Here is a 72,089-nt window from a genome sequence, read left to right on the forward strand (position 1 = left end):
AGCTGCTCTTTCAAATCCCTTCCAGTATGCGGAGGCCCTTCCCCAAAGGCTTAGCACAGGAAGGCTGGCTTCTGCCCCTAGAAGCTTCCAACTGAAGGAGAACCGTCAAGTAGCCAAAGTCCTCGGAGCTCAGCTGTGGGGTGGTTTCCATCCTCGCTAATTCGTCCAGAACTCTGGGACTGAAGGAAGAGCAACAGAATTATATCATTTCCAGGCAAAGACCTAAGTTCTCATTTCAGGTTGCATGATTTCTCCCCGAATTTTACACTTCATCATCTGCTGCCTTGTCTGACCTAACTCAGTGAGTCTGCTGCTTTTAAAAGTGTGCAGAAGTCACCTGGGGATTTTGTTCAAATGCACATTCCTGGGCCTTGCTTCAAATGATTCTCATTCAGTAGGTCTGGGCTGGGGCCAGGAATGAGGCATGCTTCACATGCCCCCCACCCCCACCCCCCAAGGATTCCTTGTTTCCTGGGGCCACTTTTCTAACTATTAGGAATTCGGGGTCTGTCCCCTTCACATACTTAGTCTCCCACAGGCCAGGGACCCCTCTGGCACAGAGAGCATAGCCAAAGGGGCAGGCCAGGTATCCAACCCCAATTTGATGAGGAAGGGTATCAATCAATGAATAAGACCCAGATAACAGGGAAGGGCATTATCGCCACACACAACCAAACACTGAGGTCAGCTGGAACCATCAGGCCATGCTTGAGAAGGGTGCAGGACAGGCTCTGAAGCTGGGTCTCCATTATGTCACCAGAAACAGTAGGCTGCTTGCTAAGGGATGCTTCTTCTCGCAAACACATTTATCCGGAGGGAGTCCCTAAGCCTCCGCTATATTTTAAGCTGCATCCCTCAAAATGTCAAAAGTGGGATTAAAGTGTAAATGATTGTCAACTCACTCCTGTCCCCCCTGGGACTGTGCTGAGCATTACAAGCCATCTGGGGACATAGGGCAACAGAGGGTGGGGCGTTGGGGACGGTCTTTCAATGTAACGGCATAGAGTGAGCTCCGGTGTATCTTGGGAGGATAAAATAGTTCACAGGCTGCTACTTTTTTGTGACATAGCTTTTATGGGGGGGAGAGCCAGAATATTAAGCTCATTGCTTCCAGATGGGAAGGTTGGACAAGACAGAGAGGCCTTGGCTCTGAAAGCCTGGACGCTGTGGTGCGATATGGCTGTGACATATTGAAGTAATCGAGATAGAAGATCTGGCTTTAGCCAAGGCTGTCAGATAGATACTTTTTAAAACATTACATGGTTTGTAACAAGGTATTGTGTATCCTCCCAGAAACCCTGCCGCCTCAGTCTCTGGGAAGGCGGTGGGGGGAAAAGTGTGCTTATTTTGCTTCAGTTACTAAAGCTCCTTTTATATATGAGGAATTTGGCATCTCCCGGCTGGGAGCGGCTTGAGCCAACAGTCCGATGCACTTGTAATGTAGATCATGCTAGTGACTCGCTAAGTAAGTCCAGGTGCTTGCATAAGAGGCAGGGTCCTAAGCACTCCCTTATTTGAGCCCTGAAGCAATCATGGCCCAGCGCCTCAAATGAGCCTCAAATCTGTTTAATAAATCATCTGTCTATTTATAGAGTTAATCCAGGGAGAAATCCTTCAGGTTGTCTGGTGGGGCCTCTTCCACCAGAGGGAGCCCGATGCCCACCTCTTGTGGTCAGGGTTGCTCTTGGTTCACTGGGGATTTCAGGCACCCCCCCCCTCCCCGCCCCTCTCCTGGAAGCCCTTTGTCCAGTCCTTTCCTTCTCCTGTAATCTTCAGGCCCGGGATGCAGACTTACGGATCAGAGCAGGCTGGGGATGGGGAAGAAAACCCCGCTCTTTCTGGAGGTCTCCTCCTCCATAGTCCACCACGAGCGTTTTGTTCTGGGTTGGCTTGCCTGTGCACACTGTGGAAAGGGAAGGAAGGTCCAGGTGCTTTTGGAAATCCTCAGTTTGCAACGTGCTGGTTTCCTTGTAATTCTCTTAGTCAGGAGACTGTCCCTTCCTTGAAGGAACTTCACACCTGAGCACAGGTTGGGACGTACCCACAGAACCAGTGTCTGCTTCACATTTCAAAGCCTGGGAACTGTTAAGTTTGTGTTTTGATTAAAATTTTGTATTAGCTTTTCTTCCCCCTTCAATGTAATTTCAGGATATTTAATTTCAGCCAATCATCCGAGAGCAGCGAGGAGAAGGTATGTGATGTGAAACAGCACACAGGGAAAGCCAGCCAAGTCGGAAAAGAGAGCAGCTCTGGCTGGGTCCGTGTGACAACTGAAATCTCTTTTGTTCTCCCAGGCAGGCTCTGAAACCAGAGCCGCTCAAGGACAGGAGATCTAGCCCCCAGCTTGGAATCAAGGCGACCAGTTGTCCAGGCCAGCCTAGACTCTGCTGCCTTTGGGGGCTTGGGCAAGTCCTTGAGAGTTTCCTGGCTTTGGTCATCTGGTTGGGCTCTGGGGACAGGAACGTTTACCATTGCCACTGGTCATGGGGATATGGAAACGAAAATAGCAAGTCTTCAGAAAAGCCGGTCTCTGGAGGCTCTGGTGGGACATTAGTTACACTATCCTAGCCTCAAAATGACTCAAATGTCAGGTTACAATGGTTACACTAAGAAGAATGGAGGGACATTAGTCACTATTAACCTGCCTGGGTCTTCTGTAGGATGGCCCTCACTTACTCAAATGTCTGCGGGGTCCAGGCAAGTAATGCAAACATAATTCTGAGGGCATTCCTGGCACACAGCTGGTGTGCAGGAAATATCTGTTGACTGAATGAGTGAATAAGAGTGTGTCTGGTATGAGGCATTAGGGAAGGGGTTGGGGGGACCATGGTACATACACCGTCTTTGGTGTTCAAGTTACAGTTCTTGAAAACACTAAATATCTTCCAAGCCAAAGGCTACTGATTTGTATCTCTACACGTCCTTTGAAATATTTTGTGCTTAAAAGACCAAGAAAGGAGGAAAATAAATTTGGTAGTGTAGGAAACCCTAAATCTGAGGAGCCTGATTTTAATATCCTCCTCTTGCTCATAAATACAGTTCTCTCTCCCATTCTACTTGCCCACTTTGGATTAGCTCAACACAGTCACTTTGGAAATCATATATATGGGTTGTATCATATAGACTGAAGGATGATAGAAATATTCTCGACTGCAGACCCCCATACGGAAGACAGACTAAAGAGCTAATGACCAATCCTTGCATCACCTTCCTCAAAGAAAGCCCCCGTCAACAAAACCCACAAGATTATGATAGAGCCAGAGGAATAGCTGGCCTGATTTTAGACCGGGTCATGGGACTGGCTCTCCTTAATTCACAGGGCTGTTGGTGAGGATTCATGAGATAACATCACATGAAAGGGATTTGTCAATCGCAGTGTGCTGAATGAATAAAAAGAGTTAATGCTCTCGTTATGGGGGGAGAGAAACTGGAACAATCGTCATATAGTGGTTCACTGCATCCCTTAAATTGGATTATTGGCATGATTCTCTCTAAAGCTGAATAAAATTCCTTTCTGGGACAACCTTTGTTTTTCCCTAATGCTATTTCTGACTTGAGTTAACAAGTCTGAAGCTCATAGTTGCATGTTAGCTGAGACCCTCACTCCGTGCTCATGCACAGCCCTGCCCCTTCCTTAGCATGGATGTGAGGTGAGGAGCTGGGGGGCCAGACATTACATAGGCTGCTTCTCCGCCTCTCGGCTCCTTCCTGCAGTGGGGCCCATTCTCAGTCACCAGCGATTTGCATTTTTTTCTTTCTGAGAGAGAGAGAGGGAAAAGAGAGTGAGCAGGGGAGGGGCAGAAGGAGAGAGAGAGAGAATCTTAAGCAGGCTCCCTGCTGAGTGTGGAGCCCTCCACAAGGCTTGATCTCCTGATGACCTGAGCCGAAATCAAAACCTTACCTCAGGGATTAGGGGTTGCAGATTTCCTATATTATATTCCAGGTAAATGTGCAATGTGATCTCATCCTGGAGCCTAGGGAAGTGCACCTAGCATTGCTCATAAGCAGGTATAGTGGAGGGGGAGGTTAAAACCAGCTCTTTTTGCCAGAACCCGGCACTGCTCCATGCTCTGGTGGAGGCAGATGCTTAGGGTTATGTTTCCAATAAGAGGCATGGATTTGCACTGCCTAATGATCAAAGTCAAAGTCCTAAGCCTGGAATTCGAGGCTCTCCAAATCTGGCAGTATCTTTCTTACCTTTTCCTCCTTATAAGCACCCCAGGCTTTAGGCACCACGAGCATTCCACATTTTCTCACACCAAGCCTTTATACGTAATATTTCTTCTGTCTGAAATTCTTTTCTGGACTGTCTGCCTGCTACATTCATGAGCATTTTTAGGGAGAAAAGCTTATACGCCCCTCATAGTTCCCCTGAGAAGGAGAGGCAAGGTGGAGAGTTTCACCAGCCTCTCCCAGAAGCGGAAAAGTAGAGGAACATTTCTGCCCTTCTCTCTACCTTTCACAGGGAAGGGTTGACGGGGCCAAGGACATACACACACTGGCTCCGCCATTCCTCCCTCCCTATTTGGAGGGCTCCCTCTGTCTGCAGATCAGTGGTTTCCTGCCTGGTCCCTACCAGCTGCCTTTGGCCAGGGTTTCCTGCTGCCTTCTAGAAGCAGTCACTAGACCCCACTCTCTGCGCCTGTCCATCCACTGCAGCAGGACTGGCTGGAGCTAGGGGATGCCCCTGCAGTGGGCAGTGTAAGCACATCTGTTCCGCAGACCCTCACAGGTGGCCTCCCAAGCTTTAAACGCAAAGGCTTGGTTGGGGGGGGGGGCATGTTCTCCCATCCAGAGATAGCAGCAGGAACGCCAATGCTTTTAGCTCCTTCATATGACTCCATCTCTCATGCTTGATCAGTTCTGAATCCTGAGGGTGAAGAGAGAAGTTAATTATATCCTCAGACCTCAACACCCAAATATCACATCTTCAAAGAAGCCTTCTCTGACTCTCTTACCAGATGGACGAATTCCCTCCCTTTTTCCTCTTAGCTTATGCCCTACAGAATTTCTATTTTACTTCATTTGTTTATGCTTATGGTCAATACTTATTTACAGGTATTTGCAGAGCTGGAATTCTCCTGAATTTAGCAGGTGATGAGAAGTCACATTTTAAGTGACTGCCTCTAAAAATCCAATTCTCACACTCACGTGGTATAAAGAGGACAAAATTGGACAGCAGGCCTAGATTTAGGTCTCGGATCAAAGCCTATAAAATATCAAGAGCCTATTAGATGCCAGCAAGGGTGCTAGGTGCTTTTTGAGACGCAATCTTGAGATAGCTGAGCACCATTATCTCATTTTTATGAGAAAGATAGCTGACGCTCCAAGACAGAAACAAACAATACCAAAAACCACAAGGAAGACCCCATGGCCTGTAGTCAGTGGTCGGTGGAGCCAGAGCTGAGAGCCAAGGCTCTAGACCTTGAACATTACGCTCCTGGAGCCACACCACACTCACCCTCTGTGTCCCTCGTAGTCCCTCTGCAGCGACAAGAGAAATCTATAAAACGTGTCTATAGTGACATAGGCAGTAAATGATACATGCTTCAGGCTGCCAAGTGTGTGGAAAACTTCCACACAGAGCTCATCCCATGGCCTCGCACACTTGTGGCAGGTTCAGTGGAAGGGGCAGGGTTGACCAGAACCCTGGGAGGGGAGCACTCAAGTAGGTGGAGAGGACTCAGAGCAGCACTGAGGCAGCAGGTCCCAAGGAACACAGGAGCAGAGGGGGGACAGAACAGGGAAATTCAGAACGCAGTGGATTTACCAGCCCAACATGCCCACCATAGCCACGGATGAGATGGGAGGCAGGCAGAATGGACAGCTGGGTCTCTCCTCGACTGGACGGATAGTGGTTGTCAACCTAGGATGAAGCGCAGCCTCACCGTTTTGAAAATACTTATCCCCAGTCCCCAGATCTACTGAATCAGAGTCTCCGGGGATGGTCTGGAGCACTCATTATTTTTTTTTCCTCCCCCACAGATGACTCTGATGCAGAACAAAGGCTGAAAATCACTGAGAAAGGAAGAAAGGACATAAGGCAGATAAAGAGCCCTGGATTTAGATTCATGAATCCTCGATTGGAGTTCCAGTCTTGGCATTCACAATGCTCTTAGATGGGGCAAAATGCTGTCTGCTCCTCATTTTTGAGATAGGGGCAATAACAGGACTGCTTACCTCCCTCAAAAGGTCATTATGAAGACAAAGCAAAATATGGTCTTTGAGATCCCCCGAGGAAGCCCATGCCCAGAGGAACAGCCAGGTAGACATGGGCTGATGCTGGGAACCAGGAGGGTCTGCAGGTTGCTCATGAGCGCACCTGGGGTCGGCAGGGCGCACGGGCAGGGCACCTCGTAGTGGTTAATGCAATGATGCAGGTGTGAGCTGATAGAGCGCAGCAATGGTAAGGCCTCGAGGACGTCTGTGTGGCCACAGGCCAAAAGCATCCAGATTCTCTGTGGGTGAAAGGTGAGGCCGTATCCACACCTAAAAATAAAACGGGCCTTTCCCAACACTGGCCTGGGTGCCTAGAAATGACAGGAGGGCCATGAAATGCAATTCTAATTTTGAAAATGTCGGCTCTTTTAATACAAGCTCAGAAGTAGTTTTGTTGTGGGGGGAGGGCGGTGATGTCCATGTATTGTGTCTTCCAGAGTATTGTCTATGATCCCAAACAGATGTCAGGTACAGAGGTACCGGGAGAGGGGCTCTCCAGGCAGGAGGTCCTGGGGTCGGTGGCTCCGGCGTCTTTCAGCAGGCGGGAGGAAGGACAGAGAACCAAAAGCTCTTGGAGGTTTAAAAAGTCTGACCTGGGATGCCACGCTCCTGATGCTCCCACCTTCTTCTGACCTAGAGTAATTCCTTCTGATCCTGAAGGAGTTACTCCACCCCAGGGTGGGGGTAGGGGCAGCTGCTCCCCATCCTCCCCTCCTGGCAGCTAGCTACAGGACCCATTATCTCATGAACTTTCCCCATATCCCTTGGAGATAAGTATTTCCTTATGGTAATGATTGTTATTCTCATTTTAACAGCTGAGCACGTGCAGACAGAGGGATGGTCCTGAGAAGAGGGAGACATTCTCTTCCTTTTCTCTGGACTCTGTCAAGTTCAAACCATAAAACAGAAAGCCCAGGGAGGGTCTCTGAGCATTTTCAAACCCAAGGTGGCAGGAGCAGCATTGGGAGAAGGAAGACAGCGTGGGTTTGCGGTGCCTTACAATTTACATTCTTCAGTCTTCTATAATACCCAGTGCTCATTTTTAAGAACTTCAACATCATTTATTATTATTAAAGCATATTTAATTTACGTTCAGTTTAATGGGGGTGGAGGGAAGCGGGCAGTAGGTAGTTCCTTTTTATTTTCATATGCCCATAAAGAAAGATGGAGCTTCAGAAAAAATCACGTGCAGTTTTTATTTTGCATATGAGGAAATGGAGGCCAAAAGAACTGGTTAAACATGCTGTGTGGGCAAAGCTGAGCCCCCCCACCCCACCAAAACCCTCCCCCATGGTCACCCATATGCCCCGCCGCCTCCCACCCTAAACTCTTTCACATGCTCCATGGGCTGACTCTCCCAGCAGAGGGACATCCAAGGGTAATGCTGCCTTTCCTCAAGGTCATTGTGAGAGCCTGGCTGGAGGCCGGGCTTATCTGTGAAGTTTGAGAAACATATTGAAATTATCAAGACTTGGAGCACAGCCGTTCTTCGCACTGAGCTTTCACCGCCTTATCGAGTTCCTACACTTGAACTTCTCAAGGTTTAGCCAGTCAGTTTTATTTGCCTCATCGGAAGCCCTGCAATCTTGGGCTTGTCCCCCAGGCCTGGGGTGAGGATTCTGGGAGGTATGGGAGCTCCGCTGGCTCCATGGCCCTCCGAAGACTGAGCAGGGAGAGGGGCTCTGGGAAAACTCCCCACACCGGGAACTACCCCAGGCGGGAAGACAGGCCACCAGCACAGAGCTAGGGCCTGGGTTACAGGAAGCAACGGAGAGGTCAGTACAGGGCAACCTCCTTCTACGTGAGTGATTTATTACTGGAGACTTGCCATAATTACAAATTTGAATAATCCCAAACTCATTTTCTTATAGGCATAAGGAAGGAAGTGTGCATTTTTGAGATTTACAAATTTATAATAATCGTAAAAACTGAATTTTTTTTTGCTTTGAATTTACTTCTAAAATAATAAATACGTAGTATATGAATAAAGACTTTCAGGAAACTTAAAGATGTTTGTTGAATGCTGCTTTTTATTTTCTTGGGGTTAGCTCTAGTGTTTTCCTAAATCAACTCTAAATCAACTGCTTGGGTTATCCTGGCACATAGTTGGTCATCTTTGTGGTATTTTATCACATCTCAATCTATTTTCTAAGGTTCTTATTCTCAGGAATGTTTCCCAGCAAAAGCACTATCACCACCGCTTTAATGCACCTTTCGATGGAATTGATGTAAAAGATAGAAAAAAAATTAAATGACGAGAACACAGAGTAGTGAAAGAAATGACAGCAAGAGTTCCCTCCCCCCACCTTTTTTGGGTAAACAGCAGAATGGACAGGGGAGGGACTTGTGTGCACCAACAACTATAGCATTGTCATGGGCAATCGTGAGCCCAGGTTATAACTAAGTCATCACGAGTGCTCATTATGCAATTCTCAATTTTTCTAAATTTTGGAGATTAGAGTTATTTTGAATTTTGATCATTTCATGTAGTATGTTTATTTTAGTATTTTTTAAAGATTTTATTTATGTATTTGAGAGAGAGAGAGAGAGCACGAGCAGGGTGGGGGGTGCAGAGGGAGAGGGAGAAGCAGACTCCCCGCTGAGTAGGAAGTCTGATGTGGGGATCGATCCCAGGACCCTGAGATCAGGACCTGAGCCAAAGGCAGATGCTTAACCGACTGAGCCACCCAGGCGTCCCTCATGTACTATGTTTAAATTCATCTGACTTTCTACCGTACCATACAATACACAAAATAATGGGGAATTTCAGAGAAAGGAGTAGGGAAAGAAGACTAGAATCAAGATTAAAATTTCATATATGATTTACCCAGCAACATATCCTCCAGTAATGTACCATTCTTATATTCTTAGCACATTTAGCACACCCCATTGCCTATTTGGGGGAAAATCACTGCTGAGAAAGCACCCTAACAGGCACACTCATTTTATTCCGTTCTTGTGACAATACCATGATGGCAGTACCCTTATGGTCGGGTGACCACAGAGTACTTTTGTCACTTTCTTGAGTCTCTGCTGTCTCCAGAATTGGGGCCCCGGGTGTCCCTGGCTTCTGTGGCAGTCCTAAACTCCAATGTTTATCCGCCCAGGCTGTTAAGATTGCCTCTTAGCCACTACCCTCCACCAGGCTTCCCCACCCCTCTCCCTGAACCAAGAATTGGCAAACACACTGTATCAAAACAGCGTTTAAAAAATTGTGTGCGCAACTCAGCCCAGGAAGTCTTGGCTGCTTCAGTAGCTTTCTGCTGCCTTTTTACTTTATCTACTTTTCTTCTTCCCAGCTACACCAGTGGTTTGCTGCAGCTACTGCATCACAACCAGAAGTGGAAGTGAACACATGTTTTTGAGATTTGTATATTTAGTTGTGGGTCATTCTATTTAACAGATGAATAGAATTTACATATATAGTACATTGTATTTATTTATTTATAGATGGACGTTGGGGTGTTCTCCAATTTTTCACTGTTAACACTGCTGCAATGAATATTCTTGCACGTGTTTTCTTGTGCACATCTCTGAGAAGCCCTTTAGAATAAACATCTGGAAATGGAATCGTAGAGCCAAAAAGGATGCTCATTTTTAATTTCATGACTTATTATTGCCAATTCTCTTTCCAAAGTAGACGGACCACTTTACATTTTCCCCAGCAGTGCATGAGTGTTTGTATAAAACATTTCCACTAGCTTTGGTAATGTTTGACTAATCAGACCATTTAATTTTTGCTCGTCAAGTGGAAATGGATTTGTATCTTCTTACTTGGATTATGAGCGGAGTTCTCAAGTTCATCACATTTCAGGGTGCCTTTTCTGGAAATGCCTATTCCCGTCTCTAGTCTATTTCCCCATTACATTTCCGAGCCCACTAGACCACAGACCTGACCCGCGGGAGCAGTCCTTGCAGTTTCAAATGTCAAGGGTGACTTCCTCAAATAGGCTACGTCGAAAGCCCAAGAGTGCTCTCACCCTTTCATCCTGAGCAAGGAACAAATAGTGATGGTTTCAGGTTTTAATTTCTTTCTGCTGCTCTTCTATGATATTTCCCCAACACTCCAGCCAAGATCATTTCTGACTGACTCCAGGAAGGCTTTCCAGACAGATCTCATCCACAAAGACCTCTCCTGCCTCTGAAAACCTACCTCTGCTGTTTTCACTGTCTGCTGTGCTTGGTACTGTCTAGAACTGTCCCTCCCCACCCCCCACCCCCCACCCCCCACCCCCCATCCCCCATCAGTGGAGTGCTGCAGAGCTTGGAAGCAGATAGGTCAGACATACGGGCTCTGTCTTTACCAGGGTGTGATCTTGAAGAAGCCACATAAACTCTCGGCATTGTTTCCTCATTTGTACAGTGAGAATAGCAATACTGGCCTCATAGAAATATTGTGAAGATTAATGCCTTCACCCCTTTAGCAGAATGCTTGACTTAATAATTACTCAAAAAATCTTTGTCATTTCCATTATCATTGTGACTTTGTGTTTCCTTCCATGCTTGTGTAACTCTAGGTCCTGAAGGGAATTCCACACACACTAGCTTGGTCTTGACACCTGTGGAGTCCTGTTGTGTACGTACAGACATTCACTTTCTCTCCATTACCTCCTGCCCACTTCCTGTCTGGTTCCTCATATTCCTGGACCAAAGCAGTGCATAAGTGTGCCCTCAAATTTGGGCAGCTCAGTAGCAGCAGAGAGAGACTTTGCTTGAGGATGGTGCTTACAGGTCTCAAGGAAGCACCCTCTCATGGAACCCATTTCATAGTAAAACCAAGATGGCGGTCCCACTGTCTGCTGCCCCCCGGGAAATATTTTTTAGCTTGGGGGCCCCAGCCTATGAATAGCTCTGTTCTTGGCTGCAGCTTCAACTGTGCCAAGTCTATGAAGCATATTTTTTCCTTCGTCAGTTTATCCAGCTCTAAAGAAAGTACAAGACCTCCTTGAGATTATTTGCTTTGTAACAAGAAGGATCTCATATTTGTACAGCACATTGACAATGGGCAAGGTACTTGCACCTCTCTGATGTCACATAGTCTCCAAAATAATGCTTGAAGATAGTCAGGGATCGTGAACCCCGTGCTACAGATGACTCAGAGGAGGATTACTTGCTCAGGTCCGTACAATGGAGAAGCGACAGAACAGGGCTTGAGTTCAGGGCTTTTAAATCTCAGTGCTTATAGATAGAGCTAATATTCAGAGTCCGTCCTGTGTGCCATGCCCCACATTGAGTATTTTACTTATGTCCCACTTATACTCATTTTGCATGCCCACGAGATAAGTTTAGAGAGATCATGAGACTCGGCCCCAGCACACACGTAGTGATAGCAGAGCTGAGACTGAAGTCCAGCTCTCTGGTCCTAGAACCATTGTTTTTACCCGCATGCCAGGCAGCTTCCAAATTCCAAGGTGATGAGGCATCAAAAGGCAGGAAGACACTCACTTCAGGTCCTCTAGGCTTGAGGTGACCCTAACAGCCAGTTGTCATTGAGTGGGGTCGCCCATTATCACCCCTCACCTCCGCCACCCCCAGCCACCTCCCTATGCCTCAGACCAGGCCCTCTGCACGTGCTGGCCCAGCTCTTGGGGAACAGTTAGCTCACTGAGGCTAGAGACCTAGGCCTGAGAAAAAAGAGGATATTTTTTTAAAGATTTTATTTATTTATTTGAGAGGGAGGAGGAGGGAGAGAGCACAAGCGGAGGGAGGGGCAGAGAGACAAGCAGACTACCTGCTGAGGGGGAAGCCCGAGGAGGGGCTAGATCCCAGGACTTGGATCATGTAAATGTCACCCTCTTAATGAGACATGCTCTGTGAACTTTATTTATAAAGTTCAAAGCTGCTGTGTAAACGTTTGATGAACAATGGAATGAAAGAATGAGTGAGTGAGTGGAAAACGTTGTACCTCCCCAGGGCAAACAGACCCTTCATTCATGGGCAATGGCCACCCCCTGGTCTCTCCTCTGGTGGGTCTGAGAAGATCCTCGTGACTTCACTGAAGTCTACCAGAGAGAGGACTCTACGTGAGGTAATCAGAGTTCCTTCGGCCCGTTTCAGGAGAGGGCAGTGCTGTCGGGATACTTGTATTTGAGTGCTCAAGAGTCAGATTAATTATTTTATGCCATTTAAAGTCTTCCTCGCCTCCACTCTCTTGCTCTCTTCCAACATCCAATACATCTCCCCGAGCTGCCAATTCTCCTTCCAGAGTAGCTATCACTTCTAACCAGCTCTGGCTTGGACTCAGAGCTTCAACCTCGTAACTGGTCTGTCTGCCCCACGCCCCCCACTTTAATTACTTTGACCTTGTGATCACAGTCTATCTGAAACACAGAGCTGGCTGGGCCACTGATCGGCTAAAAAGACTCCAATGATGTCCCACGGTAAAGGCCTGGGTTGCCTTTCCGTCCCTCACTTGCCCTTCACACATTCGTGACCCTTGCCTCATCTGTCTCTCCCATGTCTTTCTTAGTGTCCACCCTCCTGCCACACCACGGCCAAGTCCCTGTGCCTCAGCCTGTGCTTTTCCCACTGCTGTGATCTTCTGTCCCTTCTTCCCCGAGTAACCCACGCTTCCCAGGCCGACACAAAACCACATGCTTAACCAAAGCTTTCCCACTTGCTGCTGTTGGTCGTCCTATGAGCTCTTTATCACAGATCCAATCACTTAGAATTTAGCTCCTTTGTAAGCATGTATTTATCTTTACCTGCTAGACTGGGAGTATCTTCACGGGCAAAAATTGGTCTTATTCATCAATGTATTGCCAGCACCCAGCACAGTAGCTGGAACATAATAGATACTCAGAAACAGTAGAATTTTTCTGGATGCCTAATACATGCCAGGCATAGAGATGCACATGGGCCTGACCTAGAGACAGACGTGACTTAACAGTAGTGCGTTCAGGGCCCGAAAGGATGTGGGGGTGGGAAGGACTTCCTGTCGAGGTGGCATGTGATCTGGGGTTCATCACACGGCTAGTGATTTTATGAAGGAAGTGAAAAACAATCCCCTGCCTGTGGAGGGTGAAAACAAGGGGAAGCATACCCAGCAGGAGTGAGTGGTCCCTTTGGAGGAAAAGAAGCCAGCAGCCAAAAAAGCTTCAAGAATACCGAGTGGCTGACGTTAGCCAAGGAGTAAGTATCGTTTGCTGAAAGTCTTCATGCTGAAGTGAAGGTCCTTGGCTTGCAAGGCCGGTCACCTGTTTGCATGAACTTCCAGATAGCAGAATAAAAGGCGAGGGCCCACATATGGGATGACTTACATGGGTGCGAGGGAATGTGTGTGTCACTCTGATCAGGGGTGGTACGTACTGTGTTATTAGGCCCAGGCTGAGGCCACAGTACGGCCATAAATCAAGGAGCGGGTGTTTAAAAAACAGTGGAAGTGTTGAGGAAACATGAAGTGGCTGACCTGTGGGGCTGGCTGTTACTCCCTACAAGAATTTCGATGACTAATGATGTGGATAAATAAGTACTTAACTTGCTCATAACCACACGTGTAATTTATTTAATTCTGGGGTATTATGCCGTTCTGGAAGTCCTTTAAGATGATGGTGATCAGTTGCAAAAGGTTTCCCACTATTCAGAAGAGGCCAGAGCCTTTTTCTCCCAGACAAGATTTTTTTTTTCCCCCTGGCAACTGGCATTCATGCATCGACGGATGGGATTCAGGAGTAGCCACCCACCTTTCCTAGTTTAATTTACAGTTTTTGACGATCTCCTGGGACATCATAATCATGCCACTGGGTCTTTCAGAGCCTTTTTAAAAAAGTAAAACTAACCCAGAAACAGGTGAGTCTCATCTTAAGATTTATTGGATCACATTGACAGAGATTCGTGGATCTGCTGAAGGAAAGGCCTAAATGTGTGTGAGGCTGAAGGACGGTGGCAGGTAAGGGAAGCCTGAGGCTGTTCATTAGCTGCCACTGCATACCTCCGAGACGCGGTTTCTTCATCTCTAGAAGGGGCTAATGATACTGGCCTCACAAAGTCTTGTGAAGATCAAAAGACAAAGGTTAAATCACGTGGCTATTTCCGTACATGATATGTTTCTTGGAGGTGCATGAAAGTCAGCTATATTTAGGCTGAACAATCAATATAGATGTATTATAAGAAATAGCTGATCCCAGATAATTATAAGTGACAAAATCCATAATTGGACCTGTTTTGGTACAATCTTAAGAGTAATATTTTTAGTATTTTGTTTATATCCCTATATCTATGTAAATATATATACCCCTATATATATATTTAAATTTACAACTGAATACAGAGATAATGAGCTTAAGCCCAATGAGCATATGATTGAGGTTATAAGTTGTTTGCTTTCAGCACTCATTTTGTTCATTCATTCAACAAACACCAACAAATAAATGAATATCCACTACTTGACAATTTAATCTCAAATGTGTTAGTATTCTGAGATTTATGTTGATTTATTTCTTCCTTTTCAAAAAAGATTTCGAACAATTTTTTAAGAATATTGATGAAATGCAGTCCATATCCAAGTAAGTTCTCAAACTTCTTCCAATACCCAACCTTGTTTTCCTTATCTCTTTATATGAAATAAGCACTCTACAATAAGCCACTTGCATGAATATCTCTACTTCAGAATCTGCTTCCCGGGGAAACTTTCTTGTGATGTGCAAAAGACATATAAAATTGTATTTGGGGATAGTCAGAAATTAGGGAATGTTAACATAGATGGATTATAAATTTTAGAGACATTGTCTGTAATACTTGCGATCATTCTGATATATCTATAAATAAAAATAATCTGAGTTTTAATTTTCAGAATACTATAATTTAAGTTACTCTAGGCAGGGTAGTAGATTATCATGGAAAAATGATTCAGATTTGTCAGAAGGGCTAATATGGATCATTATTTATAAACTACAAATTCTGTTTCAAATATATACATGTCCATAGAGGACAAACCTTAAATGAAATATGATGATCATTAGATATGTCAATTATTTACATGTTTGAAAACAATTTCTCTTGACCAGGTGAAACCCTGCATTGCATGTTCATTTGCTTGATACGCTTTGTCCTCAGAGAATGTGAAGGCAACTCATTTCATCTTCAAACAGGCTATTTCCAAATCTCAATTAATTAAGCCTAAATGATGAGGTTTTATTTCATTTACAATTACTTTAGGAAAAAGATGCATTTCTAGGATACAAATGTGACTTAGCAATGGTTTTAATATTAAAGCTATCACCTTAGCTCTAAATTCAATTACTTTTTACTTTTTACTTAAAAAATAACATATATACCAAAAACAAACAAACAAAAAGCATAACACATATGCAAATAGTTTAAAGTGCCTCTACCAAACCACTCAAGAGACAGAACATTCCCAGCACCCCAGACACCTGGATCACAATATTCTCACTCCCTCCTATAGTTATTCACTATCCTGCCTTCTGAGATGCTCAGTTCCTTAGTTTGCTGTATTGTTTTACCACTCACATATGTGTATAGCAAATCACAGACGAACAAACGATTTGAAGCTCTTCCGTCTGAAAGGTGGGTTTTATGCTCTTTCCCCTCAAGTCTGATGGGATCTATCATTAGTGTAACTAATAGGATCTGACAAAAGCAATGCTATATTAGGCAGATTTCCAGGCCCAGGCCTTAGGAAAGAGCAGCTGCCACTTGAAACCCAGATGCCATGTTATTAGCAGTCCAAGCCATCAAATGGAGAGGTGCACAAGGAGAGGAACCACTCCCCCCACCCAACAGTCCTGGCTGAGCAGCCAGCGCCAACTAACCAGCCATGTGAATGAATTCTCTTGGAGGTGGATCTTCCATTTCAGACATGTTGCCCAGTTTGGTCCGGCTACATAATTTGTAGGGCCTGGTGCAACTGAAAATTCAGAGACCATGTTCTTAAAGTAGGAGAAAACCTTTTTTTCTTTTACTTAAGGCATCTTGGTTGACCTGTTATGGATTTTTACTGTTGTTGTTGTTGTTTGCTATTTAATATCATGTGTCCTTTGGCACAGGGAAAATGCCAAGTGAGTGCAGACCCCCAAAGGTACCTGGGCACCCTGCGAGAATAGGGTTGGTTCAGGTGGGTACCTGCTGGAGGCAACAGTCGGGCAGCTAGTAACTCTCCTCAGGATGCTGGGAGGTGGCAGAGGCTGAGCTACATGCAGCCTTAGGCTCCAAAGCCTTTCCCATACGTTTCATTGTCCCATCAGATTTCACTTATAAAACACAAATTCAAAGATAAAATTATTAAGAAGTTGAAGAAAGAGACTACAGAGCATTTAAACCCAACCATGGGCCCTCTTACGAGCATGAGGTCCTCTGCACCTACATGTACTGCATACCCCCAAACCAGCTCGGGGCCCAGCTAATGCCAAGAGGAAAGGGGATGAGCCCCCCACGCAGAGCCCAGTTTCAAATTGCCAACTCATGAGCAAAATGCGTGGTTTCTATTATTTTAAGTAACTAAGTTCTAGAGCATTTTGTTTCACAGCAATGGAGAAGCAGAAGAAATTTTGGTACCTAGAAGTGGAATGGCATAAAATAAATAACTACATATAAAGGTTATGTGGTTTTGGGGACTAGATAACAGGCGGAACTTGGAAGAGCCTCACAGACATAATTAGTGAAAGTAGGAAAGATCTTGAAGATTCTGTGAGCACTTGAAGGGCTCTAAGTGACTTTTTTTTATTTATTTGTGTCTTCTCTACAAAAGGTAGGCCAGTTTCATGAATCTTTTCGAAGATCCAGCATTGTTGATTTTCTCTATTATAAATTTATTTTCTATTTCATTCACTATCTGCTCTTATGTTTAATTTTTTTCACTTTCCTTGAGCTAATATTTGCTGTACTTTCTTTAGCCTCTAGAAATGAATGCATTGATTCCCAATTATTCTCTATTTTTGTCTATTTTTAACTATTCTCTATTTTTAATATATTTAATATATTCATTCAAGGCTATAATTTTATTATCATTTTTTCAAAATATTTAAAAATTTCTATATTGATTTCTCATTTGATCCATTGATAATTTAGAAGTATATTTCTTAATTTTGAAATGTAAGAGAATTTCTGATTATTATTTAGTTCCTGATGTTTATTTTAACTGCATTGTGATTGGGGAATACATTCTTTTTTTTTAAGATTGAGGGAACACAAGCAGAGGGAGTGGGAGAGGGAGAAGCAGGCCTCCCACTGAGCAGGGAGCCGGATATGGGGCTCGATCCCAGGACCCCGGTATCATGAATTGAGCCGAAGGCAGACGCTTAACGACTGAGCCACGCAGGCGCCCCTGGTGAATACATTCTATATGATCTCAAATTCATGAGATATATCAAAACTTGCTTTATACCCCAATATAAAAGCACTTTGAAATTCTTCTGCATATGCTTGAAAGTTCATGCATTATTCAACTGTTGAGTGCAGTGTTTTGTAGCTGTCCATTAAATTAACTTTGTTAATCAAATTATTGTTCAAATCTCCTGCAGGCCACTGACATTTGGTCAGCTTTCTGTATCAACTACTGAGTGATATGTGTTAAAAAAAAGAAAAGCACTATGACAGTAGATATGCTTTTCTGCTTTTTGCTTTGTATATTTTGAGGCTCTATAATTTTGAATTTTCATACAATTAGGTTCATGCAATGTTTGAAAAAACTGTCATCTCTTCCTGGTGAATTAAAATCTTTATCATTATGAAGTGACCTTCTTTACCTATAATGATTTTTTTGGGGTTCAGTTTTACATTAGAGTTATGTCAGTTTTCATTTGGTGACCCTTTTTTATTTCTGATGCATCTTTTTACTTTCTTTTGCTTTCAATATCTTTATAGTTACATTTAAGATGTATCTCTTGAAACAGTGCATAACTACATTAAAAAAACAGCCTAAAAATCTTTGTTTTTGTTACAAGAGTATTTGATCACTTACATTTATTATAACTATACATTTTGGGTTAAATCTACTATATTATTTTGTGTCCTATATTTGTCTCACGTTTTCTTCTCTTTTTCTTATTTCTAATCTTCTTTTTAAAAGATTATTTTTTTATTTTCAATATTTTTTATTACATTATGTTAATCACCATACATTACATCATTAGTTTTTGATGTAGTGTTCCATGATTCATTATTTGCGTATAACACCCAGTGCTCCATGCAGAACGTGCCCTTTTTGGAAGGCAGCTATGCTCACCACTATACCACCAATGCTGCACACAGAACGTGCCCTCTTTAATACCCATCACCAGGCTAACCCATCTTCCCACCCCCCTCCCCTCTAGAAACCCTCAGTTTGTTTTTCAGATTTAACTTTTTATTTATTTAAGTAATCTCTACGTGCAACATGGGGTTCAAACTCACAACCCTGAGATCAAGAGTCTTTTGGATGCTCTTCTAACTGAGCCAGCCAGGCGCTCCTAGAAAGATGATTTTTATTCTGGGGTGTGTGTGTGTGTGTGTGTGTGTGTGTCCTGCTGTATTAGTTTGGAGATTATGACTTTTAAAAAGTATTTCAGTGATTATTCTTTAGTACACCATGCATCCTTTAATACCAATCTTGTCTTTTTAATCTTACTCCTGGATAATGGAAAACCTTTAGTACACTTTAACTCAGCTCACGCATTCCTGATTTCTGCTTAAATCTTATCAGGTATATTAAGCCTATCTTTCAAGTTATTATCTTTATACAATAAATGTTCCTAGAATTCTTATTTTCTAATATAATTATCCATTTTATACTTAATATTTTCTTTGGTCTTATCTCCTCAGGACTTCCATCTGGAATTACTTTCCTTGTGCCTGAAGTGAATTGTTTAGAATGTCCTCTATGGGGTTCAGCTGTGGTGGTCCTCTCCATTTTGGTATGTTTATGTTTGTTCACGTTTTTATTTTACAACCCTTCTGGATCTATACTTTGAGTGTGGAATTCTAGGTTGGCAGTTAGTTGCATTCAGTCCATTACATATCTTTCACATGGGTATATATTTCGGATGTGGCCTTTCCAGATTGACGTCTTTCACTTAACAATATCCACTGAAGGTCCCTCTGTGTCTTCCTGTGGCTTGAGATCTCATTTCTTTTTAGTGCTCAGTAACATTACATTGTTTGGATGTACCACAGTTTACTTGACCATTTACCTACTGAAGTACATCTTGATTGCTTCAAAGTTTTGGCACTCAGCAGTAAGGCTGCTCTAAATATCTGTTGTGCAGTTTGTTGTGTGGACCTAAGTTTTCAGTGCGTGCCTTTGTAGTACTCCTTTTAGAGTTAGGCTTGTTGAAGTTGTGGAGTATTGTTTTTCATCAGTTCTGGAAAATTCTCTGTCACCATCTCTTCAAAGTTTGCCTCTGTCCCTATCTCTCTTTGTGTTCTTTCTGTAACTCCAATAAAAATATATTTTTTTTTGAGAGAGCGAGCATGGGTGTGTGCAAGTTATAACAAATATAATTTATAACAAAATTCTAACAAATGAAAAATTCAGAAAGTGGATTTGCTGCTGATTGAACATAGCAGAAGAGAGAAGTAATAAACTAAAGAGACAGATAAGAAGAAATAATGCAGGAAACTGCAAAGGGAGACATAAGAATGGACATTTTAGGGGAAAGATCAAGAAATGTGGTTGATAGAAAATAATATATTTTTAGGGGCGCCTGGATGGCTCAGTCGATTAAGCATCTGCCTCTGTTTTGGATCAGGTCGGGTTCTCACATTAGGCTCTGTGCAGAGCGTGGAGCCTGCTTGAGATTCTCTCTCCCCTCTCCCTCTCCTCAAAAAATATACCAATAAATTCATTTCTAGAAGTGTTACATAGTTCTAAAAGTTGTCACTTTTGTAGTTTCTCTGATGAAACTTTCAAGCTCATTTTTATTTTTCTGAGCACAGTAAACATAGTTATTACCTCATCTATGTCTGATAATTCCCATATCTGAAATTCTTGGATCAGTGCTGCTTATTCTTACTCATGGTACGGGTGCGTGTACCTTAGCTACTTATCGACTTTGAAAAAAAATTAATTATGGAGGTTGTCCCAGCCCTTTTATGAAGGTCCCTTCTGCTGGTCATCTAGGGCACTGCCAGTCCTAAATGACTTTAGGCCAAATTGATGGTTTGAGCTTACCTTGGATTGCTCTGGTGAAATCAATGTGAACTTCTGCCTGGGGACTAGGGCTTAGCCTTCCTTCCAGTGATGGGTTTTCTCTTCTTTTATATGCTCCCTCTTCCGCTCAGTGGGAAAACAACTCCCCTGTTCCATGGGACAGGTGGGAGAATAATTCAACGTTAGTTCTTGCTCCTACTTACCATGAGTGTGGAGTCCTTCCGAATCCCAGCTTAATGTGAATTTGTGTGAGTGTGTACCGAATCCCAGATTTTGTGCACACTTTCACTTTTATCCTCCTTCAGGTTCTGGACAAGCATAACAAAACTTCACATTCATCATTGATTCTGCTAAGGAGACAAATATCCTCTGGGCAAAGGTAATTTTGCTTTCTCTCTTAACTTCTAGGATTCTTACTTCATGTTTGCCTGATTTTGATCTAAAATTTCTCACCACCTTGTTTGCATATTTTTTCTATTTTTATCCAGAATTGTCATTTGCCCTTAAGTAGTCGTCTAAGTAACCTAGACTGTCATTTCCAGAAGCCAAAGTTCCCTCAAATAATCTTTTTGAAAATGAAACACAAAAAGTATTTTCCTTGTCACCTCTTACTTTATTCAGAAAATTTTACATGAAATAATATTGATATATCAAATGTTTTATCAATTGCAAAGTGGGAAAACTATTCTAAGTGTTTGAACTCTTTAGAGGATTTTCACTAATTGGGTGTGTATAATCTCTGAATTTTCAGCAGATGTTGGAGAGTTAAAACTGCTTTATTTCAAAAGAAATGGATGCATTTACTATAAAGTACAGTAATACAGCTCTTTTGATCATTGCATTATGATTTAACTCAGACATTTGATTGTTTGTGCAATTTCAGCAAACCCATGAAAGATGATATATATATCCCTTTGGCAGGAAACCAACACTCTGGATGGGGCACTGGTTTTTTTAACCACCCTGATAAATAATTTACACTTAGGGATATTATGCAGAAACCTTTTCAATTAACTTGTGTTGACAGAGAAACTAAATATAGTAGTCAATGAAAAAAAATTAACACATTCTTGACCCATCAGGCAGAAGTAACCATATTTAAAATATTATCTACTCTAGAAAATGAATATATTAAAGGAACAGACTGAGAAAAACAATAATTATAAATATGAAAATGAAATATCTACTATTATTTTGGTTTTAGAGACAATTTTAAGTTTTTCTATGGACCTTATTTTAGTTCACTAAAAGAAGTGTACACTGGTAGGAAGGAGCCAAAGCTTCTAAAATCTGAAAAATTTTGGTTCAAAGTCTGGGCCTATCAGTTTCGAGGCAAATCACTTAGACTTTCTGAAACTCTCTTCCCTTATCTGCAAATTAGGACTAAGATTCCCTCACAGTGTTGTTACAAGGATTAGAGATAATATATGTGAAATATCTCACATAAATAATAATTATTCAAGAAAGAACTTTCTCTAGTGAGTTTAATCACATCTCCTAATTTGTCCTATGAATTGATGATCTTAGGGATTTGCAAGAATGGTGGCATTATTTTAAAAAGAAAATAAGCCCTCTTTATTTTTTTTTTCATGCACATATACTTATTTGAAAATTAATTATGAGCCACAGTAAATACAAACTGTTTGTAGCAGAATTAATTGTGTTAGTTTTGGCAAATCCTCTCTCATCAACTGAAGGCAGACTATTTACTGGAATCCAGAGGAATCTGCAGAAAGAACTGTAAGGCACTAGTCAATAATTCGAATGAACTATATAGATGTTTCTAGGGGAATCTGTGGGAGGATTAAATATTTTTAGACTGTGAGCTTTCTTTTTCTTATTATTTTTTATTATTTTTTTATTTCTTTTAAAGATTTTTATTTATTTATTTGAGAGAGAGAGAATGAGAGAGAGAGAAAGCACATGAGATGGGGGAGGGTCAGAGGGAGAAGCCGACTCCCTGCTGAGCAGGGAGTCCGATGCGGAACTCGATCCAGGGACTCCAGGATCATGACCTGAGCCGAAGGCAGTGGCTTAACCAACTGAGCCACCCAGGCGCCCCTAGCCTGTGAGCTTTCTTTGTTTGACATTCTATTTTCCCTCCTATGAAGTCCCAATTACTATTGACTATAGCTGTCAAAAATGATGGCACACTTACTCAAGGCTCTTTCATATGTATCATTCCATGTTTTGAGTAAGAGTGTACAGGATAATCCAGCATTTCTGTCACAAGCTAAAAGAGCCCTATGCTCCCTGTGAAGGTTGAGCTTATTCTCCAAGGTGTAGGAAGAGACTATCTGTCAGTCCAGTTAAATAGGCTCCATCTCACCTGGCCATCAATAGGATGGTAGACACCTTAGTTTTTGGTCATTAAATAACCAATTAAATAATCAATCTAATATCTTGTGAGTAACTGATATATTATAGCCCTGTGCCAGATGTTAGCAGGAAGCAGAAAATGTTCAAACATGTTCTTGCCTTCAATGCACTATAGTCTGCTTCTTAAAAACTCACATCTAGCCTTTGAGTCCCCTCTTACCTTTAATTCTCTGACTTGATTTGCAGCAGATAAATAGAAATAAATATTCCTAGGGTAGCCAGGGTTTCAGTTATGAATGTCTTTCTAATCCATTCACACTGCCCAAAACACTTATACAGGATTATCCATCACACGTCATTCTACAATCTTAATCAAATTGCCTGCTGAAGGAAGCCTAGTATTTATTACATTTTTCCTAAATGGAAAACAGCTGTGATAAATTAATCTGTTCACCAGAAATTTCATATTAGGAAAGATTCACAGATACTCTCTCACATGTCAGCCTTTCCAACTATGAATAATATATTCCTTTACCCCTACCTGTGTCTCTGAGTGTGGCTAATTCACTTGGCCCCTTTTACTTCTCTGTGGGGTATAATAGTGGAGAAATGTTTCCTGAGGCAGACTAGCAGCAATATTTAGGTGATAAACACATATTTAAAAAAAGAAAACGTCGCTTAGAAGGTGGCATAGTCGGCAACAACAGAACACATCCTTACAAGGCCCACTTCAAGAACCATGATCATCCAGCACATAAAGCACTTGCTTATGAATTCACCTAATACGGGTATCACTGCTAATGTCACCAAACGTTCAACCTCCGACAGAATGAACTTCCTCTCTCTGACCCTATAAAGCTAATCAAATTTCTGGCTATAATTTGGTTCCCCACATGGATCTCCTCACTGGGATACTGTGTGCTACCCAAATTTCTTTGGTAGGTTTCCAGTTCCTTTGGTAGTTTCACGTTGTCAGCTGACATTTTGATGAGTTCAAATATGTGAAGCTGCTAAGCTAGGGCCCAAGCGTTGTAGGTTAGTGATTTCACCAAAGAAATACCGTGATGGCTGGCCTCTCCTTCCTCAGCCTCCACCCTTTCAAGCTGTAACGCTCAATTTCTTTGTATCTTCTGTCTCTGCCATTGCTTGCTCATTGACAAGGTGGTTTTTATTTGAAACGTTATGCTTCTTCTCTCTGGTCAGTCATCCTATTAATCTGTTTTGTTGTTGTTGTTGTTTCTTAAATAGGAAACAGAATCCTCCCAGATATTTTAAGGAGAAAGGGATAGAATATGGTAAAGTTGTAGTTACCTACAACTACGAAATCATGTGATTTTGCTCAGACTCCAACCTACAACAAAGTTTGTACCCAACTACAAAATCATGAGAAGGGCTGAAAGAGTGGGTTGGGTTACACTAAGAAGAACGAACGCTGAAGTACTACAGAGCTGACCTGTAAGAGGAAGCTGCTCCTTCTGCCGTGGTCGGGAAGGTGGGGACCTGGAGGATGCTGACAGAAATGCTTAGTTAGGAGACCACCGCTCTGATTCTGGGATCGGGAAACCAGAATCAGGATGCCGCTACCACTGTAACCTCCTCTCAACACCCAGGGAGAAGCGAGAGGACACAGAACTACAGGGTCTACCTCAATTGCCTCTTATCATCAAAACACAAAACGAAACAAGAAAACCAAAACTGAATAAAAGAAGCAACTCTGTTTCCAGGACTACCAGAAGATAGCCAAAAACAGTAGAGAGAAGGCCTCCTTTTAATCCTCCCTTCCAAATCTCATGCTAGGGCACCTATTTGTAGGAGACTGGTTTCCATCCAGAATGTGTGCCATGTAGTTCCTTGTTTTCATTGTTAGGAAAGAAAACTGAACGCCAATCGAATATATCCAAGATATTTCCTATGTCTTCTTGTGCTCTTATAAACTTAATATAGGGTATATTGAAGGCATCCTCCTTTGCACTTAGCCCATCATTCACATGCAATCTCTTAATGCATGTGTATGCATTTGCGGTTACGGTAAGAATTATGCACCGGAACTAGTCGTGAATTATACTCAATGTAATGTACTGAGTGAGATCCTACATCGTTCCATACCCCCAAAAGCCTATAACTAAGGATTAGGTACGTGATGTGTGTATTTTTGACTGTCCCAATATGACATGTAGTGCAAAAACAAAAACAAAAAACAGGACAAATCCCCACTGAAGAGTACACTCATTTGACTCCTCACGATCCCACATTTACTGTAATGAGTTATAGACCCCCCTAAATCTGCTGTTCCTTTCCATTCTACTCTGCTGCATACTTTTCTAATTTAGCTATAGTCACTTCTTTGTAGCTTCAATTATTTCTTTTAAAATATTCCGATATGGTTTTCTCCCTCTTTTACGGGTCACAAAGAGAGCTATAGATTTTAAAGTATATGTTCAGAGGAGAATGAAAAGTATACCTCCAAGCCTTCTCCACCCTCCTGCAAAAGGCTCCATTGACTTTTGCAACACCCCCAACTTCATTTATCTATAGGATGGCTCTTGATAGCTTTGTGTGAGCTTTTTAAAGTTCAGCCAAGCCAGCTGCATGATCAACACAAAGACAATAGCTCCCACACACGGGGCTACATGGATTAAAGAACCCGATCCATCAGTAAATCTGCCAGATGGCAGTGGAAGAAAGCTTGTAACTCTCTCACTTTCATTTCAACAGCAGCAAACAATGTTCAGTGTTTAAAATAAACTCTTCCAGATGAGCTAAAGATAAACTCTGAGGTGGGTGGACTTGAGCTTGCTAGGCTGCAGCTCTGAAGTGTTTGATTACATTAACACAAAACCCCTGGGTAGAACCCGCTTCTGTCAACAGAATGCTCAGACTCCAACACCTACTACATGAAGCCATTTCCTGTGCTTTCATGGGTTGGTGGCAGAAACTTGCTTTGCTTTTTTCACAAACTAATAATGATTATGTATTTCTCTGTGCTCAGCATTTCCTCAAACCATGTGTACAACTTAAAGATATTCCTAAAATGCCAACACTATATGTAGGTCTGTACAGATAATGATCTTTTGAATATATTTACAACTTAAACTCATATTTACTCATTCATCTCACCTCTCTTATAGTAGCAGAAAAGTTACCATTAGGATTTAAAACCATCCTGCTAATAACTGGATAACTATCTAGACTATGGGGTATACCCCCTTGAAGAAAAAAAAAAGGTACAAGTATTTTTTTTAAGTCAGAATTTATAAAGGAAGTCAGCATCTTCTTTTTTGTTGTTGTTTTTCGAAGAGACTTTAAAACTTGCAACTGAGGACAGACCAGGTTGTCATATGTCATATGTAACATGGCAACTTCTAAAGGTAAAATGACATACTGAAAAAAAAAATCACTTAAATATTCAGGAACTTACCTATTTAACACCATTAGTAGGAGCTTTAAATGAAGAAGAGAAACAAACACGGGGTTGATGATGAAAATAAATCTTAGGCTGCAAAAACGGTTAGGACCAATTAAATCCAATAATCAATTAGGTATATTGGGGCACTAAAAATATGTACATCTCAAATTTAGATGAGGAGCCTTTGGGAAAATATGACTCACTATGCAGAGCACATTTATTGTCAATTCCTCCAAACTGAAACTTTTCTGATGTCAGTGATAGCTCTATTTTATATGGTATTAGCCCTCTTATTTAGAATTGGTTGGTTACATGAACAAGTTGATTAAAGAAGGAAATCATAAAGATGAATCATATGCACCCGGGATTTATTATCTGAACTTGAAACATATGGCACATTCATTCATTTGCCTATCTTCTGATGCAAGGCTAAGGGCTTTTCTCTGTTTTTTTTTTTTTTTTTTTGAATATGAGTTCACTTGGAATTCCATCTTCTTGCATTATACTCACTTAAGCAGTATAGTCTATTATTTCCCGGTTTTGTATCTTTAAAATGGGGTCAAAGTTTAAAGTCACTTGTAAAGCACTAAATAGACACCTTTTAGATTTTTGCTGTATCTATTTTTAGTATTTGACGGTTGTTATGAAACTTTATTCAATAGTGTTTCTAGTGATTTGCCTTCGTTTAGTTTTTAGAAAGCACTCAGCTTACTTTTCACAGAAATTCTTTTTCTTTGTACTGGTATTTCATTGGTTTGTATTATGATGAATAACTTGTATGATGGTTAATAACAAGCACAGCTAACACACACACAGGTTTGGTTGGGTTTTCCTTGTTGCCTCCTGCGTCCCCAAAGCCTAGAATAATGCCTGGCACATAATAGGCATTCAATGAATATTTGTTAAGTGAATAACTGAAAGCTGCACAACTCTCTTCCTAAATATATGACGCAACAGGTGAGACTGACGGTGCCTAGGGTGTGCTGGAGGGTAGCCTACCAGCTTAGAGCATTTGCATGCGATGGGGTGTCAGTACGTTTTCCAAAAAAAAAAAAAAAAAAAGGAATTATTGTAGTAAGTCCGTTAGGCAATGGTTTGTTAAAGGTGATTCTCTGTACTTGGGTTAAACATCTAATTTCGCAAAAACTCTTCCTTACTGTCTGCATAAAAAGGAGCATTCCACCTAACTTTCCTTTAGGCATAAACTACCTTCCTCCATGTTAACCTGTAACTAATTTAACTCCCTATTGTCCAGATAAGCTCTGTGAAAGAAACATCTGAAGCTGTCTGTGGGGGCCAAGCTCCTGAAGGGTGATTAGTAACATGTTCTCTCTTCAGCCTTCCTTAGGACATTTGGAATCAATTAAATATTCAAATAGAGATTCTCTCAGATCTCAGGCCAGGCCCAGCAGGTTTGTGAGGGGAGAGAGATGAAGGCGGATAACTATGATTTCCTCATACCAGAATCGATAGCTGAAAGGAGAGATTTAAAAAATACATTCTCTAGACTTCCTGGGTCTGCAAACAAATAGTCATACAAGATTAGAAATGGTATGGAGAAACAACAGGAGCCAAATTAAGAAACTTGAATTACAGTACACACAAGAACTGCTACCATGCACAGTGCCTGAAAGACAAAAAAAAGTCCATTAGACTGTTGCATCAGTATAATGGTATGGCCTGCATGAGCTAAGAATGGTTTTTACATTTTTGAAGGTTGTAAAAGAAAAAAAAAAAAGAACATGTAACAGATTGTATATGGCCTAGTAACTTTAAATATTTACAGTTTGGACTTTCATAAAAAGTTTGCTGACCCTTGGTTTAGTTTTGTTTCCATCATATGTACTCTTGTAAACATTACTGTTACTAATTGCTGTTACTATTAATAGTAATGATCAGGTGCACTGGGGAAGGGGAAAGGGATGAGTGCCCATCATGTGCCAGGCACTTTGCTAAATGCTTTATATACTCTGCTAATTTATTCACTGGGCAATCCTTTAAAGGATTATCTCAGTGACAAAGCCAGGAAAACAGAAGCTGAGGGGTGGTGAAGTATCTTGCCCATGTGGCAGGGAGAACTGAGTGGTGGAGCTGTTAATCAAACCCAAAGTGGTGGTGTGTTTACGCCCTGAGATCCCCATCCCAGATAAATGCTACTGGGAACCTCCTAAAAAAATTGTTACTCTACTGGTAGAGTTGAGATAGAAGAGTTATAATCTCACTTCTTTTCAGAACAAGTTGCTTGAAATAGAAGTCAACATTTCCAAAGATGAAGCCAGAAACCAACATGAAAATGGGTTTCCAGCTCAATGAGTCCATTATCTGGCACATTTTATCCTTCTATGAATATTTTGCTAAGGGTGAGAATAAGTATCAATGTAACAAAAGTCAGCAGAACAGAAAGTTTTAATAATCTTCAAAATCCAACTAGTCATACTATAGCTATTAGTCCTCGATTCCATCTAACACAGGTGGGAAGGACATCTTCCAAATGGCAGCTCATTTTACCTAAATAGTTGGTGTTTCCAGATGAGCTTCTAGTTTTCCATCATAAATTAATATATCCTATTTTATTATGGTGCCACAAACAAGAACTCTGAAAGGCTCAACTCTTACAAAAGGCCCAACTCCCCTGAAAAGCATCAGGTATCAAAATGTAGCCAGAAAAGATGGTATTAACTGAATAAAAAAGAAAAAAAAAAAGCATTTTTTTTTTTAAAGCGCTCTTTTTAATGAAGTCGAGGTGTAGGACAGATTTATTAGCTTCCATTTTTCCAAGTTGCATTCTGGTGTATTTCCTGCCCATATTTCTAAGTTCAGCAAGTCTCTTTGTAGGATTATTTTTTAAAAATACATTTCAAAGAACATGATGCAGATATACCCACTACACCTGCAAAGTCACACCTGTGATAGTACAAACACTAAATGTTTCTCATATTCACAACCCAATGCTCTAACGGAAAACAGATCTTCTGTATGATCTGCCAAGATCCTGCCATTCTCAAAAAGAACTGATAACCAGGTAATATAAAAAGTCTTAAAAGCAATAACCAATCGAGGATTACTCCTGACCAAAATGGCCATTAAATTCAGTGCAGTACTGTCTATCCTTTACTGTCATAATTCCTTTTTCCAATAATAGGTGGTTAAGACAAAGAATTACTAATTATTTTTGATGCTTTAACAGATACCTAAAATATACCTATTCAGACTATTATTTTTATGTGCACACCACTGATTCAATATTTATTCATTCAAACATCATTATTCAATGTTTACTGTGTGTCAGGTACGATTCTTGATACTTGGGGAAGGAAAACTAATAAGAATATAATAAAAGAATAAAATCTTTCCTTGGAGAATTTTTATTCTAATTACCCAACTGGATTTTTAATAATTAGTAAAGCTGCTAAGCTCAATTAAAACAAAGTAGAAAAAGGACTGGTTCCGCCTATAGGGATTCAAAGAATATAAGGAAAGGCCAAGAGACAAGTATGGTCTATACTGAGGACAGGGTTATACAGTGCAACGAATAGAGATGTGCTAAGACAGTAGTCACTAGGCACATGTGCCTATTTAAATTTAAATTAACATTAAATAAGATTAGAAATTCAGTTGTCATATTTCAAGTACTCAATAACCACAAGTCTGAAGTGTACCATATAGGACAGTGTGGACACAATTATTTTTATCATTGCAGACAGTTCTACTGGACAGCACTAAGAGGACAAGGTAAGCCTGTTGCCAGCTCATGGACAGTCTCATATATATATTAAGGAGTTTATAAAACTTTAAATGAAAATGGTTTGTAAATTACCATATTCTGCAAAGTCCTTTCAGGAACTGGCAAAAGGAACATATTTATAGGGAGACTTTACCCCTGCAATATTGTTATGACCTGTTTCACCCATCTAGATTCTGTATTTGAGACTTCTTTTGAAGAATGAATTCTGCAGCTTAACAAAAAAAGGCTGGAAACCCACTGTTATGGGCAATTGGAAGCCACCACATATTTTTAAGCAGGCACATGACACCATGACACAGATTTAGGTTTTAGAAATATTACTTCTTACTGCAGCATGCAAGATATGTGGGAAGAAAGGACAGTGGGCATACCAAGATCAGTGGAGGTTAATAAGATGATAAAGGACTCATTTCAGTGAAACTTGTAAAAAAAATACACAATTAAGAATTTGCATCATTAAATTTATTCCAAGAACTGTGCATACAACAGGCATGTTATTTGCACACAAAAACCGGCACTGCAATAAAAATAATTAATATTTTGGCCACGAAACTCAAAAGATATTTGAAAAACTTCTCAAGGTGTTTAAGTCACTGGATTCTTTAATATTTGTAATCCATGCTTGCTCAATTATAATTTCTAAAGTATATGATAATTATACTGCTCATTTTACTATTCATTATGCTTATTATATATTTAAGACATCTGTTCTGAAATTTTATGTTCTCCAAAAAATAACTTTTGAGTAACTTCGAAATATCCGTTATGTACCTCTCAGCAGTATTAGTGTAAAACCAAAACTGTTTTCGAGTAGCAAGTACTCAAGCCACACCATTTCTGATTACAGATAGAACTGGCAGCCAGTGTTATAAATAGCTCTTTCACTCCTTGTTCCTATTTTAATATGCCAACCATTACTTCACTGATATCCCAGAGTTTTCTTGCAACAGACTCATCCATAGCTTTGGGCAAGAGTTCTACCTCTTTACAATCTCCAAAGTACTTTCCTGACACACCTTCTACCTCAGGTGAAGAGGCTAAATAAACTGAAGTCTGGGCCCCTTCTACTGGGGTTTTGAAAAAAGCCCATGACACCAAATTGAAAAGTGGTTTGACCAACAGTGGAATGTGTATGTGCCTGCCAAGATTAGTCCGCACAATACCAGGGTGTAATACATTGACAGTCACGTTTGTACCTTCTAAGCGACGGGCTAGTTCTCTGGTAAAAAGAATGTTAGCCAGTTTGCTCCGACTATAACAAAAGCTTTTATTATAGCTCTGTTCACTGTTCAAGTCTTCAAAGTTGATGTCTCCATATTTATAAAGTTTGGAAGAAACTACCACAATCCTGCTGGGAGCTGAACTTTTGAGGAGTCCAAGGAGAAGATTGGTGAGTAGGAAGTGCCCCAGATGGTTCACTCCAAACTGCATCTCAAACCCATCTTCGGTCTTCATATAAGGGCATTGGAAGATCCCTGCGTTGTTGATTAAGACATCCAGTCTAGGTTCTTCCTTTAAATGTTAAAAAGAGAATGGGGCAATTATGAATACAGGCCTACAATGAAATTTTTAAAAGTTCTTACAAATTACTAAAATTCCATAAAGTGCCTCTGTGGGTTTTCAACAATTGGGGGGTGGGGAGTGGAAAGACTTGCATGTTTAATGGAAGACTGGCCTCGTGCTTTTCACATGCTCTCTCATCTACCCTCACCAACGCTGTGAGCAAACTAAGCACCCAAGTGAGGTGATTTGTGCAGTATCACAGGGCTCTTGGGTGGCAAACAAAAACTGGAAGATGAAATCTTCTGACACCAATGCCCCTGTTTTTAGTTAGTAAGCTAGCTTGCTTTTCTAACTGGGAGTTTCACATCATAGCTAAAGAGTCGGTGTGAGCTAGGAAGTGGAAATATGGCAGAAGGCAGGTCAGCATGATTTATTCCCAGAGCTGCTATTATCAACACCAGGGGCAAACTAGTACTGCTTCATTCTGTACTTTTCTAAGGGTAAATGGTACCATGGGGATGGAGCACGCAATAGAAAGGGTCAGGGATGCCAATTAAAACTGGAGAGAACATCATGACTAAATCAAAGAAACGTTAAGAAAAAAATTGATTAGGTAATAAAAAATAGCAGAAACAAAGCAATGAATCATAAATACTAAGTCTCACAGTAACAGCAAAGGACATTTAGAGAGGAGTTAGGACCAACAAACACCTTTAACCTCCACTATAAATTTAGAATTCCATTCTTTTTTTCCCTATATAAAATCTACCTCTTTCAAACTCTGAAGGACCCCCAGCTTAGGGGATCTATTATAGTCAGAATTTTACACTTTGTACCCTCCTGCATTTCTCCAGAGTTAAATGCTAAAATTTAGACTGTCCTCAAAAGGAAGTCTTTTCGTTCCTTAATTCATGTAAGTTGGTTTTCCCTAGCTCTTTCCGGGCTCCTCTCTGTCTCTTTTGATGGGCAGAGAAAAAGAAATGTACAACATGTTCCAGGTGTAAAGACACAGTGATGACCTATGATTAAATTAATTTGAGGTCAAATTTCAAATTTCACTGGCCCTTTTGCCAAGTGTAAGTAAAAAGAAAAATGTGTTAAATTTCACAACTGTTATCACAGCCTACCTGCCAGAGGATTAACTATTTATCATTCCGTCTGTCTAAGCACCTTTGGCTTTTCCAACAGTCAACTTCAAAAAGAAGGCAAAAGTTCACCCGTGGGGGAAAGAAAGGAGTGTTCTTTTTTCACTAATCCTTTGGAAGAGTTTCCTGTATTAATCATTTCCGAGCCATCATTCTTTGCTGGGCTTGTGTTATTTTAAGACTTTATCATTCACTATTTTTTAAATTCTAGGAGATAAATGACATAAATACCATGAATACCAACCTGTGGGAAATTTATACTTCCATTTAAAAAAAAAATCTGCTTATAGTCACTGGACTTCAGAGGCAGAAAGAAACTTAGTAAAGTTTATCTCCTTAACTTTTAATTGGTTCTGTCTCAAGTGGTCAAAGTAATAAAATGCCTTAAGGGTCTGAAATGAGAAGTATACCCGGACTCATCTACTACATTTTTAATGAACAACAGGAAGACCCACTTTTAATGCTTCAAAATCTTTTATACACTAGTATTATTTATTTCTTAACCTGTTTTACCTGATAATGAAATACTAGCCATTAAGACAAAGAGACAAACAGAAAACCTCTCTGTATCTGCAAGTTTCCAAACTGTGCATCAAGGTGCCCCAGAGCCTCACAGAGTTCACACCTTCAACATTAAATTGTGCTAAATTCCTTTCAATGGTGTCCTATCTTTGTAAAGCTGAGTTTTTCGTAAAATGCAAGTACTATGTTAAATATCAACTTAGAACAAGACACGGGGGTGGACATTTTCAATCTGATTCCATAGACTGAGAAGGTGATGCACTAAACAACAGGTGCACATTTCCCATTAGTAATTATGATTATTGAAGAATGGAGTATCTTTTTTCTTTCAATTATGTATATTATTTTCTCAAACAGCTACTAAGTTGTTAGGACATAAATACTTATTAGGTTGTTTGGACCTAATTGCTTAATAAACCGATAGATACTTCCTTTGGCCTACTGGCATCATGAAAAAATTAGAAAGTTTGGGAACCTAAGCTGTAGACTCAAGAGACTCCATTTCATATGGGCACCTTTCTCACACCAGCGATTTTTAAATTTCACTCTTCTATATGCCCTTTTGCAAGTCACTTCTGCAGGAAACTCTTCTACCTCAATTTCAACAGAGGACATCCACCTCAGTGGAATATTTATCATCTAAACAAAGATTCCTACACCTCATAGGCAGGCAGCAGGGGTATAGAAAGAAAGGGCTTTGGACAAATCCTGGGCAAATTATTTGGCTTACCTATGCCTTTGTTTCCTAACTTTGTAAAATGGGGATAATAATGCCCAGGGGCGCCTGCGTGGCTCAGTCATTGACTGCCTTGGCTCAGGTCATGATCCCAGGGTCCTGGGATGAACCCTGCATCAGGCTCCCTGCTCAGTGGGAGGCCTGTTTCTCCCTCTCCCACTCCCCCTGCTTGTGTTCCCTCTCTCGCTGTCTCTCTCTCTGTCAAATAAATAAATACAATCTTAAAAAAAAAAACAAACCTATCAGGGTTACTGAGGATTCAATGACAATAATAGCCAAAGCCCCTTTAATTTCATTAAAAAAATTTTTTTTAAGTATCTGAAATTCTTGGAATAGCTCCTGGCACATAGGAAACCTTCAATAAATACTAAGTATTATATTTATTTCTGTCCCCGTTTAGAGCACATGGGTACTGGGATTCCTAGCTCCAATCTATTTAGAAATCAGGCCAGAGACTGTTTAAGGAGCTGGTGCTAATGAATCTACTGGTGTCAGAGAGCTAAACTTCCTACCCCAGCAGAGGGGGTAAAAAAATGCTTCAAGGTCTCTGGCTCCCAGGCTCTGGAAGATGACTTGGTGCACGGACTTCAGACACAGAAACAAACAATCCGAAGATCTGGCGGATCTCCCCCTGGGCCATCCTCACATAACAAAAGGAAATATTCAGAAACTGGCTAATTTTCCTCTCGGGGCCATTGTTTTCTAAGCATCTTTGGAAAACAGAGGCCTTTCCCACCAATTTCCCCAGCCTGCACTCTCAAGTCCTCATACCATTCGACGGTTTTGACTCTTAGGCTCGGTCTTTCCCAAGGTCACACCCCCCGGACTCTGGGCGGTACCACCCCCTGCCCCCGCCCCCGGCCCCTCCTCCCCCGCTCAGCCCCCGGCCCCTCCTCGCCAGCCGCCGAGGCCCGCGCCCGTCCCGGATCTCCAGCTGGTTCCCGGAGCCCCACACCTGGAGCATCTCCTGACAGAAGGCGCGCACCGAGCGCAGCGAGGCGAGGTCCAACTCCTTGACGACGAGCTCGCCTGCCTCGCCGGCGTCAGAGCCCGGCTCGGGGCCCCCGGCCTGGCAGAGCTCGCGGCGGAGCTGACCCGCCGCCTCCTCGGCGCGGTCGCGGTCGCGGCAGCCCATGATCACCCTCGCCCCCAGGCGCAGCAGCTCGGCTGCCGTGGCGCGGCCCAGGCCGCTGTTCGCCCCAGTGATCAGCACGGTCTTCCCGTGCATGAGGCCCGAGTTGCCCCCTCCGTGCAGCCGCTGGACACTGGGCCCCACGAACCGCCGGGCCGCCAGCCACAGGGCCCCACCCAGTGCGGCCAGGAGCGCCGCTACTGTAGCTATGGCCATGGCCGCCGGGGCCGAGGGCCCACCGGCCCCCGCGCGGGACTTCCGGAGTCGCCGCGCGCCCGGTGCCTAGGCTGCCACCTGCACGGGAAGAACTCTGGGGCGGGGCCTGTTGCCGCATGACGGGGCGGCGTGGGGCATGCTGGGACTTGTAGTTTTCCTTCCGAGGGCACCGGATTGGTTAGGGCAGTACAGCACCCGGAGTCGCGGTGACTCGGTGGAGACGGCCCATGGAGGGTGAGCACAGGCCCCAGAGTGGTGGTGGTCGACCCGGTGGGGATGCCTTATGAATATTTTGAATTTACAAATCCCACATATCAGGGCTTGCTTAGTGTGTTTTCCGTTAAGGATACCTGGGACTTGTTACCCTCAGTGCAGTTTCCTTTCACCCTCAGGAGAATGAGTGGTTCCTACCCTCTGGAGTCTGAGGAAGAGCTCTTTTTTATTATGATGAGGCGAAGAACTTAGCAACGTGAACCAGTCCGAAACAGAATGGACCAGTGGTTCTCAGATGTTAGCTTAGTATCAGAATCCCCTGCAGAGCTCGTAAAAACAGCACAACCCTCTCCCCCCGACCCTGTCCCCAAAATTGAAGGGTCCCAGTACCCGAGTTTAGAGTTCAATAGGTTCCAGATGGGACCTGAGACTTTGCATTTCTAAAAAGTTCCCAGGTGATTCCGACGCTGCTGGTTCGTGGACTACAGCCTGAGAACTGAAAACCATTATGGCATTGATCTCTATAGCAAAAGTCATCCTCCAGTGGTCTTATTTGATACTGGTAGAGATGTAGTGGGAAAGCCTGGACTTAGTCTAGACACAGACTTCTGAGTAGGCCTATTCACAAGTGCTTCCACACCTCCTCCAGGAGACGATTAAATTAATCATGGAAGGGAAAGTGCTTTGTGCACTATAAAGTGATTGAAAAATGTCAGGGCTTATTGCCACAGGGACCCATCTTCAAGTGGCAAACTTCATAGTTTTTAGACCAAGCTCTTCTCAAGTCCTCATTCATTCATCTACTCACCCATCAGATATGTGCGAGGCCCCATGCCCTGTGAGAGTCACACAGAAATAGGACACCATTTCTGCCCTCGAGGTGCTTATTGTCTGGTACAGAGACAGAGACCTCCCCGGCCACAGCCCCCATTCTAGAATCTTCACGACAAGAGAAGAGACACACAACCTGTATAGTTTGAAATAAACTCCCTAGATTATTTTGATAAACTCTCCTCCACTCCTGTACGTTTGGGAAGGATGTAACATGCCGTGAACAGTCACATTACAAATAGAAGAGGATTAGAATGCCAGAAGAAGGTTTCATGTGAGTGCTGGAGATGGAGCTCACAGGTGGGAAGGAGCACTGTCCTGGGGGATTCCACAAGGCACCAGAGCAGAAATCACCAGGGATGGACCTTTATTCCACCCTTTCTGTAATTTGAAGCTGCCTCTCAAACTCACTGATCCTGGAGTGCATCTCCTTCCTCTTTCTTTTTCAATCTATCTGTATTTTTCCCATCCTTCAAAGTTCACCTCAGTTCTGTTGTCTGATCACCTCCAGCCCATGCAGATCTCTGCCTCAACTTCCTGTGTGACCCTCGCTTCTTGGCACTGAGAACAAACAGCCCTCTAGTGTTGACTATATCAGTTTGCGTGCTTGACTTACTCTACGGATTGTTCGAGGTTTTAAATTCCCTAAAGGATGGGATTATGTCTGAGTTTCCTTGTGGTCTTCACACTGGAGAATGCATAGAAAACAGTAGGTACTCAGTGAGTGTCATGACTGATACATTTTGGACTAGCTTACATCAAATTAAGAAGCAGAGCAAAAGCTATGTATCAGCAGCAGTCTTCTTTAACTAGAGCTGGGGTGGAGTATGTATATATGCATGCACTAGAGAGAGAGGTGGGGGTAGAAGGAACGAGAGAGGGCATGAAGAGGGAAGGAGGAGGGAAATCCCCAGATCTGCTATGTAACTGCTGTGTAGTTTAATCACAGAATGATGGAATGACTAATCTTTTCAGGATGGGTCCTATGGCCATGGAATTAATAAGAACAACTTGATGTGGAAGGCTATATAACACAGAGAAAATAGATTATAGCTTTTGAAGTAAGACCTGATTTTGAATCTTAGTTCTACCATTTATTAGCTGCACATTATTGGACAAGCTACTTTTTCTTTGTGAATCTTAAGTTCTTCATTGATTAAAAAATAAGGTAATAATACTATTCTGTTGCAAACATTTGGTTTGTAAGAAAATGAGGTGGCATGAAAATAACCAGCTCACTGTGACTATTATGCAGTAGATTATGGTTAAAAAACAATGTTTCTTGAAAACAAAACAAAAATAAAAGAATGGTAACAGTGAAAGGCTAGGATACTACACTTCATGTTACATTTTGAAGTGGTAGCCAAGGCATTTTTTTCCATGTAATCATTGGACCTACCTGCCAGGCCCAGAGCCAGAGACTTCAAATATGAAGTCCTGTGGTGCACAGGCAATGCACCCACCAGGTAAGCTTCGAAGAAGCTTTCCCAGGAGCTTCTGTCTAGAGCTCATCTTAGATAGAAAGTGCCCTATATGAATAACCTGCTGATTTATTTCTGAATGAGCAGTGTCAGATTGGTATAGTTTTGCAGATGGAGTGACCTTCTAATTTTGCATTGATTAAAAGGCTGGTCACAGAGGCAACAATAAAAAACTCTAATTTTCAAGAGTGTGTTTAACCCTTCTCTTTCCTTCTTTGAAGACCAATATTCTGCAATGATGATGGGTAACAATTCATTCTATCTACTAACATCCAAAAATGAGCAATGCTTTGTAAAACTAACTAGGCTTTAGCCCTTTCAGCATTCAAGCATTCTAGTTATAAACTTATCCTAAAGAGTCATTAGTATGACTTACACACAAGGGTAGGTGAGTTGTGTTCAACAGCACTGGCAGCTCACAGAGATGTAGCTTGAAGGTAACTTGAGGGTTCAAAATGTTTTCAAGAGAAACAAGAGGAAACCTTCCCAAATGAACTAAGTTCTGGTCCAGTCTTCTGAAATACCTATGTAATTACCCTAGAGATCCACAAGAAGTGGCTTCTGTAATACCGGACTTACTGCTTTATTTCTCCTCCCCATCCCTAATTGTTCATTTTTTGACTAATGCCATAAGGTACATGAGCTGTGATGGTGCCGAGCTTCTGTGCCCCTTCAATGTGGAACATGTGGTCATCAAAGAAAATGTGGGGCCTTATCTTCACCAAAATGGGACCTTTGGGGGCTCCAGCAAGGAAAAGAGCTTCGTCTATCTCTAGACCCCAGCGGCGAAGGGTTTTCAGCACTCGGGCGCCTGAACTGGCTGCACTCCTGGCTGTAACCAGGTAGGTCCTGATAGGGCAAAGTAACCGTTCATCTTTGGCATAAAACTTCTTTTGCAGTCTGCCTAAATCTTCCAGAAAGCCTTTTAAGGGACCCTGTAAAAGGAACATATGTCACAGCTGTGATCCAGTGAGCTAAAGGAAGTGAATGCTGAAAAGGCAGAGGCTTACAAGAGGTTATAAAAGGTTATAGTACTGCATTAGACATGCAGTATTCTAAGGCCAATGGAACAGTCCTGAAACTCCTTGCATTTATGTGAGTATATTTCCTTGTATGGAACTATCCTTGCATTCCTAGAATAAGTGTAGGATGACCATATATTTTATTATCTAAACACTGATGTTTTGAGAGTGAAAGTTTCTATAAAAAGTAAAAGGGCAACAGACATAAATTATCCATGGCTAAATGGGATACTCTAAATAAAGTTTGGTTAATCACCAAAAGAACTATTTTAGTTTTATTTTTCTGAATTGCACACTTTAGTATTATGAAGTATACTCCTTTATCTAGTTCAGTGTCTTCTTGGCTCGAATCTAGCCTTGTCCTATATTTACAATTACCTGTGTGTATCTTCACACTTACTTTTATCTTCAACCTTTCTGAACACTTAGTTTTAGCTGTTTCTCTGGAATAGAGCAAGATCTGGATTCTGCTATGTGTTCCAATCTGGAAGTCTTAATTTTTAAAACAAAGTTGAGTTTTAGGCCATTTAAATTTATTGGTATTACAAATATATGTGATAATGGTTCTTTCTTATGATTTTTATTGCATTTTCCTTGTTTAAATATTTTAAAGGATTGTTCATTGGGTGTTTATTTTCTTTGTGCATGTGTGTATGTGTGCTTCGTCTAAGATTTAGGAAGGTTTGTATTATTTCCTTCTATTGGTTACCTTTGTAACTGTAACTTTTTATAGTACTGTTAGTCCCTTTTTTTTTTTAAATCCAGGATCTATTATTTTTTACAGTGAGAAATAATGAAATTACAGTACTTCTTCACCTCTCTCTTATCCTCGATTTCTTCTGCAACCATCCAATTTTACTTGCTTCCTCTTTCTCAGTGGTTATATTTTCATTATTAAAGATTCTTATATTTCTGTTTATCACCTTTACATCTTATCCTTTGATTACTTATTATAACTGAAGATATAAACATACTTACTCTTCCTTAGGTCTTTTTCCTCCACATTTTCCCAGTTTTCATTAGTTATGTAATTTCTCCATTGTTAGAACACATAATATGTGCTTTCTTTCCTGCCACCCTATTCCCTACAAATGTTTAAGTTTTAGTTCTGTGATTAAATATATTCTGTGCTATAGGTCCATTTGTGTTTCTAGTCATCTACATATTGGCCAAACTGTTGTCTTCTAGTTTTCTCAAGAAAATCTTATGGAAATAACAATCCCTGATATTTTAAACTGTTGATCTGTTTTCTTTTTACCTAAATGAACTTTTAGCTGGATATAGAATCAGTGATTTAGATTTTCTTTCCGTTTTCTTAGATTTTTTTATAAGTAGTGCTCCACTGTCTTTTGCTATTGAGTACTGCTGTGGGAAAAGACTGAGGACAGCTTGATTTTTTTTTCCCCACTCATATGTGAAGGCTGCCCAAAGAATTACCTCATCTTTGATGTCAAAAAATTTTAGTAGGGCACGTCTTAATGATGATCATTTTGTTCCATTTCTTTTAATAGTTTAATGTATGCATTAAAATCTTCTGACAATTTAAGGTGTTTTCTTGGTTTATATTTTTATATACATTTGCATCTTTGTATTTACCACATACAACCCTCTCCTCCTCCCCTCAGAACATAATGTCGATGTTTTTCTTCAGGGATTCCAGTTATGCATATGTTGGATTTTCTTTACCTGTGATCTATTTTCTGTCATTTTTCTCTCTCAAATCTTATTTTTCAGTTCTACTCATTTCCAGAGTTCTACCATTTAACTTTTTACCATCTCTCCCCTGATTCTTACATTTCTACTTTATGACCCTGACTTGCTTTTTTAAGTTTTTAAAAGTTATCGTAAATGTTTAGTCACAATTTTTACCTATACTTTGGCTACTATTTCTAGTGAGAGATCTACATCTCTTATTATTCCCTTCTTTGCCTTTTTCTCAGTATCTTTGCTTATATTCTGTGCTGGTTCTGTTTTTATTACTCATCACTGAAGCAGATTGGTTTTCCTTGGAACAATAGAGGGCTTATGGCAAAGGTCAAGGATAATATTCTAAATCTGATTTTATTTCATAATTCAAAAGATCCCTTCTTCTCTGCTGTTCAGGAAACACACTGTTTTTTAATAAACATGGCTTATTTAGATGATCATTTGTCTATTTAGATCTAAACATTATTTAGATCACTGTTTCTCTGTCAGCATATATCAGGGGAAAAAACAAATAAAATTCACTTTTTAAAGGTGAAATATCTGTATCTCTATATATATGGGAAAAAACTATTAACTTTTTTTTTTTTTTGGCAATAGCAGCAAAGGGGGTATAATGACTATTGGCAGTAGTCACCCAACTCATGACTAGTTTGGCTTTAAAACATAGAGGAATACAATTCTTCTTGCTGCTTTTAAGTAGTTTCCAAAGGGAATAAATAGGGACCAGCCTGTTTATGTCACCATATTCAAACCAGGTATCCATATCATCCTTTCTTATTTCTATTTTTGGGTATGTTCTATAATTTAAACATTTGTGCAGCAGTACAGGTATGTAATTTGTCAATAAAAATATAGAAATAGGTAAAGTTACTAAAAAATACTTTTTTGAGAAGCTGTATGACTTAAAACATTTAGAATGTGCCTAGGATGTAGAAAGTTGGAAAGACTGATGATATTCCTATCTTAAAAAGAAAAACCAAGATAATCTAAAAAAAAATCATAGCATTTATTGAGCCCATTAGAGAGCTGAGGCAATAGGACAACAGACTAACATGAAATGTAAAGAAAAAAATCTAAGGGAAAATCTAAGGTTCTCTTCAAGGACATATGGAATTCAAGAACTGGCACATCTTTGGCAAAGCAATGGAGGATGCCATACCAGATACCATAGAAGCAAGTATGAAAGACTGAGATAATTTAAAAAAAAGCATATTGATAAAGGCCAAATCTGGACTAATAAGAGAGCAAAGAAGCCTTGAAAGTCACAGACCCAAAACACTCTCTTACAGGCTTTTTTTTTCATGGACTTTACTAGTCGTTTATGAGAAAGACTGTAGGCAGGATGGGAAATGAGAGAATGCACTCCTTGGTAGTGCAGACTGGAGGACAGGAGCAGCTACCACTATGAGAAAAGACTAAAACTCCACCTTGCCCCATGTTTCCTAAGTAACAAAAGTCTTACATTGCCAGCAGAAGGGCTTCGAACACTGTCACGTCTAGGGGGGAAAGGGAAAGAAAAAGGGAAAGGGAAAGAAAAAAACCCTCCAGCACTGTGGGGGAAAGGGAAAGAAAAAAACCCTCCACCACTGGAAGTGGGACTGGAGACCATTACGGAAATCAGAAAATAATGGATGGGTATTTTCAAAGTGCTGAAATAAAAATACAGTAAATGCAAAAAACTATATCCAGTCAAAATAAAATATTTTTCAAAAATGAAGGAGAATAAGGAGTTTTTGAGGCAAAGAAAAGCAGAACTTTTGGTAACAGCATATCAGTTCTACGTACAGTGTTAAAATATGGTTTTCTGGCAAACTGATTATGACACAAGGGAGAAAGCTGGATTTACACAAAGAAATGAAGATCCCTGGAAATGGTTACAATGAAGATGAATACAAAAGACATATTTTTTATCTTATCCATATTAATTCTAAATAATTGATTAGTCAAAAAAAAATTATAGCAAGGTATTGTGAGTTAATAGCATAGGTGAAAATAAAATGTGTGACAATAGCACAAAATATGGGAGGAAGGGGTTGAGAGTACACTGTTGTAAGATTCTTACACTATACATGATGTGGCATTATATTGTTTGAAAATAGACTGTGATTACTTAAAGTTGTATGCTGTCAATCCTAGGGTAATCACTGGAAAACTTAAAATGAGTTATAAGTCAATAGTGGAGATAAAATGGAATCCTGGAAACATAAAGTACCTACAATAAATCCAAAAGCAAAAAGTAAGAAAAGGAAAAACAAACAACAGATGGAACATATAGAAAAAAGGAGGAAGATGATAGATTGCAATCCAACCAGAGTAATGATCACATTAAATGTAAAAGGTCTAAAAATAGCAATTAAAACACAGAGATTGTCAGATTGTACAAAAAAAGCAACACGAACTATATATATATGTGTATATATATATATATAATCTACAAGAGAGCCAATTTAAATATAGAAACAATCTAAATGTAAAAACATAATAGGTTAAAAGTAAAAATTATAGAAAATATATACAATACAAACACCAGTCCAAAAAACAAACAAAAAGCAAAAAGCTGGAGTGTTTATATGACTATCAGACAGAGAGACGTTACATAATGAAAAGGGATTATTTCACCAAGAAGATATAACGATCCTAAATATTTGGGCAGTAAGCAAAAGAGATTAAAAATACATGAAGCAAAATGAATATAATTAAAAGGAGAAATAGATTAATCCTCAAAATATACTTGAAGACTTCAACACTGCCTCCTCAATAGTGGATAGAAATAGATAGAAAATCATTGACAATTTGGAAAACCTGGGCAATATTACCTGACTAATACACTGTCAACTTAAGCTAACTGACATTTTTGACTACTCAACAACACAGAATCAACATTCTTCTCAAGTACACATGAAACATTCACCATGATAGGCCATATTCTGGACATAAAACACTCCTCAGCAAATTTAAAGAACTGAAATCACACAAAATATATTCTCTATATATACTTAGTAGTCAAAGAGTGAATGATCTGCCCCGAAGTTCAGGGACAAGGCAAGGATGCGTCCTCTTATGACTCTTGTTGAATACTGTACTGAATGCACTAGCAAAGGTAATAAGGCAAGAAAGATAATTAAAAGACATACAGAATGGAAACATAGAAATAAGTGTTTTTATTCATAGTATTGTCTATGGAGAAAATCTCACATAATCTACAAAAATTTTACTATACTAACTAGTGAACTTAACAAAGTTGTAAAATGCAAAGTTGATATGCAAAAACCAGTTGTATTTCTGCATATTGCAACAAACAGATTGGAAATCAAAAATTTAAAATATCATTCACAATAACACCAACAATTATGAAATACTTAGGTAGAAATCTAACAAAGTACGTGTGATATCTGTATACAAAAACATTCAAAACACTGATGAAAAAAATCAAAGATGACCTAAATAAATGGAGAGATATATCATGTCCATGACTGAAAGACTTGATATTAAGACATCCTCCTCCCCAAGATTAAGCTAAAAATTCAACACAATCATAATCAAAATTCCAGCAGGATTTTTTTTTTCCAGGAATGCACAAGCTAGTTGTTAAATCTGTATAAAAATGCAAAAGAATCAGAGTATCCAAAAGAATTAAAAATAACACAATTGAAGAACTCACACTACCTGATCTCAAGACTTACTATAAAACTGCACTAATCAAGACAGTGTGATATTGGTAAAAGCATAGACACCTATGTTAAAGGAATAGAAAGCCATTCTTTTCCACAAATAATGCTGGAACAATTAGGATATCCATAAGCAGTAAATTGAACTTAACCAATACTTTGCACAAATACAAAAGTTAATTCAAAATAGGTCATAATCCTTAAAAAACACTAAAATTATAAAATTTTGTACAAAAACATAGGAAATGTATGTGACTTTGACAGTTTTTAGATATGACATTAAAAGCACAATTCATAAAAGAATTAACTGACAAATTGAACTTCATCAAAATTGTAAGTTTCTGTTCATCAAAATACACTGAAAGATATAAAAAGAATAAAAAGACATGCTTTTTATTTGCAAAACACATCTGATAAAGGACTTCTATCCAGAATATGTTAAGAACTCTCAAACTTCAATAATAAACCCGGTACAAATGAGCAAGAGATTTGAACAGATATATTTGCCAAAGAGTACCAACGATGGCAGATAAACACCTGGTAACATGTTCAATATCATTTGTCATTAGAGAAATGCAAATTAAAACCACAATGAGATACCATTACACAACCACTAGAACAGTTTAAAAGAAGCAAACAGAAAACGACTTACCAGTACAAAATACAGAGCAACAAAATCTCACGTATAGTGCTATTCGGAATAATGCAAAGTGGTCTGGTCACCTGGGAAAATACTTTGGAAGTATCTTATAAAGTTAAATATATGACCTAGTGACACATATACCATGTGACCTAGTAATCTTACTCCTAGGTATTTATCTAAGAGAAATCAGATCTTAAGTTTATACAGAACACTGTAAGCAAATGCTTAAAATGGCTTTGTTTATAAATGCCAAAAATTGGAAACAACCTAAATATCCTCCAACAAGTAAATGGATAAAGAAAATATGGTACCTCCATAGAAGAGACTCAACAATAAAAAGGAACAGACACTACTAATACATGGAATGATATGGATGTATCTCAAATGCATTATGCTAAATAAAAGAAGTCAGATTCAAAAGATTGTATCCTGTGTGGTTCCATTTATGTGACATCTGGAAAAGGCAAAACTATAGGGACAGAAATCAGATTAGTAGGGGAGAGGTCCTGGAGATAGCAGAGTCGGATGGTTACAGAGAGACAGGAGGGAATTTTGTGAGTATAATGAGTATTTTGAGTTTGGTAATGGTTTCATAACTGTATACATTTGTCAAAACTCTTAGAAGCATCCACTAAAAATTATGAATTTTACTGTATATAAATTACACCTCAACAGTTCTGATTAAAACACACACACACACACACACGCACACACACACACAGTTTAAATATCACTTGCTGTAACATGAGGTGAGTTAGTGAAACACTTCAGCTTTCTGTTTTCTATTTATACTTTTATAAGTCTAATAAAAATAACAACATTTAAGTTTATCTTACATTCAAGAAGAGTTGAGAAAAAAGACCAATTCTTTGGTACAATTCTTAGATTAAAACTAAATAATCTATCAGTTCAGATTCAATTTGAAGAATATTTTGATGTTTCAGATTTCCTTTGGTTCAGAAGTTGTAAGTTTTGTTCATTTTACACTGTGACTTTAACACTTCAGTTCACGGATTGATTCCAAAAAACCTAAATATTCAGTTTCATTTTGATTAGGTGTTCATAGCTTGAACTTGTTTGGGGCTCATTATTTTGATTCAATTTGAGCTCTCATTTGTGCAAATTTTCTCAGTTAAGTAATGTGTTAGTGAGTTTGAGGTTTATGGGCAGAGAGGTCCACAAATGTTTACTGACCTATTGGAAATCACTTTACTATTCTGAGAACTTATTATGTAGAAATAGCTTACTGGTAAGCTATATTACTTCTATCACTTGTAATTTGGAGGTGAACTCATTATCATGAGAAGATCATAGAAACACTTCCAAAAAGGATAGATAAAAGAATGCTAAAACAAAACAAAACAAAACAAACAAAAACCCGAGTGGGCAGTGGGTGTTTCAAAATGAGGAGTTCATGAAAGGGAGCAAAGTATAAAGGATAAGAAATGAAGAGTGGCTGCCTGAAATAATTTAAAATATGTATATCTATATGTTGGAAAATAAGTAAATGAAAATTAATTAGAACTCACTGAACCTACCTGAGCAAGAGGCTTATTCTCAAACATTGTTTCATGTTGAAAGAATTTGTCCAGCCCGTGCTCCTTGGCAATATGTTCAGATTCGTCAGAGAAGAGGACGGCATCCCCATCAAAGGCCACACGGAGCTGTGTGTCACAGTAAGCCATGTCTTTGGCTCCATCAAACATTGTTGCAGAGGCGATCCCTGGCAGACCATGGAGATTTATTAATACTCTTCTCAGGGGCATCAGTTTCTTCTACCATTTTAATGATTAAAAAAAGAAAAAAAAAAAAGGTCCTCCCAGACCTTGAAAAATTTTTTTTCCCATCTAACCTGATGACTCAATTGCTCTTTATAACCACACATCTCAAAACAATTGTTTACACACTGCCTCCATTTCTATAATAGATGGGAAAGTGTAAAATGGGATGTAGGACAATCACTGAGAATGTCCACCTCCAAGAAGGTCAAAGCTCTAAAAGACAGATTTAGGGGCTGCTACTTGTGGAATCACCTTAGCAGAAAATTTAACAAAGACATAAGCCACATAATCATATATGAAGCCCAATGAAAGTCAACACTAGTGCAAACCTCTTTATTAACTTGAGGGATAAAACCAAATGAATACCTTCTTGTATTGCTTCTTGTACTTTTTCAGAATCTGCAGAAAGATACAAGTTGGTAAGATATGCCTTCAAATAGCCAATGGGGCTTTTTCCACCAGTCAGACAGAAGCGGTCAATTAATAAGCCTATTATTGGGCAAGAAAGACTGTGTTATGTCAGAGACTAAAGACAATATACTTACTGTAAATGTAAACCAAAGTTATCTTAGGAATAAGTGAATGCTTATTGAGGTTTTAGAATTACCTTTGTAGCACTAATATTGAAAAATTGCTATGTTATATATGAAAAAGCTATTTTTTATTAAGTATGTCTACATAGACCATGCCAATTTGCTCTCACAACAATTGTATGATAGGCATTATTTTCATCATTACAGAAAAGGAAACTGAGACATAAAGACTTGTCTAAGCCCACTGATTCATACTGACTCTTGTCTAGACTAGACAGAGTTCTTTTAATTCAACCGTAGGCTATTCATTTGTTGAAAGAGATAGTTAATGTGACTCTATTTTAAGTACCATTTCTGTATTTCTTCAGGAACAGTGTAATAGTAATGACAAGCAGTGCTAGGATTTAAACTGTTTTCTAAAAACAACAGGTCTGAAATTGTTTCTTTCTTGACTTGAAATTGTATTTATTTATTTATTTTTAAAGATTTATTTATTTGAAAGAGAGAGAAAGCAACCATGAGCAGTGGGGTGGGGGAGCGGCAGAGGGAAAGGGAGAGAGAGAGAATCCTCAGGCAGACTTCTAGCTTGAGTCAGGGCTTGATCCCGTGACCCCCAAATCATGACCAGAGCCAAAACCAAGAGCTGGCTGCTTAACTGATTGAGCCACCCAGGTGTCCCTTGACTTGAAATTTTAAATGTAATTATTTAGGAGATGAAATATTAAAATACCATTAAATGTCTTTTAAATCAACAACAATTAAAAAACAAATGCTAGATATTGGTGAAAGTTTTATAAAATAGTCACCCATTTTCACTTTAGATGAAAGTATAAATTGGTACAAACTACCTAGAAAGTAATTTGACAATATGTAACAAGAAATGTAACTGTTTATACCTTTTGACCTTTTTGTTAGTTTTATTCTAAAGGAATAATCTGAAACTCTGATAAAGATTTATGTGGAAAGGTCTCAGTTCAGGATAATTTATAAAAGCAGAACACTGTTTAATGATTTGAGAGTAGTTAAATAAAGTATAACATTATGCATATAAATAGTATATACCCATTCAAAGTGTTTTTAGATTCATAATAAACTGGGTAGCTGCACATGATATAAAGCAGAATTTCGAGTCTAGTCAGTTGTTTTTCCTCTGTATGGACTCACAGAGTAGATAGGGTCCACCGACAATTGGGGTGGAAGTGTTTGCTATGGTATTAATGAAATACTCTCAGTTTTTCACTAAAGCCAACACTGGACATAAGTGGCACAAAAGTGTATTCCACAAACCCTTAAATAATATTATAAATTAATATTAATATATGATCAGAAATTATTTGGTGGCATTGGGGACTTCAGAAAGAGTTAAAACATCTTCCCCCTTCTTAAGGAGATCACAGTCCACTGAGCAGTCAGGCATGTAAAACAGAATGATAATGTAACAGGCCACAGCAGAGGGAGATACAAATTGCCTTCAACACCCAGAGAAGGGAAGGAACCAACTAACTCTTCCGGGTGAAAGGCTGTTATTCCATGAATAAGGCTGCATGAGAAGATGGAGCTCAATCAACTCATTAGCAGAATTGATAGGTAGATAACTATGTTTCCTTATGCCGCTAGCCTTGTTGGGCTCAGTTTGGTGAGGGATAGATAGACCTAAGTTACCTACTAAATTGTGCAAGATTGTGTGTTGTAAAATATAATAGCTGCTGTTTACTGAGTGATTATCTACTCATCTATACTAAACTTTTCATCTGTGTTCTCTTTCCATGTCATAATACTATGAAAAGCTGTTTTTGAAAGACAAACCTTTTTTAAAAAATATGTCTCAGACATCAGCCTTTTTTTAATTTTAAAAGATTTTACTTATTTATTTGACAGAGAGAGAGAGAGAACACAAGCAGGAGGAGCGGTAGAGGGAGAGGGAGAGGGAGAAGCAGGCTCTCTGCTCAGGACTTAATCCCAGGACCCTGGGATCATGACGTGAGCCGAAGGCAGATGCCTAACTGACTGAGCCATTCATGTGCCCCTTAGACATAAGCTTTATAATTAGGATAATGTAAAACTCATAAGTTGTAATACATCTTGTTTATTTATAACCATGCCCACTTTAAACCTTGAATTTAAATATGCCAAAGTTCAACCTTACTTTGACTTGACATACTCATAAGCCTGGATAGGTCACTTAGAAAATAATCTAAAGGTCCCCAAATAACAAGTCATGTAATTCCATAACAGGAAATTGGGGATTTTCTCTTAAAGAATCCAACACACTGATGGAAATGCTATGAGGAAACTAGAGTCAGTCAAAATTTCCATGTAAAGGAACAAAGACAGTTTTGCTGACATGGGTGTGGATTTGATGTGTAAGGGAGAGAGGTCAGGGAGAATCAGATTGTAAGAGTGGAAAGGAAAGGTGAAAACCCATAAACCTTAAACACAGATCTGTGGTGAGCAAGAAGTTTGATCACACAGAGAAAGCCTCTGGGTAGATGGCTTCTTGAAGTCAAGTTCAGAAGTGAAAAACATAAAACAGAGAAGCATATTGCAGGAGCTGGGATTAAGTCTTTGAAATTCACACTTGACAAGTTAAGTCCGGAGCTTTGGGCCCAACTCTGTGCTAAAGTTAAAAATGAACATGGCCTCTCTTTCTCTGACATGGGCAAATAAACATTCCTCAGGCAGAAGGGGGTGTCAGTATCAAAGACACTGCATTAGTTAGGCCACAGTCAGCAAAATAACATGGCTTCTCTCTCCCAGAGCAGCAAGCTGTTCTTCCACATGGTATTTATTTTACTTACCATAGTGATTGACGCTGTTTATAAGCCGCACTCCCACTTGGGCATGGTTATTAGTCATCAGTACAATATCAAATAAGTCCTGTTCATTAGGATACAGCTCACGGAGTCTAGCATTGACATGCTGCAGTGCCTGCAGGTTACAAACGTAAGCGCATGTAAAGAGGACCAGGCAAGGTGACTGTTGGAGTCTGGAGTCTGGAGAGAAACGACATCATTGGTGTCAAATTCAAACTCTGGAGACTCTTCACTGAGAGACTATGGCTCTTTTAAGGCAGGGTTATGCCATTCATTTCTCTATTTCCAGCCTCTTTTATACAGCACCTCGTTAATGTTTGCTGAATGGCTAGGCAATGTTTGTTGAAAATTGTTATGACATTTGGTTTTCTAGAATTCTGTCTGTGGGGCAGGTAGAGAGAAGGATCAGGCCAAGACCTTCAAGCTTGTCTTTTTTTTTGATTCCTAAAATCTGCTTTTCTTTTCTTGATCATCGGGTGACTATTATTTATTGTGAAAATATAGAATATAGAATATTTCGTGAATTAGCATGTTATCCTTGCACAGGAGTCATGCTAATGGTCTCTGTATTGTTCCAATTTTAGGATATGTGCTACCAATGCACTTTGTCTATTTTTTAAATATGAGTCTTTAGAATAGGTTAGCGGCTTCCTCCCATGCTTCTACCATGCCCCATAAGTACTTTCTACTCACAACTTGTAGGTGTCATTTTTTTCTGCCTGGTTGTTATTTGTCTAAGTTATATAGGGTATCAGTGTTACAAGTGCTATACATTTCAGCGTAAGTTCAGAGAACCTTACTTTTTCTATTAAAATCATGCCCCCCCCCAATGCCAATCAAGATCATCTTGATCTTCTTAACATGTTATGTTTGGGGCAAAAGCAGCTCAAGTAAATTCCATCTCATTTTAATGAGGCATTTTGTTTCTACTGCTGGGATTGTAAACTCATTATCACTTCCGGTTACCACTCCTAGGAAGGGAACAAAGGTGTTTCTTACAGGTGTCATGATTAGAACTCCACTGAGCGCCTTCTCAACATCCCAAATCTAGAACTGGAGGCCCTTCCTCACCACTCTGGGAGCCTCTGTGGAAGCATAAGCTGACCTGAGGTCAATTTGAAAAGGGCAAGAATTACAATGGGGGAATCGGGAAATATAAGGGAAACTGGATGAGATCCCAAGGGTCTGCCTGGGTCCTTCCGTCTCCATCCAGGGTCCTGACATTCCAAACACAGTTTTGCAGGGTACCTTAACAAAGTGGAACGCGGGCCCTGGGGTCAGGATGACATTTTCGTTGTTGAGTTGATACTCCATGTACTTTTCTAGACCCTCTTCCTCGTAGATTTTCCTGCCGTCCACCATGTTGAAAAGCGCCCGAGATGACACAGCGATGGTGATGGCATTCTTGGGTTTGGGCTGCAGAGAGGGGCGCCAATGGGAGGAGAGTCAGTCACACAGACCAAAGGGATCAGAAAAGGGGCTCATCAGGGCAAGGTGGGAAGAAAACATCTAGGCCCCGCTTGGAGCACTGTGATGCTGGAGACAGCCAAGGGCTCGTATTCCCTCCCAACTCCTGAAGCTGCAGGGGTAGGGGAGAAGCAGGGGTCTGCTCAGGACTTCACTACACATTGGAGAGAAGGGAGACTCAGGTTTGCAGGGTTGCACGGAGGGGAGTTTCCAGTACCAGGTCGGTGGGCCCTGCTCACCGGTCGGGGGCGGGAGCAGCTCGGGATCTTCTCATACAGAGTTTTCACGGAGGCCCAGTAGGCTTCCTCGTCATCCTCCTCTTCCTCCCGTTGCTGATGCTGCCGAGGCAGTTCCGACAGACAGTCCCGGTCTAGCTGGGAGTAGGTCGATCTGCGCTGGCTATAGGGCTTCCATTCGGTGGGGGGCGTGCGCGGGTAACCCCGTTGCTGCGTGGAGTCCCGGATATCCCGCACGATGCCGTGAGCCCAGGCTTCGGGATTCTCGTGCATCTTGGTGCTGCGCCGGGAAGAGCTATAGGGCTCTGGCGGGGTGGGAGGACGCGAGTCGAGAGGCATGGGTGGAGTGGAAGGCAAAGGTGGCGTGGGCGGCGAGGGCCGGTCTGACAGCTGCTTCAGGGACTCTTGCTGGCTGGGGGAGGTGGATGAAGTCCGGGAGGTCGTGGAGCTACTGGGGAGCTGAAGCAAGAAAGTGGGAGTCTGAGTTAGATGCTCACCTGTCCCCATCTCTGTCCAGCAGGAGTCAAGAAGCCTTCCCCTTCCCAGTGTTCCATTCTTAGCCCTTAGTTGGATCCTGGTTCATCATAGCTCCTTTCAGTAGGGCTCGAAGGGGCTCAGATGTTTCAGGGCCCCAGTTATTGGATATTTCTGTTACACGGACACAGAGATAGACCTATTTTATTTTCCCCTACCTTCCCCCATCAGCACCTTGCATTTTTTTTTTTTTTCTGGAGTTGATAGGGCACAGGTATTCTTCCTTGCTCTTAGGCAGCTGGCCTGTAGTTTGCAAAGCACTGTTGCTTGCTTCTCTTATATTTGCTCAGAGACCTCCAGGTAGGATAGAGGGCTTGAGTAAAGGTCCTTGCTTACTACTGCCTTCATCTGTGACCTCCAGTTAACTCTGTGAACAACTAGACCAGATGTTCCCACCATCAGACTCTACAAAACACCTGGAGGTATCTCTTTCTACATTTCTCCTGTGATTAATGAAGTGATTGCTGGGAATGTTGGTAGACTGGAGAACCAAGTATCTTCTCATTGCCTTCAGAACTCTGTGTGCCAGTGGAGCTCATTTGGAGAGAATCCTCTTCCTAAATAAAAAGGAAGGATTCTAGAGAAAAATACTTTTACTAAGGTGTGCAATAAATTATTAGGCACCTGTATTTCAGTTTTTATGATTGTTTCATGTATTTCAAAAGGCATATTCTTGGTTAGACTATTGAGCCACATTTCACAGAGATACGTGTTCTCCCAGTGGCGAGGTCTGTGTCACTCTCTCTCTGCATCCAAAAACTTAATCTCAAAACTAACATTTTCCTCTCATGGCGCCAGGCCTAGTTAAGGGACCAAAGCACCACACAATCTAATATTTTTCAACAATTTATCTACTTGGTTGATTTTTCCACCCCTTCTTCTTCTTCTTTTTTTAGTTTAAATCCAGTTAATTAACATATAGTATATTATTAGTTTCAGAGATAGAGTTCAGTGATTCATCAGTCTTATATAATACCCAGTGCTCATTACATCATGAGCCCTCCTTAATGTCCATCATCCAGTGACCCCATCCCCCTACTCTCCTCCCCTCCACCAACCCTCAGTTTGTTTCCTATGATTAAGAGTCTCTTATGGTTTGTCTCCCTCTCGGATCTCATCTTGTTTTATTTTTCCCTCCCTTCCCCTATGATCCTCTGTTTTGTTTCTTAAATTCCACATATGAGTGAGATCGTATGATAATTGTCTCTCTCTAATTGACTTATTCTGCTTAGCATAATACCCTTTAGTTCTATCCACGTCATTGCGAATGGCAAGATTTCTTTTTTTTTTTTTTTTGATGGTTGAGTAGTATTCTGTTGTATATATATACCACATTTTCTTTATCCATTCATCTGTTGATGGACATCTGGGCTCTTTCCATAGTTTGGCTATTGTGGACATTGCTGCTATAAACACGGTCCATCCTGTCTTCTAAGGCTTGATTACTCAGTAAATAGTTGTTGAATAAATGAAGGAAGGACGGAGAAGTCAAAGGGCTTAATCATTAAGTTAGTGTACAACTTATAGACTTAGTGACCCTGGGTTTTAATCTACCTCAATTAGTGTTATTAATGTGAGATCTTAGGCAAATTACTCTGTGTTTCAATTTTCTCAACTGTAGAATGGGGCTTATGGGTTTGTCTTTTTTGTTTTAATGATGACTGATTTAGCTAAAACATGTAAAGTACATAGAACAGGGCCTGGCACATAGAAAGCATCAATAAATGTTAACTATTATTATTATCATTATCATCATCATTATTATATCATGTTCTCCTTCATTTCATCTCCCATCTCTACCTTAAGACTGGTGCTCTTGCTTCTGGGTTCGTCTATTGATGGATCTCTTGTGGATGGGCTTCGTGAAGTTCGGGACCACTGATTTCGCACAAGGTACCCTTGCGAATCAGTCTTTGGCAATGATAATTCCTGTGATCCCTTTGGAGGAAAGAAGAGACCCGGGGATGTAATACCCCACCACCCACTCCTGCCATGCCTGTGCGTACAAAACAACCATATCAAGCTGAACATAGCAGAACCCAATGAGAAGGTCCCTGTCCTATATGACCTTAATTCAACGTTGACCCTTATGTACTATTCTAGCTCTGGCCCAATCCTAAATTCTGTAATGAGCAAAAAGTGGAGATCCACCCGGAGGAGAATCCAAAACTAAGAAACAAATCTGATATCTCATATTTTTTCACCTGTGACCCTTCTTTTATGGAACATAGTAGAGTTGACCATTTTTCTGACCTTTTTCCCTCTTCTTCCCTTAAGGTTAAGCCTGTTAGCTGAAGCTAAGATGACATATTTACCATTTTTTAGCACACTACAAAGATGAGAGCAGCCACCACCTAAGTGAAGCTGCACCAGGGCTCCCAAGCAGCTGCCTAAGGGGGAGTAGAGCACTCTAGCATTTTCTTTGGGAGGAATCAGACTGGAAGACACTATGGAGAGGCAAGTGGAAGTTTCTATTCCCCATATCCTTCCCCTCACCCAGATTGCCTGTGGTTCCCCTCCAAAATCAGTAGTTTGATCTCTGCTCACCCTGATCATGGTGATCTGCCGGCCCTGCTCCCACAACAGGCACATGTGAATATAAATACGTATTGTGTGGCAGGGGCCAAGAGGTACTGTTCCCTCAGCTGCACAAAGGCAGCGTCTACACGACGAGTGACCTCGCATGGGGCAACATCTCAGCAAGTGATTCGGATTGACTGCACGCCTCATCTGAAAGATTGTGCAGAAAATGATCAATGCGATGGCCAGACTCCCCTTCCCTCCCTGATCTGAACAAAGACCAGTCTCCTCCCATAGGCTGAGCAGAGAAGATGACTGTGGGGATGTATACTGGTGGGGAAGGCAGAGACCAGCTTCTCCTGGTTTGTCCTTAACCTCTCCATGAGGACATGAGGTATCCCTTAATAGAAATCTTGGCAGCTCAGTCTTCTCTCCCAGAACTTTCCTGCCCCCTTAAATTTTCTGTTGTGCTTTCTCCTCTTTAATTCTCTTGCCAACTCTAAAGAGGTCAGCTCACCTGAGTGCTCAGACGAACTCCTGATTTCTCAGAATCCTTTCTTTTCTCTGTGTCTAGGCTGTCTTTTGAGTTCCTCGATCCAGTCTCATTCTTAATATGGAAATAAAGAATGTTTATTAATTAATCTCAGGAGGATTAGAAACCTTGAGTTTGGGAATAAAAGGATGAATAAAAATTAGAATTTGTCTTTTTGCCAATATAAAATATATATATACATATATATATAAATTCTAGACATTTCCCTTTGTTCTACAGACATTAATAAAAATAACACATATCAGAGAACTATATAAACAGTTTTTTTAAAGATTTTATTTATTTATTTGACAGAGAGAGAGACACAGTGAGAGAGGGAACACAAGCAGGGGGAGTGGGAGAGGGAGAAGCAGGCTTCCCGCGGAGCAGGGAGCCTAATGCGGAGCTCGATCCCAGGATGCTGGGATCATGACCTGAGCCGAAGGCAGACGCTTAACGACTGAGCCACCCAGGTGCCCCTAAATAATTTTTAATATAGAAATTTGTTGGTTTATAGATTTAAGTCATGAGGCATCTATCATTAAAAAAACGATATCAGGCGAAATGCAATTGGAAAATTTTCCAGAGCTCAGCAGGATTTTGATTTAAATGTGAAATTGCTCACACAGAATAACTTTTATTTTCTCTACTGCTCTGAAGGTTGATACTTAAGGAACTTTTCCTTTGGCCATGTAGAGTTGAAACTTTTTTTGTTTGTTTACTCAATAAACCCTAACTCCAATCTTCTGTGGATCTAAGTCTCACCAATATTAGCTTGATTTTTAAAATCAAGGTTCTTAATCCTGTGCAGATCCATTGACAGTCCTGCCTTCTGTACATATTTTCTAATTATTCATACCAGCTAGAGTGAAAGGAGGTTTCTCATGAATAAACTAATAGGGAAGACTATGTAGGAGGGCACAGGGAGATGATTCTTGTCATGGACACTATTCAAATACGTTCATTTTCGATTGTGGGAAAAACAATTTGTATTGTTTCATGCTAATTCGGTAGCTGTATTGCGATCAAGATTAGTGTTATTTCTCTGTTTTAAGAACTCATCTTCTCGCTTAGACCAATGTGCTCAGGAGCAGTCTGTGCATAATACTCTTTTTGTATTAGTGTTTCCTGGATGATTGAGTCTATGACTGCAGAGCTGTGTGGTCCTAGAACTAGATCCTAAAATCCTTCCAGCCACTCCCTACATCCCTAACCATAAAATCCTGTCACTTATAACTGCAAAAGAGATTTGAAACTCAATCCCTTTTCTCCATCCCTATTATCATTGCCTTGTTCCAGATCTCAGATCATTATGGGCCTGCATTCTTAGAATTGTAGACTTTTGATTAGATTTCATAACCTCATATCCTCCCAACTTCTAGATCCATCAACCCCATCTATTTAAAGTGATATTTATAAAACATAAATATAATTATGCTTCATTTCTGGGTACTGGTTTTACAGACCAAGGGTCTCATGGTGTATCCTGTCTACCCCCAACTTGCCCTCCACAGTACACTTTTATCTCTATGTTCGCTTGTGCTAAATGCCTGTATTTGCCTACATATCACCCTATTTCCTTCTAACCTCCTCTTCTCTTTAATGTTCTTCAAAATCCAGCTCAGTATGACCTGGGAGAAGTTCCCAGAGTTAAACATTCCTTTGTGTTGCCTGTGTCTTTTGTACATACTTTTTACTGAGCACTGAATTGTACTTTATGTATTCTCTTTCCTACTAGGTTGTGCATTCTCCAAAGATAGCAAGAGTGTTTTCACCTCTTGCCACTAACATACGAGCATACAAATGCCGAATTATTAGATTGACTGATTCTGAATGCTTTAATCTCATTTTTCTCCATTCTTCATATTCTTTATTTTCCTTCCCTTTACTCCACATGTAGTCATTATCTGAAGTGATTTAATTATTGCAGAACATTCCCAGAGGTAATGATATCTACATTTGTTGATGTCTACATTTCCTTAGCTCTTTGGCAAGATTCTAGGACATTTAATTCACTCACCTTCTTTTTCTGTTTCAAAGATGTTTGACTCATTTCTTTTAAGTCCTGAATTTCTTTTGTTGTTATGCAGGTTTTCCTCTCCCCAGCTCCATTTCCTGTTGTTTCTGTTGCTCTGCCTAGGTTTGCATTTAGAATGTCAAATTTATGACATCATATGTGATTCCATAGTAACAAACTGACTCTGAATATGTGACTATAAAAAAAAGCAATAGTATTTCTTCATATTTGAGTATATCCACTCATAACCATTCTTAGAGTTTTTAGGAAATGATGTCTAAACAATGTTAAAATGTTTAATATGAAGCAATATCGATATTACTGCTTCTTTCTTTTTAAACATTACTATATTACTCATTATATAAACCCCACTGTGGCTGTGCATCTTCTGGCAGTGCCAAAATGAATGGTAAACTCATTTGTGGACCCAATCATTTATTATTGTTCATCTCGACAGATTTTGGAGAACTTTTTGCAATCTGCGGACTATTTTTGACAGCTGAGATTTCATTCTAGACATGAAGTTTAGACTTGTTTTTAGTTTTAACGTTGGATGTTTCTTTCACAATGCCAAGGCCATTTCTATGTCACAAATTCAAAGCATTCTCCCTATGGCCAGATACAGCGTAGTAGAATGATACTTTCACTGCCTTTCTTGCCATTTGCCCCATCCTTGAACTTTTAAACACACATTTGTCCCTCTTCTATACACACAGAAAATATGTAAAATCCAGCCCCCAACTCTGATTTACAGGGTCTATTAATGTAATACATTTTATGGCTCTGATTTTATCTTCACCCAAGCTTTAGATAACAGACTCACATACAAGCCTGAGTTGGTCAAACCATCACAAACTAAGGCAGATTTCCACCTCTCTTAATTGGAGTTGATAACTTTGTTTGAAAATCAGAAGTTTTTGACAGCTTTAAGCAAAGTTCTCCAAGGGGTCTTCCAGAAAGTGAAACATGCAGGCTCAAGTTTAGAGGACCTGGGTTTGAATTCTTTCTCCACTGGTCCCCTACATCCAACCCCTGCCAATATCTCACTGTGATCCTGAACAAGTGTGTTTAATCTTCCTAAATCTCAATTTCCATATTTACAACATGGAGAAAAATGATGGTATCGGCATCAAATGGTAGTTGTGATAGTTGAACTAGTATGAAGTACTTAAGACAATGCCTGGTATTTGTAAGTGATTAATAAATACTAGCTATTACTGTTTTATTCATAATTCTGCTGTATCTATACTAGAGAGTTCAAATAGAAATTTCCAATCTCCAATGCAATCTGGTTGTAGGAACAGAAGTTTAAAAATACTTATTGTTCATATACATATATAATCAATCAAATGTCAGTTTGGTGATTCTTCCCATATCCTAAACTCTAGGCCTACTTGTGGAGAAAGAGCAAGGAGGGCAGAATGGAAGTGGGAAGTTAGAGTAGCAGTTAGCAACAAAAGCTGGAGAGCTCTGCGACTTGTGTTCTATAAAATACAGGAAGAAGATTCTGTAGAGATGAGGGAATGAAAGGGTCTTTGGTTTCTGACTGGTCCTTCTAGTCTACAGCCAAGTTTGGCTTTTGCTTCTGGTCTTTCCATGACTCTTCCATGTATATCAGCATCCATATATTCAATAAGTTCCTTGATTATTGTTTTTTTCCCATAACACACAGCCTAGGATAGAATATGAGCCTCATGAGTGTTTTGAATTATTTTATGTACTGACATTTAAATATACCATTTTGTTCTGAGCGCTGAGGTTGATATTAAATTTGTATTTTTTTCAGATTTCCTGATTTGTTTTTCTTCATTACCTTCTAATTATTAACTTTGTTGTTGAGCACTGAAAACTACACATACATGTAGGCTGCTGTGTTAGGGTTCTCTAGAGAAACAGAACCAATAGGAGATGTATAGCTATATAAGAAGTCATTTATTATGGGAACTGATTCATGTGATTGTGAAGGCTAGGAAGTCACACAATATGCCCTAAGTCAGCTGAAGAACCAGGAAAACCAGTGATATGAGTCAGTCTGAGTCTGAAGGCCTGAAAACTAGGAGAGCCAATGGTGAACTCCCAATCCAAGGTCAAAGGCCTGAAAACCCGAGGGACCACTGGTTTATACCCCAGGGTCTGAAGGTCTGAGTATGAAGACCTCTGATGTCTGAGGGCATGAGGAGAAGATGGATGTTTTATCTCAAGAAGAGAGAGAGAATTCACCTTTCCTCCACCTTTTTTGCTCTGTTTGAACACTCAGTGGGTTGGATGATGTCTGTCCAACTTGGTGAGGGTTGATCTTCTTTACCAGTCTACTGATTCAGATGCTAATCTCTTCCAGAAACATCCTCATATACACACCTCAAATAATGTTTAACCAGCTGTCTGAGCATCCCTTAGCCCAGTCCAGTTGTTACATAAAATTAACCATCACAGCAACATATCTTCTGTTGTCTTGGATTTGTTTCTCCATGAATTCAACCTTGGTAATAAAGCGAAGACACTGCAAAGTTCTGACATTGTCATGTACCTTTCCCAGATCACCCAAAATTGGTTTTTATAATGAAATTTTCATTGTCAGTTCTAGCTGTGGATAAAATTTTTGTTTTAAAAAGAGCTCCATAAAAGACTTAAAAGACATTGTAGAATACCACAAACATGTCTAAATAGGCATTCTCACCTATTTTTGGCAAATGTGTTTTGATTCTTGCCATGGTTACTGAGAGGAATATACCTATTCCCTTGACAGAGCTAAGAGGACATTGCAGAGTCATTTGTGGGACATGGTTCCTACTTGGTCATCCTTCTGCTATTTCTTATTTTCTTGTGAGATTGTGATATTATGCAAAATTTCTGGGGACACTAGTAAACTCTCCTTTAGCCAGATTTTCATAATGTAGGATGCATATTGAGTAATACAACTAGGCACCAGTATACGGGGAAGACTATCTTCACCATGTCCACCCTGATCTATTGAAATTAATATTGTGGAAAGTGGCTCTATTGCCTTCATAGCTTTTCTTCTCTGAGGGTGAAGACACAAAAGTCACTAACATGTCAGAATGTCAACATTTACTGATATTTTAAAATGTTTATATGTATGTAGATAGGTAGGTTCAAAGATAATGAAATTTAGTGAAAATTAGGAAGTTCAGAAAAAGAAGGCATCTGTGAACTCAGTATCCTGATAGTCATAATTACAATTATATTCTTCCAAAGTTTTCTCATCCATTTGTTTGAAGTTTAATTTTTCTTCCTTTGTAAAATATTATTAGAATTTTATAGTATATATAACTCAGTATCTTGATTTTTTTTCTATATAATATTAGACACAGGTATTTTCATGCTATTACTTGGTCTGAGTAATCATTAATTTAATGACTCCATATGCTCTAGATTGGGTCTGCTGCAATTTACATAAGTATTTCCCTACTATTGAATATTTGGAGTATCTCCAGGATTTTTCTCTTATGAATAATATTTTCCTGAGTATCTTCTTTCTCAGCTAAAGTAAGGTTCCTTAGTATAAAATCTTTCCACAGTGACCAGTAGATTCAAACATGTAGTTGGATGGGCCTATCAGAATCCAAGTGCTCATGTTGGAGCTGTGTTCAAGAGGGCCACATCAGGTTGGCTGGGCTGGAATCAGATGGTATTTATTTTGACCTGACTTTGTTTATTGTCTCCTGTGGCCTCACTGTCCTGAAAGTTATTCATGAGGAGGGACCTGTATACCTTTTCCAATGCTGTCTTCATGGTGCCTAGAACAGTTACTAGGAGGTACCGTAATAAATATTTCTTAAATAAATACATCAATCCCTTAAGAAATGTATAGCAACCATAAGCAGGATACAGAGTAGTGTGTTAACAGTAGTGGTGAAGATGAAAGAAAGTGGTTTCCCATACCTCTGAGACGACCCATAAGATCAGTGAGTAAGAAGTGGAAGTAGAAAAATGCCTTTTTTCTTCCCTATCTTTTTAAGTTCTTTGTCTAGAGATCAGTGGTTCTCAAAAACAAACATGCATCAGAATTGCCTGGATGGCTTGTTGAAGGTGAATGGTTACACAACATCCCTACTACCCAGCAATACAGAGAAACAAATGGTTGATTCACACAACCTGGATGACTCTCCAGAGAATTATACTGAGTGAAAAAAGCCAATCCCCCAAAGTTATATTCTGTTTGATTCCATTTATATAACATTGTTGAATGATAAAGTTATAGAAATGGGGCCAGTAGTGGCCAGGGTTTCAGAAGCAGATGAGGGCAAGAGGGAACTGGATATGGTTACAAAAGGGCAACATGAGAGATCCTTATGATGGTGGAAGAACTCTGTGTGTTTTTTATTAACATATAATGTCTGTTTCAGGGTAACAGGTCTGTGATTCATCAGTCTTACACAATTCACAGCGCTCACCATAACACATACCTTCCCCAATTCCATCACCCAGCTACCCCATCCCTCCCAGCCCCCTCAAATCCAGCAACCCTCAGTTTGTTTCCTGAGATTGAGTCTCTTATGGTTTGTCTCACTCTCTGGTTTCGTCTTGTTTCATTTCTCCCTCCCTTCCCCTATGATCCTTTGCCTTGTTTCTCAAATTCCACACATTAGTGAGATCATATGATAATTGTCTTTCTCTGATTGACTTATTTCACTTAGCATAATACCCTCTAGTTCCATCCACGTTGTTGCAAATGGCAAGATTTCAATTTTTTGATGGCTGCATAATATTCCATTGTGTGTGTGTGTGTGTGTGTGTGTGTGTGTGTGTGTGTGTGGGTATACCACATCTTCTTTATTCATTCATCTGTTGATGGACATTTAGGCTCTTTCCATAGTTTGTCTATTGTGGACATTGCTGCTATAATTGGGGTGCACATGCCCCTTTGGATCACTACATTTGTATCTCTGGTGTAACTTGAACCCAGTTGAACTCTGTATTTTTAACTTGGTTGTATCAATGTTGATATCCTGGCTGTGATACTGTACTACAGTTTTGCAAGATGTTGCCATTGGGATCTGTTGGGCAAAGGGTGATGGGATTGCTCTGTATTATTTCTTAAAATTGCCTATGAATCTATAATTATTTCAAAATTTTTAAGAAGTTTACTTAATTAAAAAAATATTCACAGATTGTTGGGCCTCATTTCCAGGGTTTGTGATCATTGGGTTGGGATTAGAGCCCAAGAATTTCTAAAGAGTACCTAGATAAGTTGATGTTACTGGTGTGAGAACCACACTTTGATAATCAGTGCACTAGAATAGTTAGGAATTTTTACTACTCAGAGTACAGCTCTAGCTAGCCCACTGATTCCATGTTAACCATGGAATTCAAATAGTTCAAATAGTCTTCTCCTTACCTTAAATTTTATCTGTTTTATTAAAACCCACCATCAGTGAAACTGCGACTTGGATCAGCCCATCAGACCCCAAGTTACTCATGATGGGGCTTCACCTCTGTTCAGCAGAGCCATGTTTTGTTGGCTAGGCTACAAGCATTTGGCAAGCAATAGCTGTGCCTTCCTCTGCCAGCCTCAGCCGGAAAGGAACAATCCAAGCCAGAGGTTCACATGCTTGGCTGCATGTTAGAATGACTTAGGAGCTCTTAAAAATTCCACTGTCCAGTGCCCCCAGGCTCTACAAAAGGCGAGGCAGCAGCATCCTTACAAACCTGGCCTCTCAAACTAGAAAGCCCAGTTGTCTTTGACTTCTCCTTCTTCCTTATCTCAGGCTCTTAAAAAGTTACATCTCTTTTCTCTCTGCATTGTTTCTCAAACACTAGGCCTTCTATTCCATTACCTTTAGGTCAAGTCCATCTTTTCAGTGAGTTAAGCAAGAGTCTTTTTATCAACCTCCTAGTCTACAGTATTGCATCCCTCTTCTCAAATTCATCTATGTAACCACTGGAGGTATCTTTCTAAAACACTAATAGATTTTTCACTCCCTTATTTAAAACCCTTTGTGGGGGGATGCCTGGGTGGCTCAGTTGGTTAAACAACTGCCTTCGGCTCAGGTCATAATCCCAGGGTCCTGGGATCTAGCCCTGCATTGGGCTCCCTGCTCAGCAGGGAGTCTACTTCTCCCTCTTCCACTCCCCCTGCTTGTGCTCTCTCTCTCTCTCCACCCACCTGTCAAATAAATAAAATCTTAAAAAAAAAAAAACCTTTTGTGGGGAACCGTTGTTTTTGAATGGACAGATTTCAGTCAGATTAGCCTGATATGCAAGGCTTTCCATAATTTAGCCCACACCTGTTCCTCATCTACTTCCCTTGCCTTATATACCTCAACTTCTCCTACAAGATCCTTCTCGGTTTTCTTTTTAGAAAACTGATTTATTTAGATATAATTAACATACCATAAATTCATCCAATTAAAGTGTGTATAATTCATTGGTTTTTAGTGTATTCACAGAATTGTACAACCATTACTACAATCAATTTTAGAATATTGTCATCATTTCAAAAATAAACTAGCACCCTTGAGATATCATCCCCCATCTGCCCATTTCCAGCATGAAGTAATCACTAATCCTCTTTCTTCACAGCCCATTTTATAGATCTATGCACCACTCTCCAATAGAGTTCTGAACTTAGGAGTAAGACTGTGCTGGGTTCAAATCCTACTTCGGCTAGTCAATATCTTTGGGCCACTTAACTCCATTCAAACTTTAGTTCTGTTGACCTCCAAATTGGAATAATATCTATCTGTCAGAGAGGTTGTGAAGATTACTGATAGTATAATAAGGTGTCTAGCAATAATGGGTGTTAATTATCATTTTGTTTTGGTGAATTATGATAATGGGTGTTAATTATCATTTTGTTTTGGTGAATTATGATAATGGGTGTTAATTATCATTTTGTTTTGGTGAATTATGAACAGAATATTGCATAGAGCATTGCTGTGATCCTATGACCAATGCTCTACTACCTAAATAAGGTAAGGTATTGAAAATGAAAATATGTGGAATATGTGGCCTAATGATATATTTCAAATCAAGACTATAATAGAAAATTTAATATAGTAAGCCATGGATACTGTCCATATCACAGAGTAAATAGTTTGGGGATTATCAGGCCTAAGATAAGTCAACATAGGTATGCCTTGTCTGAGATGACAGAGGGGTGTTGTGGAGAAAGGGAAAGATTCAGGTTTTCCTATTGCCTCCATCTGCCACTTGGATCAGCTTTCTGTTTTCATTTTCTACTGCTATATGACAAATACTCATTTAGCAGCTTAAAACAATGTCAATTTATTATCTCACTGTTTTGCAAAACAGGAATCTAGATAGGCTCATCTGGGTTCTCAGCTCAAGGTCTCCTAAGGCTGAAATTAAGGTGTCAGCCAGGCTGGGCTCTTATCTGGAAGCTCTGGAGAAAAATCTGCTTCCAAACCCATTTATGTTGTTGGCAGAATCTAGTATCTTGTTATTGTGGGACTGAAGTCCAAGTTGTTGGATTTTGGTCAAGGGTTACTCTCAGCTCCTAGAGGCCATTCTCAGATTCTTGCCCCACATTCTCCATCTCATTAATGGAGAACCTGCTTTGGTTGAATTCCTCTCATGTTTTGAATCTCTCTGCCTTTCTCTAAAGAACTCACATGATTAGGTTATGCCCACCTGGATAATCTCCTTTTCAATTAACTCAGAGTCAACTGATGAGTAACCTTAATTATAGCTATAAAATCCCTTTTGCCATGTACAATAACATAGTCATGGGAGTAATGTCCCATTGCACTCACAGGGAAGGGAATTATTTAAAGGTGAGGGTTTTTTTGTTTGTTTGCTTTTTTTTTTTTTTTGTGGAGGAGTCATCTTAGAATCTCCTGCAACACTCCTTTAACTGATATCACCGATCTCTGGGAACATGGCCTAACTAGGGCTGCTCTTGGCACTTGATTTAAAGACATTTCCTACTTTTTGAGAATATGGTCTGGGAAAAGTAATATATGAAGAGTTGTTTGAGCCTGTTTCTAAGTTCCTTGGATTCATGTCTTTGGACATTTTTGGAGGAGTGGTGGACACTCCTCTATAGATTGTTGAGGCTGGCATTGAACAGACTTGGGAGCACCTTGACACCTAAATAGAGAGTTTATATACTCAAGATGTTTTCTTTGGAATAGTCCTAAAAAATAAATGTAAAGATAAAGTAATATATTTTTCTTAGCTCCTTCCTATAGAAATGGAGGCATTGCTCATTATTGGCCTTTGAAGTATGTATCTAAGTTATCAGTGTTGGTTTTGGAGTAAAACCTCTAATTAAAATCCATATCTGCTAGTAACCACTTGGTTAATCTCAGATAAGTTCTTACTGTCTCTAAGCCTTGTTTTTCATGTCTATAAAATAGGTGTATAACACCTAGTTTGAGCGTTTTTTAGGGAGAAATACATGGGCAATACCTATAGTATGTTTGGCTCAGAGTACCTGGTTCTGTGTCTGACTGAGTTTTGCACATTCTTTTGCAGCCATTCCCAGCAGGAAGTAGAGTCTGTTTCCCACCCCTTGAATTCAGGCCTGTCCATGACTTGCTTTATCTAATATAATTCTGGGGAAGTAACACTGTGTAAGTGTTTAGGTCTTCAAAGGTTGGCAGTGACTACTTTTTTTCTTTCCCCTTTTGGGACGCTGCTGCCATAGGGATGGTTTGAAATCTTTAGGAATTAAAAGACACTTTACACATTTTATACTATTTACTACTTTTCAACCACGAAGCAGACAGAATGAAGTAACTTGTCCAAAGTCACAAAACTGACAATTGGTAGAATCAAGATTCTCAGTCCTACCTGCCTCTAGGAAACTTCTCCAATACCCAGGTTAACAGCAGGTCAATCTGAAATCCTATGCAGTTAATTCAGTGGTCTAAAGAATGAGTCTTCATATTTCTAAATATAAACCCTATTGGATGAGACCATGTCTTTACAGGTCTGAGAGCATGATTAAGGAGCAGCTTCTCATCATATCAACCCTATTCATAGTGCAGATGCAGAGTACTCTTGCTGAAAGCTGATAAGTGGAAATTCCTTGTTCAAAAATTGACTGGAGGCCAATGTGCATATATACTAGGCTCTGCTCAGATGACTTTTATGTCAGCCTTCCACCTACGTAGGTCATGGCTACAACGTACAAGTTCTGGGAAGGCTATACAGGGAAGAGAGTATGCCAATTAGATTCATTAGTGAAGAATAAGCTGTTTTTCAAGTTCATATTTCTTGGGTCAGTCCATCTTGATTACCCACATGACTCAGGGGTTGCTGTGAATTCAAAAGGCCAGAGAAGCTCTTTCTGTGGGACACTGGAATGGAATGTGTCAGATGGATTGGGAAAGACTTAAAAAAGAAGAAAAACACTTGTACTTTAGAAAATAAGTTTTAAAGATTATCCTGGGGGAGTCTTAAAGGTAAAGATGCTCTATAAAACATAAAGCCTTAAAGAATAAAAGTGCCACTTAGTTGTGTAGATTAGGGCTTTGGGCTTCAATCTTTTCATCTGTAAAATAGGAATTAGATGCATATATACATCTCACAATTGTGTTGTAAAACTTGAATGAAATCATGCAAGTCAAAGCACAGAGCACAGTTCACAGTAAGGTCTTAATAACACATGCTTCCAAGACAGCTTCCATTTAAAAATCTGCATGTTGAACAGGGAGAAAAGGTCAATTGGAAAATGGCCAAAGGGCCTGAAAAGCAGGCAGGTGAAGTAGAAATTGGTGACCACTTTCTTATAAAGGTGAGGGAGCTTGGTACCCGTGTGAAATCAGGGTCTCGCTTTTTTAAAGAAAATCATGAGGAGTTTTTTCCACTTTTCATTTGGCTTAGCCAGAATGGGCCATGCTCACCTTTTTTTCTCCATCCTGCCTTCAACACTCACTTTCCTAAGTAAAGTTAACAAATGATCCCATTTCTCCCATTAGTAACAGCCATTAGCAGGAATGTTCGACACTCACCAGCATTAACCAAACCCTAATTAGCCAAATGCTGCCTGCCACCCCCTTACAATGCACACCTTTCTTTTCCCATGCCTGCTATGGCTCTCAGAAAGGGAACATTTGTAGAACTCCCCTCCTTAGCCCACTCTCCCTCACATCATTAATCAGCTTGCTATGCCTCATCCAAGGGAAAAAAAAAAATTACCCAGTTTCCTGTTGCATGCCGGTCAGATGAACCAAGTGCTAAATAGGACTTCAGTATGTGCCCTCCTCATGTTCATGGCACATAAGTGCTGCACCTGGAACTGCCGTGTGGGAAGGAGGACGTGTACCGGATTTCACAGCAGCTGTCTGGGCTGTCCAGTTCTGTGTGATGTTATGATGCTTCTGTTTTCCAGAGACAAGTTTTGAGTAGAACAAAGCCTGAAACCTTCGGGACTTTATCAGCTGAGAGGAACCGTAGGGACTAAGGGGTTTTCTGTATTAGATTATCTGAAAGAAAGAAAGAAAAAGAAAGGAAAGAAAGAAAGAGAGAGAGAGAGAGAGAGAGAGAGAGAGAGAGAGAGAAAGAAAGAAAGAAAGAAAGAAAGAAAGAAAGAAAGAAAGAAAAAGAAAGAAAGAAAGAAAGAAAGAAAGAAAAAGAAAAAGAAAGAAGAAAGAAAGAAGAAAGAAAAGAAGGGAGGAAGGAAGAAAGAAAAGAGAGGAAGAAAAGAAAGAAAGAAAGAAAGAAAGAAAGAAAGAAAGAAAGAAAGAAAGAAAGAAAGAAAGAAAGAAAGAAAGAAAGAAAGAGAAAGAAAGGAAGAAAAGAAAGAAAGAAAGAAAGAAAGGAAGAAAATAACAACAAAAAAGGGATGGATGAGACGCCTACCCAGACACACGTTCATCATACTGCCCCTACATTGTCCTCAAGTGATTTCCTGTGAGGAGGTGATGGAGTTTTTGGAGTAGTGTTCTTGGGGTCAGGAGCTGACCACCAAGAAAGAATTCTTGAGACATCTTTGGTGCAAAAAGATGGTTTTATTAAAGCATGGGGACCCATGGGCAGAAAGAGCCGCTGCCCCGGGATTGTGAGGAACAACTGATTATATACTTCGGGGTTGGGGGAAGTAAAAGTAAGGGAAGTTCCAAAAGGAATTTCATGTGCTAAAGAAGACTCACAGGATACTGAAGACCTTGCTATTCTCAGATCAAGCTTATTTTAGCCTCTAGCAAGGCATTAAAATTAAGACAGTTGGGAGCTTTCTGGAGGAGCATTATACTCTGCCGGCCTCAGGTATTTGTCAATGGGCTGCAGCTTATAAGGACATTTAATGTTATCTCCATTTCCTTCTGCCTTTGTTTCCCACATCAGAGGCTGCAGTCCTACCTGCTTCCTTCCAGCCACCAGGAGCTCCCAGCAAGTACGCTTACCACCATGAGACAGGCAACACATTGCTGAGAAAAGAAACAGCTTTGTCATCTGCAGGCTTGGCTTTGAACATTAGTGTTGCCACTGCCCAGGGGCCTCTGCAAGTTGCTTAACCTCACAGCCTGTTTCCTCATTTGTGAAATAGGAATGATAATAATACTGACCTCCTAGAGAGACAGGAAACAAGGAACATGAAGGGTGAAGCACAGTGCCTGGCACCGAGCAGGCACTCAGTAACCATCCTCTCCCCAGGGCCCCTGCCTCCTGATTCACCTGCATAAACAAATTTCAGGGCTCTGGGAGGATTTTATCTGGACCCCATGACCACCTAGAGAAGGCCTTGCCCTGAACTTCAGGGTCTCATGAACAGAAGACTAGGAGGCTTTTCTCTTTGTTTTCCTTTGGCTTGTTTTAGATTTGGGGTCTGTGTGATTTCCTGGTGAGAAAATATCCATGTTTGCTATTTAAGGAGCAAGCAGCTTGTTTCTAGAGGTGCTCCCCCTCGATATTGCAAAATATAGGTCAGTGATGAATGTCCATCTGTGCTGCGCAGCTCAGAGTAGAGTCCCAAGTCCAGTCCAGCTTGCATTCGGTATTTTTGGTAATGCATAGGGACAAAATTGGCATTCGTGACATTTTTTTCAGTTTTTTTGGAGTTTGGCTTTGAGATTAATAGCCTCTCCTTTCTTTTCCAGTTAGTCCCCTCTCCTGGCTGCTTCCTCCTCCCCATTAAAACAAAAAAACTTGCTTCTACTCCTGTGTTCTTATTCTGGTGGATGGCACCACCATCCTTCTGGTAGCTCAGGTAAAATCCATCCTGAACTTATCCTAGACCCCTACCCCTTCTTCCCTGTCACATTTGGTCGGGTCACCTCTTAGCATCTTTTAGCTTGACTTCCTTAATATCTTCAAAAGCAGCCATGCTCCCAATTGCATGTTCACTGTCATACTCTGGTCCCTTCCACACCATCCTGTGCAGGCTTTATCCTAAGCACACCAATTTGTAATTATTTTTCTTTTTCACTAGTCCATGATAAACCCTGGGGGACAGGGCCTATGAATTAATCATCTCCAGTGCCTTGTACAATGTTTGAAGTAAATGTTTCCTGGATGAATTAAAACAACAACAACAACACAAGTATAAAGACTGTGTCCCTTGGAAAGACTTTCTGTGTCAGAGGTCAGACTAAGGTTTGAGGAGGCGCTTTCTATGACCCTAAAATTAGACCCCGATCCTATTTCCACCAATGGGAGGCTTGAATGACATTGTACTTATTTGGGGTTTTCCAACTCTCAGCCAAATGTCCTCAGTGATTAGTTAGTCTACTTGATATCTTGACAGAGACTATTCTAAGTAAACAGAGGTGTCATTCCTGCCTGATGATCATGCCTGATGATTCATTGTGTTCAAAATTGGATTAATTCTCTCCCTCTCAAATCTTTTCTTCTCCTGTGTTTCTTATCCCAGTGAGCTCTGTTACCTGAGCAGGAACGCAAAAGGCATGCAAAGCTTCTCCTAGTTCCCCCATCCTGCCATTCATCCGGTCACTGAGTTCTACTGATTCCACTCTATAATATCTCTTGAATCTGTCCCCTCCTCTAGTTCCAGCCCTCAACACTTCTGAGAGGAACTTCTGAACTAGGTCCACTGATTTCCCCAAGCAGAAGTGACCACTTCTTCTTTTGGGTCACCATAGTGCCAGTAAATATCTCTACCCGCATAAGGTGTTTCGTGTAGTGGTATAAATTCTTTACTCAGTCTGGAACTGATTGAGATCCAGAATTATGTTCATTGAGTAAATGCATGATATAGGTGATTTCATTGTCATTTGAAATTTACAGACAAGTAAATAGTAAAAGGGACTCTTGAATTCCTTTTATTCAGATTCCCTGATTGTTTATACTTTATCCCATTTAATTCTTTCTCCCTTTCTTCCTCATTCTTTCTGGATGGATAGAGAGAGAGAGAGAGAGATGATAGATAGATGATAGATAGATAGATAGTTAGATAGATAGATAGATAATATTTTTTTGACAATTTCAGAGTTGGAGAAACGGTGTCCCTTATGCCCCTAAATACTTCAGTGTGCATTTACTAAGATAGGATGGTCTCTTGCATAACTATAATGTAGTTATTAAAATCAGGAAAGTTAACATTTATATAATATTATTATCTAATCCTGAGTTTCTATTCCTGTCTGGCAACTGTCACAATATAATGTTTCTTATAATTATCGTTTTTCTTGTTCAGGATCTAATCCGGAATCACATGTTACATTAGTTTTTATGTCTTTTTTAATCTTCTATTTCTGGTACAATTCTTCAGCCTTTCTCCTTTGTTTTGTTTTGTTTTCGACCTTGCATTTTGAAAATTATTAGCAAAATATTCTTTATTTTTTATTTTTAATTTTTTAAAGAATTTTACTTATTTATTTGACAGAGAGAGACACAGTGAGAGAAGGAACACAAGCAGGGGGAGTGGGAGAGGGAGGAGCAGGCTTCCCACCGAGCAAAGAGCCCGATGTAGGGCTCGATCCCAGGACCCTGGGATCCTGACCTGAGCCAAAGGCAGATGCTTAACGACTGAGCCACCCAGGCGCCCTGCAAAATATTCTTTGAAATGCTTATCAGTTTGGGTTTTCCTGACAGTTCCTTTTTATTAGATTCAGGTCACTTATTTTTGGAATAATGTCACTGACACAGTATTGTGTACTTCTAAGTGCATCTCATTAGAAGGATCACAATGTCAGTTTGTCCCAGTATTGGTGATTTTAGTTTGAAGATTTGGTTGAATTTGTGTCTTCCAGGTTTCCTTATAGTGAAGTTAATCGCCCCTTTGTGTGTAATGTGTAATTGCAAGAAGATACATTGAGAGACTGCAAATATCCCATCCTCACCAACTTTCACCTCTAGTTTTAGCTTCACTGATGATTTTCTAGCTCCATTCCTTCTTTACTTATTAGATGGCATTCTACTTTAATAAAGTGCATTCTGTTTTCATGCATTTACTCATTTCTGTATGTATGGACTCATATTTTTATTTTATTCAATCGATGTAATTCCTTGTTATCATATTTTTTAGGTGCTCAGATTTTGGCTGGTTGGAACCCATCCAAGTGGGTTCCTATATACCTTTGAAATGTCCCCATGATTCTTCAGCACTTTCTTACTTTTGAGAATAACAGAATTCTGTAGACTTACCTTGTACTTTTTCTCTTCCATCCCTGGAATCAGCTATTTCTCTAGAGTTTTATTTCCTTTTAGTGGACTATAGTATATAGAAACCAATATGTAGGCATTAAGTGGCTTGTTGCCTCTAGTATGTCATTGCTGCTAGGCCCTTCCAATGGATGGGCTACGCCACACACACACACACACACACACACACACACACACACACACAGAAGCACATGCACACACCTATGTTTATTTACACATCTATTTGTCTACCTACCTGTCTATGGTATTAAAAACCATGAATTGATATTGATATCTCCAATCACAATCCAGCTCTGCAGGGTTCAGTCTAACCTTCCATTCATACTTGTAACTTCCTTCTTTTGGCTTCCCCCAGCATATTTATTCCTCAACTTTGAAGTATACATGAGATAGCTTTAGAACTGCTAACTCATAACACTGTGCAAGTATAGTTTTGTTAAATAAATTAAGAGCCTTCTTCCTTGTCTCCCTGCCTCTAGTGTTTCTTGCCCCAATTTCTTACCTCCACATAG

At 40.1% G+C, this 72,089-nt stretch overlaps 1 protein-coding gene, 1 long non-coding RNA gene and 1 other non-coding gene across 10 annotated transcripts; 1 reads left to right on the forward strand and 2 right to left on the reverse strand.

The window, feature by feature from the left end:
* The first annotated feature begins 13,224 nt into the window (after positions 1-13,224).
* On the forward strand, positions 13,225-26,488 carry LOC114205912 (uncharacterized). Its single transcript, XR_003608496.2, has 4 exons — positions 13,225-13,350; positions 18,979-19,070; positions 20,611-20,684; positions 23,873-26,488. It is a non-coding gene; the product is annotated as an uncharacterized LOC114205912 (long non-coding RNA).
* A 3,727-nt stretch (positions 26,489-30,215) lies between these two features.
* Positions 30,216-57,063, reverse strand: LOC114205955 (retinol dehydrogenase 14). Of its 8 annotated transcripts, XM_088026323.1 has the most exons (11): positions 57,031-57,063; positions 54,996-55,085; positions 54,506-54,688; positions 53,759-53,896; positions 51,428-51,883; positions 50,970-51,137; positions 49,707-49,836; positions 46,742-46,864; positions 46,133-46,317; positions 38,215-38,489; positions 31,163-31,287 (listed from the first exon to the last, which is right to left on the reverse strand). In XM_088026323.1, exons 1-11 carry the CDS (start codon positions 57,061-57,063, stop codon positions 31,263-31,265), a joined length of 1,806 nt encoding a protein of 601 aa, XP_087882449.1. In that variant the 3' UTR covers positions 31,163-31,262. The 8 variants fall into 8 exon arrangements, with proteins under 8 accessions (XP_087882448.1, XP_027955371.2, XP_087882449.1 ...); XM_028099568.1 differs by lacking the exon at positions 31,163-31,287 and having other exon boundaries at positions 38,157-38,489; positions 54,506-54,638; positions 54,997-55,085; XM_028099567.1 differs by lacking the exon at positions 31,163-31,287 and having other exon boundaries at positions 38,157-38,489.
* LOC114206039 (U6 spliceosomal RNA) lies at positions 50,223-50,325 on the reverse strand. The gene has a single exon (XR_003608535.1). It is a non-coding gene; the product is annotated as a U6 spliceosomal RNA (small nuclear RNA).
* Positions 57,064-72,089: the final 15,026 nt, after the last annotated feature.

This window comes from Eumetopias jubatus, unplaced genomic scaffold (assembly GCF_037043125.1).
Source record: "Eumetopias jubatus isolate StellerSeaLion01/CBP00866 unplaced genomic scaffold, mEumJub1_p1.0 scaffold_9, whole genome shotgun sequence".
In the NCBI taxonomy this organism is placed as follows: Eukaryota; Metazoa; Chordata; class Mammalia; order Carnivora; family Otariidae; genus Eumetopias; species Eumetopias jubatus.

Coding starts and splice junctions, on each gene's coding strand:
- LOC114205955 (XM_088026322.1), bottom strand. CDS start 57,063: ATGAGTCAAACATCTTTGAAACAGAAAAAGAAG. Junction 51,886..53,754: donor GAGCACCAGTCTTAAGGTAG/AGATGGGAGATG, acceptor CTTTCTTGCTTC/AGCTCCCCAGTAGCTCCACG. Junction 46,865..49,706: donor AAACAGCGTCAATCACTATG/GTAAGTAAAATA, acceptor GCCCAATAATAG/GCTTATTAATTGACCGCTTC.